General features: G+C 46.8%; 27 non-coding genes and 1 pseudogene across 27 annotated transcripts; 27 read left to right on the plus strand and 1 right to left on the minus strand.

Annotated features, from left to right (window-relative positions):
- Window positions 1-9,628: 9,628 nt before the first annotated feature.
- Window positions 9,629-9,702, minus strand: TRNAN-AUU (transfer RNA asparagine (anticodon AUU)). Its single transcript has one exon. It is a non-coding gene; the product is annotated as a tRNA-Asn (tRNA).
- Window positions 9,703-25,547: 15,845 nt separating this feature from the next.
- On the plus strand, window positions 25,548-25,711 carry LOC135004257 (U1 spliceosomal RNA). The gene has a single exon (XR_010205084.1). It is a non-coding gene; the product is annotated as a U1 spliceosomal RNA (small nuclear RNA).
- Window positions 25,712-25,863: 152 nt separating this feature from the next.
- Window positions 25,864-26,026, plus strand: LOC135004284 (U1 spliceosomal RNA). Its single transcript, XR_010205111.1, has one exon. It is a non-coding gene; the product is annotated as a U1 spliceosomal RNA (small nuclear RNA).
- A 671-nt stretch (window positions 26,027-26,697) lies between these two features.
- LOC135004274 (U1 spliceosomal RNA) lies at window positions 26,698-26,861 on the plus strand. Its single transcript, XR_010205102.1, has one exon. It is a non-coding gene; the product is annotated as a U1 spliceosomal RNA (small nuclear RNA).
- A 152-nt stretch (window positions 26,862-27,013) lies between these two features.
- Window positions 27,014-27,176, plus strand: LOC135004282 (U1 spliceosomal RNA). Its single transcript, XR_010205109.1, has one exon. It is a non-coding gene; the product is annotated as a U1 spliceosomal RNA (small nuclear RNA).
- A 671-nt stretch (window positions 27,177-27,847) lies between these two features.
- On the plus strand, window positions 27,848-28,011 carry LOC135004272 (U1 spliceosomal RNA). Its single transcript, XR_010205100.1, has one exon. It is a non-coding gene; the product is annotated as a U1 spliceosomal RNA (small nuclear RNA).
- A 152-nt stretch (window positions 28,012-28,163) lies between these two features.
- LOC135004300 (U1 spliceosomal RNA) lies at window positions 28,164-28,305 on the plus strand (annotated as a pseudogene).
- Window positions 28,306-28,997: 692 nt separating this feature from the next.
- On the plus strand, window positions 28,998-29,161 carry LOC135004252 (U1 spliceosomal RNA). The gene has a single exon (XR_010205079.1). It is a non-coding gene; the product is annotated as a U1 spliceosomal RNA (small nuclear RNA).
- Window positions 29,162-29,313: 152 nt separating this feature from the next.
- Window positions 29,314-29,476, plus strand: LOC135004286 (U1 spliceosomal RNA). Its single transcript, XR_010205113.1, has one exon. It is a non-coding gene; the product is annotated as a U1 spliceosomal RNA (small nuclear RNA).
- Window positions 29,477-30,149: 673 nt separating this feature from the next.
- On the plus strand, window positions 30,150-30,313 carry LOC135004246 (U1 spliceosomal RNA). The gene has a single exon (XR_010205073.1). It is a non-coding gene; the product is annotated as a U1 spliceosomal RNA (small nuclear RNA).
- A 152-nt stretch (window positions 30,314-30,465) lies between these two features.
- LOC135004304 (U1 spliceosomal RNA) lies at window positions 30,466-30,628 on the plus strand. The gene has a single exon (XR_010205128.1). It is a non-coding gene; the product is annotated as a U1 spliceosomal RNA (small nuclear RNA).
- A 671-nt stretch (window positions 30,629-31,299) lies between these two features.
- Window positions 31,300-31,463, plus strand: LOC135004270 (U1 spliceosomal RNA). The gene has a single exon (XR_010205098.1). It is a non-coding gene; the product is annotated as a U1 spliceosomal RNA (small nuclear RNA).
- A 152-nt stretch (window positions 31,464-31,615) lies between these two features.
- Window positions 31,616-31,778, plus strand: LOC135004303 (U1 spliceosomal RNA). Its single transcript, XR_010205127.1, has one exon. It is a non-coding gene; the product is annotated as a U1 spliceosomal RNA (small nuclear RNA).
- A 671-nt stretch (window positions 31,779-32,449) lies between these two features.
- LOC135004253 (U1 spliceosomal RNA) lies at window positions 32,450-32,613 on the plus strand. Its single transcript, XR_010205080.1, has one exon. It is a non-coding gene; the product is annotated as a U1 spliceosomal RNA (small nuclear RNA).
- A 152-nt stretch (window positions 32,614-32,765) lies between these two features.
- On the plus strand, window positions 32,766-32,928 carry LOC135004279 (U1 spliceosomal RNA). Its single transcript, XR_010205106.1, has one exon. It is a non-coding gene; the product is annotated as a U1 spliceosomal RNA (small nuclear RNA).
- Window positions 32,929-33,599: 671 nt separating this feature from the next.
- LOC135004276 (U1 spliceosomal RNA) lies at window positions 33,600-33,763 on the plus strand. Its single transcript, XR_010205103.1, has one exon. It is a non-coding gene; the product is annotated as a U1 spliceosomal RNA (small nuclear RNA).
- A 152-nt stretch (window positions 33,764-33,915) lies between these two features.
- On the plus strand, window positions 33,916-34,078 carry LOC135004292 (U1 spliceosomal RNA). Its single transcript, XR_010205118.1, has one exon. It is a non-coding gene; the product is annotated as a U1 spliceosomal RNA (small nuclear RNA).
- A 671-nt stretch (window positions 34,079-34,749) lies between these two features.
- On the plus strand, window positions 34,750-34,913 carry LOC135004258 (U1 spliceosomal RNA). The gene has a single exon (XR_010205085.1). It is a non-coding gene; the product is annotated as a U1 spliceosomal RNA (small nuclear RNA).
- Window positions 34,914-35,065: 152 nt separating this feature from the next.
- On the plus strand, window positions 35,066-35,228 carry LOC135004287 (U1 spliceosomal RNA). Its single transcript, XR_010205114.1, has one exon. It is a non-coding gene; the product is annotated as a U1 spliceosomal RNA (small nuclear RNA).
- Window positions 35,229-35,901: 673 nt separating this feature from the next.
- Window positions 35,902-36,065, plus strand: LOC135004247 (U1 spliceosomal RNA). The gene has a single exon (XR_010205074.1). It is a non-coding gene; the product is annotated as a U1 spliceosomal RNA (small nuclear RNA).
- A 152-nt stretch (window positions 36,066-36,217) lies between these two features.
- Window positions 36,218-36,380, plus strand: LOC135004307 (U1 spliceosomal RNA). Its single transcript, XR_010205132.1, has one exon. It is a non-coding gene; the product is annotated as a U1 spliceosomal RNA (small nuclear RNA).
- A 671-nt stretch (window positions 36,381-37,051) lies between these two features.
- On the plus strand, window positions 37,052-37,215 carry LOC135004269 (U1 spliceosomal RNA). Its single transcript, XR_010205096.1, has one exon. It is a non-coding gene; the product is annotated as a U1 spliceosomal RNA (small nuclear RNA).
- A 152-nt stretch (window positions 37,216-37,367) lies between these two features.
- LOC135004297 (U1 spliceosomal RNA) lies at window positions 37,368-37,530 on the plus strand. Its single transcript, XR_010205123.1, has one exon. It is a non-coding gene; the product is annotated as a U1 spliceosomal RNA (small nuclear RNA).
- A 671-nt stretch (window positions 37,531-38,201) lies between these two features.
- On the plus strand, window positions 38,202-38,365 carry LOC135004254 (U1 spliceosomal RNA). Its single transcript, XR_010205081.1, has one exon. It is a non-coding gene; the product is annotated as a U1 spliceosomal RNA (small nuclear RNA).
- A 152-nt stretch (window positions 38,366-38,517) lies between these two features.
- On the plus strand, window positions 38,518-38,680 carry LOC135004280 (U1 spliceosomal RNA). Its single transcript, XR_010205107.1, has one exon. It is a non-coding gene; the product is annotated as a U1 spliceosomal RNA (small nuclear RNA).
- A 671-nt stretch (window positions 38,681-39,351) lies between these two features.
- Window positions 39,352-39,515, plus strand: LOC135004267 (U1 spliceosomal RNA). The gene has a single exon (XR_010205094.1). It is a non-coding gene; the product is annotated as a U1 spliceosomal RNA (small nuclear RNA).
- A 152-nt stretch (window positions 39,516-39,667) lies between these two features.
- LOC135004293 (U1 spliceosomal RNA) lies at window positions 39,668-39,830 on the plus strand. Its single transcript, XR_010205119.1, has one exon. It is a non-coding gene; the product is annotated as a U1 spliceosomal RNA (small nuclear RNA).
- A 1,539-nt stretch (window positions 39,831-41,369) lies between these two features.
- TRNAN-AUU (transfer RNA asparagine (anticodon AUU)) lies at window positions 41,370-41,443 on the plus strand. The gene has a single exon. It is a non-coding gene; the product is annotated as a tRNA-Asn (tRNA).
- The last annotated feature ends 28,035 nt before the right edge of the window (window positions 41,444-69,478 follow it).

The following is a 69,478-nucleotide window of genomic DNA, read 5'->3' on the forward strand; positions in this document are numbered from 1 at the left end:
CCAGTGGGGACGAATTAATAATCTGTGAGGAGGGCGATGTACACAGTGAAAGGGGTGAGGAATCGGAGGATGATGAGGTGGACATCTTGCCTCTGTAGAGCCAGTTTGTGCAAGGAGAGATTGATTGCTTCTTTTTTGGTGGGGGTCCAAACCAACCAGTCATTTCAGTCAGCCGTGTGGCAGACCCTGTTGCTGAAATGATGGGTTCGTCAATGTTTTTCTTTTCAATCTAAGCCCCTGCAGTTTTCTGTAAGAATCTGCTTCGCTATGATGATCAACAAGTCACAAGGGCAAACACTCAGGGCTGGAGGCGTAGATCTTAGGACCAGCTGCTACAAGCATGGCAAAGGTGTCACTATCATTGGTGACACCCAGAGAGGCAGCGAGGGAGATTGTAATGCAGTGCGCGCAGATAAGCAGCGCAATGGTAAAATGGAGGCATGGTCTCATAGGTAGGGGTGTGGCCTGTTGGCCTGAATCTCCATTTTGTTGCTCCGGGTATCCCGGGGGTTGAGTGCTGCACCCGGGGACTAGTGTGTGAGTGGTGCTGGCTCCTGCACAGTGACAGAAACTGGGTGTTGCACGTAATGTCACAGTGAAACACCCATATTCTGTCACTGAAGAGGAGCCGGCACTTTGGTGTCACCCCCCTTGGCGGGTGACACTCGGGTGTGGGCCGCAACCCCGTTGTGATGCCACTGACCCATGGGAAGCTTTACGTGGCTTACCCATGTGTTAGTAGCCCCAAGCATCTTTTGTGTTAGTCCCTGAAGAAAAACTTCAAATATTTACAAATAAATTTTGTAATCAATGGGCCTAATTCAGTAAGGATTGCAAATTCTGCTAAGTAACAGAATTTGCAATCCTTTGGTTCGCATGCTGGGGCCACCCAGCATGCCGCCTCCCTTCTTGACCACGCTGAAATTGCAGTCGCAGTGCAGTTTAGCGTGATCATAAAAAATGGGTTAGCCTCCTGTTGGTGCAGACTGTATGTGTGCGCAGGAAGCCGCCACCATTTTTGTGATCGCAGCTGCTGCATGTGATGTCATACAACCGCTCTGACCACGCCTCCTGTTTCTCCGTTGCCGACCCCATTTTGAAGCCCTGCCCACGCACCGCTCCATCTCCGACTTGGAAATGGAGTGTTGCTGACCCCCCCCCCAGCACCGATTGACAGTCAGAGGCGATCGCATTAACTGCGGGGTGCCGCAGAAAATGCAGGCGCATGTGTATGCTCTTAGCAATTTTTGCAGTTGGACTGCTTATTGCGATTGCAATCCAACCTGAATCAGGCTCTATTACCTATCACAATGCACTGCGGGTAGTACAAAATGGGGTTAATATAAGAGAAAACCCCCCAGAGCTGTGCTCCTTAACTGTCCCTGGTGGCTAGTGGAGCAGCTGCCCAGTAATCAGTGTCCACGCCAGTGCGCACATGGCCCGCCCCCTACAGCCACGCTGGATCACGGTATAGTGTGGGCACAGAAGTCCCTTACCTCCCTTTCATCAGCGGCCTCGTGATCCCGGAGGGCGCTGTGTGTGTGACTTACCTTAGGAAGAAACCGGAGCCTCCGCTGCAGTGACCCAGCAACCAGGGCGCGGGAGTATACTACGCCGCTGGGAGTGATGGAGCTGCAGTAAAGATGTCTATTAGACCTAGCCTGCTGCAGCCCTTGTAGATTCTTATAAAAAAAAGTTCTTCTTTTCTTGTCAAAATTAATAGCTAAGAATAGGCTGCCTGAGGCAGCCCCCTCTTAAGTGGCCTGCTACTGAAGGCACCAACTACAAACTGAGCTCCCTGTTCATGGAAGCGAGGTTATAGAGGAGGGGGCGCTGAGCATCTTGGGAACAGTCAAAAGCTTTGAGCCTGTTGGTGCCTCAGATCAAGATCCTACTCTACACCCCAATGTGAATCCTTGTGGAGTCCAGTGTACCCCACAGAAGAAATGAATGTGTCACACCCATTGGCAGCAACATTAGAATAGCTGCTGATGGGCACAATTGAGAAAGGAAGGGGGGAAAACATTTGAATCCAGCACATATATGTAATTTGAATATGTAATTTGTACCTTCCTACTTTAAAATGTAATGGATGAACCTCACCCTGTGAGAACTATCTTCATGATCAAGAGATCTCATACGCAAGAAAAGCATGTGCTGGGATAGGGCTGTGGAGGGCGGCTACTCGGGCACACACCCGTCAAGTTAAGGAGATTCAACTGAGGAAGCACAAGGGAACTGCAGGGAGACCACATATTTTCAGATGAACATGAGAGGGCGGAAGGCTGCCTAATACTGAAGCACCCTCAAACATCAAACCATATGCAACAACTAGTACAAGCATTCCTGGGGAAAGGTCTGCAGCAGACGGATTTGCATACGGTGATGTCATCCAAGCAATGGGCATAGTTGGCTGCAACCCTCGTCTGCATATGAAAAGAGAAAATGGTCACGCAGGGCATGGCGGCCTTTGTGGGGTTGCGCTTGGCTGACCCCTAGATCGCTTTATACACCCCCATCAGTGTGGGTGGGTGGGGCACCCTGGGCAGCATAAATTCCTCACAAAAGGCTGGCAAAAGTGGACATTAGTGCCTGGGCACTGTCCTTACCCCGCCAGCGTAATTAATTATTTGTTTCTGAGCGGGACAGAAGCGTGCCATTACAGCGGCGGGGCTTCTTCCTCACCTCACCAGCACATCTATAGAGCGTTACAAGTCTATCACTATAGAGTTTATTATTTCCCAGACTGTGTACTTTTGGCGCTGGGTTGTGAGCTGAAAAATCCTCTCTGTCCCTCTGACAGATTTACTGTAGGTCTATCCCCCATAAGCCGATGTGTCTGTGGGTACTTGGTACATGTGTGTCAACATGTCGGTGGCTGAATGTTTTTCCCAAGAGGAAACTATATTAGGAATGCAGACATATGATGGTGGCCCTGTTGGCACCACCAATAACTGACTGGGTGAAAGTTTCAATAATATCAGAGTGAGGTTGGATAAATCTGTGTCCCAGACACAGACGTAGAGAATAGATGTGATGTTCATGGCTATGCTTCTTTTCCCTCAGGCCCGCAAAAATGTTACTACACACTGATACTGACTCGGATACTGATTCCTATGTCGACCCAAATTGGCATCTGACGTCGCCTGCAGTGCACCCTGCAGTGCCTGTGTTTGTGTGGAAGCATGGCGCACAGCATTCCGCTCGCTGCAACCCTCGTCTGCATATGAAAAGAGAAAATGGTCACGCAGGGCATGGCGGCCTTTGTGGGGTTGCGCTTGGATGACCCCTAGATCGCTTTATACACCCCCATCAGTGTGGGGCTCATGTTGGCCATGCCCAAGCCCCTGAAGCATTCAAGCTGATTTCTTGCAGCAGCTGGACCCAGTAACAGCTCCAGAGTTGCTCTACAAGACAAGTAAAAGGGTGTGAGCCCTGCAGCACCACCTGTAGTTTGCATACACACATATATAGGACAGCATCTCTTATATGCCCCAGGGGCAATAAAATAGTAGCCTTATCTAGGGTATCCGTCCATGCCGCTACAGCACTACACACCCAGGCCGACGCAATTGCCTGTCTGAGTAAGGTACCTGAATGTGTATAAATGGACTTCAGGGTAATCTCCTGTTTGCGGTCAGCAGACTCTTTGAGGGTAGCCGTATCCTGGGACGGGAGGGCTACCTTCTTGGATAAGCGTGTTAATGCTTTGTCCACCCAAGGGGAGGATTCCCATCGTAACCTATCCGTTGATGGGAAAGGGGAATCCTTTTGGAAATCTGCAGGAGATTCCCAAGCTTTTTCACATAACTCGTTCAGCTCGTGTGAGGGGGGAAAGGTTACCTCAGGCTTCTTTCCCTTGTACATATGTACCCTCTTGTCAGGGATAGGGGGCTCCTCTGTGATGTGCAAAACATCTTTTATTGCCATAATCATATATCAAATGTATTTTGCCAATTTTGGCTGTAACTTTGCATCATCGTAATCGACACTGGAGTCAGAATCCGTGTCGGTATCTGTGTCAACATCTGGATAGTGGGCGCTTATGAGACCCTGACAGTCCCTGCGACATAGGATTAGGCATTGGTTGAGACCCTGACTGTCCCAAAGCTTCTGCCTTGTCTAATCTTTTGTGCAATGAGTTTACACTAGCATTTAAAACATTCCACATATCCATCCAATCAGGTGTCGGCGGAGACACCACGTTCATTTGCTCCCGCTCCTCTCTAATATAGCCTTCTTCCTCAGACATGTCGACACACGCGTACCGACACACCACACACACAGGGAATACTTTTACTGAAGACATTTCCCCCACAAGGCCCTTTGGAGAGACAGAGAGAGAGTATGCCAGCACATACCCCAGCGCTATATAACCCAGGAATAGCACAGTAACTTAATGTTTGAACAATCGGTGAGGGGGAACATCTTGAAACCCCAGTTTGTACCCTTGGGACACTATTTGTAAAACACACGAGTCCATGTCCGAATGAATCCAGAACTGACTGAAGAGTTTTAGACGTGCCCCCACTGGTGCGGGCTCCTGCAAGAGAGCCCCAGCGTCATGCAGTGGATTTGGCAGAAGCAGAGGATGATCTCTGCTCCTGCGATCTTGAAGAGGATGCAGACCTCTTCTCTCTTCTCCTTCCTCTACCTGCAAAGAAAGGGGAATCTTAACTTCTTGCATATCTATTGGGCCGAAATGACTGCATCAGATAATGATGCGTCTTCATCCGTTGGGAGGGAACATAGGGCAAGAAGGTTGACTTACCTGCGGGAGCTGCCGAGATCAAATTAACTAGGCAGTCACCAAACAAGGCTTCACCTTCATAGGGAAGAGACTCCCTTTCTTCTTGGAGTCAGCATCAGCATTCTCTTGGTGAATCCACAATGCCCTCCTATCCGACACTGCCATGAAATTGGCCCGTGAACTCAAGAGTCCTATATCCCTTGCAGTCTCACGTAAGTATGCTGCAGTGTCCTTGATATGATACAACGTAAGGAGTATCCCATCTCTCCAGGGTATCTATATCGGATGACAAGGTATTCGACCAATTCTTGAATACTACTACTCACCCATGCACATGTAATGGCAGGTCTAAGTAATGTACCCGTGGTTACATAACTAGAAATAATGTAGCTTCCTGCATACGATCCGCTGGATTTGTGACAGGGCCCCGTGCAGAACAGGGGGTGACTCCCACTTTATTCTGTCCGCGGCGGGAAATGAATAAACAACCAGAATCCTTTTGGGGATTTGAAACCATCTTGTCGAGCTGGCCCAGACTTTCTCAAACAGAGATGGAGGAACGTTACATCAGCTTTCATTATATATCTATATATACATACATATAGACCCCTTTGTCAGGAACAGCAGGGTCTTCAGTGATTTTAATATGTCCTTAATATCCACAATCATGTACTGAATGCTCCTTGCCAATATTGGATCTAATCAGGAAACATTATGGTCGACATAAGTATCAGTATCCGTGTCAGTATCAGTGTGTAGTAACTGGGCAAAATAACATTTTTGCGACCCAGCGGGGCCTGAGGGAAAAGAAACATAGCCATGAATATCACATCTATTCTCTACGTCTGTGTCTGGGACACAGATTTATCCAACCTTACTCTGATATTACTGAAACATTTACCCAGTCAGTTATTGGTGGTGCCAACAGGGCCACCATCATATGTCTGCATTCCTAATATAGTTTCCTCTTGGGAAAAACATTCAGCCACCGACATGTTGACACACATATACCAAGTACCCACAGACACACCGGCTTATGGGGGACAGACCGTCAGTAAATCTGTCAGAGGGACACAGAGGATTTTTCAGCTCACAATCCAGCGCCAAAAGTACACAGTCTGGGAAATAATAAACTCTATAGTGATAGACTTGTAATGCTCTAAAGATGTTCTGGTGAGGTGAGGAAGAAGCCCCGCCGCTGTAATGGCGCGTATCTGTCCCGCTCAGAAATAATTAATTACGCTAGCGGGGTAAGGACAGTGCCCAGGCACTAATGTCCACTTTTTCCAGCCTTTTGTGAGGAATTTATGCTGCCCAGGGTGCCCCCCCCCCCCCGTGCCCTGCACCCTGCAGTGCCTGTGTTTGTGTGGGAGCATGGCGCGCAGCGTTCCGCTCGCTGCTCGGTACCTCAGAATGCCGTCACTGAAGAAGAAGTCTTCTGTTCTTCTGCTACTCACCTGTCTTCTGGCTCTGTAAGGGGGTGACGGCAGGCTGCGGGAGTGTGCATCTAGGCGTACCCAGCGATCAGCACCCTCAGGAGCTAATGGTGTCCTGTCAGCCTGAAGCAGAGCCATTGAACTCACTAGAAGTTGGTCATACTTCTCTCCCCTAAGTCCCACGAAGCAGGGAGACTGTTGCCAGCAGCCTCCCTGAAAATAAAAAAAACTAACAAGTCTTTTCAGAGAAACTCAGTAGAGCTCCCCTGTAGTGCATCCAGTATCACTGCGCACAATACTAAAACTGGAGTCTGGAGGAGGGGCATAGAGGGAGGAGACAGTTCACACCCTTTGAAAGTCTTAAAGTGCCCATGTCTCCTGCGGATCCCGTCTATACCCCATGGTTCTTAATGTGACCCCAGCATCCTCTAGGACGTATGAGAAAACAAATAACGCACACACGAGGAGGAGAGAACTAAGGAAGCTATAAGGAGTAGAGGGGAGGGAGGGGGGTTGAAAGGTAAGGTAGTAAAGGCATATTGGATAAACTACAACCTTATACATATTCATTAATGTACCAGTAGTTAGAAGTAGAAGAGCTCTAACAGAAACCACAAAGCTTATCTAAAGCCACACCACACTGGATATGCCCAATCTCATTTGATTTTTGAAGCAAAGCAGTATTGGACTTTGTTAATACATGGATGGGAGACTGCTTGGTAGTATCAGATTCTTTAGGTGTTTTTAAACTACCAACACCATTTTCTTGGTACATTTAATTTTTACATGTATTCTTTTATGTACCAGAAGTTAGAAGTAGAAGAGCTGTAACAGAAACCACCAGCTCATCTACAGCCACAGCACACTGGATTTGCCCAATCTCTCCTGATCATGGAAGCTGAGCAGTGTTGGTCCTGGTTTTAGTAATTGGATGGGAGACCACAAGGAAATACCAGGAGCTGTGTGTATTTTTACAATACTAACACCGTTCTCTTGATGCATTCCATTTTGAAACATTGGGGCAGATCTATTAAGCCTGGTGAACTGATAAAGTGCAAGGTGATAAAGTACCAGCCAGTCAGCTCCTAACTGTCATTTTTCAAACCCAGCCTGTGACATGGCAATTAGGAGCTGATTGGCTGGTACTTTATCACCATGCAAATTATCATTTCACCAGGTTTAATAAATCGGCTGCTTACTCATTTATGTACGAGTAGTTAGAAGTAGAAGAACTCTAACAGAAACCACTAAGCTCATCTACAGCCACACCACACTGTATATGCCCAATATCACCTGATTTTAGGCCTGGTTTGTTCTTGGATGTGAGACCACCTGGGAATACCAGGTGCTGTAGGTAGTTTTATACTACCAACACCGTTCTCTTGATGCATTCCATTTTGAAACATTGGGGCAGATCTATTAAGCCTGGTGAACTGATAAAGTGCAAGGTGATAAAGTACCAGCCAGTCAGCTCCTAACTGTCATTTTTCAAACCCAGCCTGTGACATGGCAATTAGGAGCTGATTGGCTGGTACTTTATCACCATGCAAATTATCATTTCACCAGGTTTAATAAATCGGCGGCTTACTCATTTATGTACGAGTAGTTAGAAGTAGAAGAACTCTAACAGAAACCACTAAGCTCATCTACAGCCACACCACACTGTATATGCCTCTTCTTACATTCCGCTGCACTTATTGTGGGGTAGCCGCAATCCCTTCTGCTGTACGGTTCCACATTACATTGTTTCTTGTCACTTCCTGTTGATGCAGTAAGGAAACATCCAGGAATTACAGCAGCTTAGTTTTTTTTTTTTTTAACTGGGGCAATTTAGCTAGATCACAGGGCAATTTAGCTCCTTTGGTCCTTTTTTAGGACCAGTTAATCAGACAGTTGAGCAAACTGAAAAACAGCTAACAGGAAATTTCCACTTAAATGGTATTTTCTAATCTTATCTGACCATGACTAAGAATAAAGGATACACAAGATAAACTCTTAGAGCCATGGACCTTATCCATGTTTAAGCTCCATCAAATCTGTAATCAATAGCACTACATGCTCCCACTTTACCACTGTACTATATACTCTACCTGTGTTTTTAAGGTAAAAACACCATTTAACCCCAGTGACACTTGAATTAAAGCAGCAGCCTCTGGAATAGCATTCCTTAGCATTAATCCCAGGAAATCTGCAATCTTCACGCTCTTTGATAGCCATGCTACATTGCTGTTTACTTGGATGGAGCAGAGAGCACAACATCAGGACATAGGAAATATTACAATGCATGATAAGAAAGGTGTGAGCTCTACAGCAAGGCCTCTAACCCTTTGCCAGTGCCAAATACATAGGGCTTAACTCAGATCTGATCACAGCAGCAAATTTATTAGCTAAAACCATGTACACTGCAGGGGGGGGGGTGTATAATATGTGCAGAGAGAGTTAGATTTTGGTGCGGTGTGTTCAAACTGAAATCTAAATTGCAGTGTAAAAACAAAACAGCCAGTATTTACCCTGCACACAAACAATATAACCCACCTAAATCTCTCTGCAAATGTTATATCTGCCCCCCCCCCCCCCCATCCCTGCAGTGCACATGGTTTTGCCCACTAGCTAACAAATTTGCTGCATCTGGGAATTACAGCAGCTTAATATTTCTTTTTACAGAAGGTTCAGCAAATTAAATTATTTAGTGAAATACTGTAATCATAACAGTTACAGGGATATTGTAGGTAGATTTATTGTCAGTGGATAAATGTAAAAATTAAACCCTTAGGCATAGTTCCAAAATGCTGTCATTGCAATCCAGATTTTAAGGATATCATGCTTGAGCACAGGTGACTTAATTAGAACTTCGGTCAATGTGAATTAACCATTGGACTCAACCATGGTTATCCTTAAAACCCAGGGGTCTATTTAAGATCGATCTTAATCGATGTTGGGCTTCCAGGTTGAAAAAAACACACACATTTGTTTTCACATTAAACAGACTTCCACATGAGAAAGCAGCAAGGATGCAGTGGCGTTAATGTTTCCTGGTGTCAACTTGTATTATTTCAGTAGACATTGAAATGAGGATGCATCTTGCTGCCTTTCCAATGAAGCAAGTTTAATTTAGTAATAGGTGAAAAACCATCCTTACAAAGGTGTTAATCAGAGACTTGGCTTTGTGGACACTTTTCAGAGAACAAATTTGTTAGCATAAAAATAAAGCCAGAAAATGAAGAGCTGTTTAATCACTCGATTGGATTTTTCTGCCAGCATATTTTTTTTCTCTGCAACCCACTGCTAAATTGTGCTTCCTAGCTGTTTTTTATAAAATCACTGAATCAAATCTAACTCTGATTACATCAGAGAAGGCCATGTACCCTACACCATAAGAGGAGGTTTGAAATTTTGACTTGTCTACTTAAATATCACCAAAATCTGATCACAAGGTTAATTACGTCCCTGGGTGGGATTGAACCACCAACCTTTTGGTTAATAGCCAAACACACTAACCAATTGCGCCACAGAGACACTTTGCAAAAGTCCATACTGACAAAGGCTAATAAGCATTCATCTAAAACGTTTCCTAGAAAAACTTTAAAAAGTCAATAATCTGGAGAGTTTTTGTAAGATGTTTCTTCCATCAACCAACGAAGAAACACATTGGTACTTTCCCATGATGAGTGAGTGCTTCAGGATCTCTTGCACTTACATGTGCAGCAGAGTACTGCAATGGAAGCATGCTGGGCCCATAACCCAGAGGTAGGCAGATTTAAACTATCCTCTGCTATATGCATTTTTTTTGTTAATTAAAGTAATCCAAAACTGGGATTGATATTTTGTCTCTTTTATTTTTACTTAAAGTACAATAACTTTTACCATTTTAATTTGTTTTAATAGTATATTGACAGTATTATTTTCTTTCAAAAATCCACTTCATTTTCTTTACCCTATTATTAAAATGGTAATTGAAGAAGAGGAATTGTTGCTTTGACTGCAGCATTCCCGGGGTTAACTGGTGTTTCTTCAAGTCACAAGGTATGGAGCTGCTGTATAGTTACTCGCAAGTCAGTAGTTGTATGATGCTCACACCTGTTAAGCTGGATACACACAGAATGCCCTACACAGGGGGTTAAATGAGCGCCACCCCCACCCCCCGTACGTTCAGCACACATCACGCTGTGCTGAGCGGGGGGAGAGATGTGTGCTGAGCAGTTCGCTCAGCACACATCTCTCCCCAAAATCGGGCCGTGAATACGGACCTTTAAACTGGATCCACACTTAGATTATCTGTCCAATTTTTTTTTCTAGTTGAAACAAAATTATGCTAATATGTGGCAGCAAATTACAATTGACCATTTGTTCACAAACACTGGAAAACATCCAAAAATGGTCATTTAGATAAATTGGTTAAATCCATTTCATTTAGCTAATTTATCCAAACTACCTTTATTGTATCTTTGTGGGTGAATGATGTGTGGGTCAGTGTTGAGGGTGGTGGAGGAGATGGTTAATAGGCACAGCAGGGTGTGGACAGTCAAATAGTGTGCTTAGAGGTTCAGAGTCATTGTATGAGACTCTGGCAACAGTGACTTGATGAGTCTGGTGTCCATAGGGTGGGACGCATTAACCTTTTTATGCTATTGAAATAGTTCTCCTCCTGACCGACGCAGTTCCTTGCTCCGAGGTTGGTGTATTGTCCTGTTGCAGCGCCTCTCCACTGTGGTCACAGTGAGCTGTGTGGTGTTGCTGGCGCATGCCAATCTCCCCCCAACCTCCCTCTTGCATTTCAGACCTACGTACGCATGATGGGATCTTGTATGATATGCGCGTGTGCTGTAGAGATGAAAGTGGGGGTGAGGAGGCAGATCGTGAGATGGGGAAACTTTGTGGACTGTTAGCGAAGGGGAGCACTGGGCAATCTGAGTTGCAAAGAGGGCAGCAGAAGAGGTTATTGCATGTGCACTGGTGACAGGTCTATCCTTGGTGGCCAGCCTCAGTGGCAAAGGGGTACATGAGCTAGTGTCCCTTGGCCAGCCATGTACCATGGCCACCTCCCTACCTCCTATATATTCTCCCTGATCTGTCACTTTGTTACGGTCTGCTGCTGGCACTGGTGTATCGTCCTGCAGTTGCCGTCTCCGCCCATTGCTGTGACTTCCCCCAGAGTTAGCCACACAGAGTGACAGATCTGGGAAAATATATAGGAGATCATTACTTTCACTTGCAGCCTACCTTATTTTTTGCAGCCTAGCATGCTCCTGACCCCTTCTCTCACTAATACTTATACAACATTCATGAACTCATCTTAAGGTTTCTTTATTATTCAGTCACACTGTCTTGGATCCAAACCATTTCCTGTGGCATTGCAGTCAAACAATTGAGCTATTTACCCTTGCATAGAAAGGTATAATCTAAGCTAGAGAATTCTATTTGGAGCTCACCTTGTACTTTGTGAAGAAATAATCAGCTTTGTGGCTGAGCAGATATATGGAGTGTGTGGCTGCACACTGCATTGATCTGCTGAGTTGCAATGCTAATATTTTTTTTTTTTGCAAAGTACCAATAGCTTCATTGTGAAGGTGGAAAGAAGGGTGTTACGGCATGGAATGTACAAACTGCGAGACCCTGCTGGTAGCGCCTTTGTCTATTTAGTAGGAAGGGCACGTAACAGCCGGGGGGCAATGGAGGAAGCCCCTTTAGGGCTGGAGCCCGGCGGCAACTGACTCCGTTGTCTCTGGCAGTTCCGCCCCTGGACTAGAGGAATGGTCAAGAACATGGCAACATTTAATGCCAAAAAATGCAAAATCATACACGTCTCAAAAATGCAAAGGCTAACTATAATATTAAGGGCATTATAATGGCAAGAGGAAAGCTATCTAAGTATTACTATTTCAGGTAAGCAATGTAACAAAGCAATAGGAAAGGCAAGTCAGATGCTTGTTTGCATAGGTTAAAGAACCAGTAGCAGAAAAAAGTAATACAGGTTGAGTATCCCATATCCAAATATTCCGAAATACGGAATATTCCGAAATACGGACTTTTTTGAGTGAGACTGAGATAGTGAAACCTTTGTGTTTTGATGGCTCAGTGTACACAAACTTTGTTTAATACTCAAAGTTATTAAAAATATTGTATTAAATGAACTTCAGACTGTGTGTATAAGGTGTATATGAAACATAAATGAATTCTGTGAATGTACACACACTTTGTTTAATGCACAAAGTTATAAAAAATATTGGCTAAAATGACCTTCAGGCTGTGTGTATAAGGTGTATATGAAACATAAATGCCTTCTGTGCTTAGATTTAGGTCCCATCACCATAATATCTCGTTATGGTATGCAATTATTCCAAAATACAGAAAAATCCGATATCCAAAATTCCTCTGGTCCCAAGCATTTTGGATAAGGGATACTCAACCTGTAATGCCACTGTATAGGTCCTTGGTACAGCCACATTTAGAATCCTGTGTTCAGTTCCAGAAGCCATATCTCCAGAAGGCTGTAAATACATTAGGGCAACTAAAATTGTGCATGGCCTACATCACAAAACTTACCTGGAAATACTAAAAAATGTTGATGTGTATAGTTTGGAGAAGGGAAGAGGGAACATACAGTAATAGAAACATTTAAATATATAGAGAGGAATGTAATAGGGTGTGAGAATCAGAAAGTGAGAGATTTTGTGTTTTTTCCTGTTGTTTTTTTTTTTTTGTTTGATTGTTTGTTTTTAAAGTGGCAATCCTTTACATGGCAAAACCAGGTTGATATTTGCCATGTAAAGGATTGCCACCGTGGGCATGTGTAGAAGGGGCACTGCTACTGTTGGCATTATGTGTGTAAGCTGCACTGATATGGTGTTTATGTGTATAAAGGGCACTGCGACTGTGGGTATTATTATTATTATTATTACATGCGGTGTAATGACAATAAGATAGTGCTACTGTGTGGCGTATTTTGATTTGGGGTGCTATTGTGTGGCCATGCCCCTTCCTTGTGATACCACACCTTCTTTTTTTAAGGAGCGCACTGTCCCTTTATTAAGTATTGGAGAGAGGGCCCAAATTAATAGTTTGCAGGGAGGCGCCAAACACCCTAGCACTGGCCCTTTGGTAGGGGACAGGATTTGCTTCTGCTTGTGCACATATGTTATGATTGCCAGCCAACAGCACTGGTTTTGCCTATAACACTAACTATAAATATTTTGAATTGGTCCTGGACCACCAATCCAAGGCACCCCTGCAAGTGTCCTGAGGCACCCCAGGGTGCAGTTTGAGAACCACTGGTCTAGTGAGTACCCAGGATAATTATTGTAGCTGGTCTGCGGGTAACAGCTCTCAGATCCACTTCTAGAAAAAAATGCAGCAATGTAATTTGAGTGACAAACTGCAGAGATGAACCCTTTCTGTGACTGCTGCACAGGGATCACACAAACTCTATTCATAGGGCTGACTTCACTTAGGGGAGATGTTCTCACCCCGCAAAGAAGTGCGAGTATATACCGCACTTACGGTACCATTGGATTTACAGATATTTTCTTGCAATACACTATGGGGGTCATTCTGAGTTGATTGCTCGCTAGCAGTTTTTAGCAGCCATGCAAACGCATTGTCGCTGCCCACTGGAGAGTGTATATTCACTTTGGAGAAGTGCGAACACTTGAGCAGCAGAGCGCCTGCAAAATCGTTTCAAAATAAGACCAGCACTGTAGTTACACTTCGTGTGCGTTGATTCTAACAACCGAGGGACGGCTTTTGATGTCACACACCCATCCAGCGAATGCCCAGCCACGTCTGCATTTCTTCTGCCACGCCTGCATTTTTCCAAGCACTCCCTGAAAACGGTCAGTTGCCACCCAGAAACGCCCTCTTTCTGTCAATCTCCTTGTGGCCTGTTCTGTGATTGGAATAATCGCTAGAACTAGTGCAAAACCACAATGGACTTTGTACCCGTACGATGCGCATGCACATTACGGAGCATGCGCATGCACAGATTAGCCATTTTTTTTCAACTGATTGCTACGCAGCGAACAACGGCAGCATGCGATCAACTCGGAATGACCCCCTATATACATAGAAGCATGGATTTTTTACTGCAGGAATTATGGTTAGTTTAGGGGTATCGGTTAGGGTCAACAGAGGTGTAGCTAGGGGTCCAAGCGCCCCTGGCAAAGTAAGGGACTGGCGCCCCCCCTTTCGATAAAGCATTGCAGTCCATTGGCGGTTACCATGTTGGAGCCACAGCAACTGACCCCCTCCCCCACACGCTGCCCTACATCATCGGCTGGGATTCACTGTTGGTGTGAAGCCACTGGGAACAGTCTGGTAGCATTAGCAGCAGTCTGTGTCATAGATAGGGAAGGCAGAAGGTTAACTAGCTAATAGCAGTCTGTTGGCAGCAGAGGCTGGGCGGGGGGCTGAGAATGAGCCAACGCTGATCAATGTCCAGTCTGCTTAGACAAAAATATTTTGTGATCAGGGCTGGTTCTAGACCAAAGGAGCCAATGGCAAAAATTTCCTTTGGCACCCCCCCCCCCACACACATACACACACACCAAAAAAGAACATATCCCAGTTTAACATAACGCTATGTGGTGCAAGGTGTGGAGCTGGTTACTTGTATCAGACCTCTGACATTTGCCTTTTCACCCATATTGCATACTTTTTCTTGCAGGTTGTGTCTTAATTCAAGAAGTGTTCTAAGTACTTCAGCTTAGTATCTTTACTGACCCCTCTTTACCCCACACTACATAACTGACCCCTCTATACCCTACACTACATCACTGACCTTTCTATAACCATCACTGCATTACTGACCCCTCTATACAGTACACTGACCTCTATATACCTGCTAGTACATCCCTGATGCCTATATTCCCTAAGCTAAATCCCTGATGCCTCTATTCCCTACGCTACATCCCTGACGCCTCTATTCCCTATGCTACATCCCTGACGCCTCTATACCCTACGCTACATCCCTGATGCCTCTATTCCCTACGCTACATTCCTGATGCCTCTATAACCTACGCTACATCCCTGACGCCTCTATACCCTACGCTACATCCCTGACGCCTCTATACAGTACAATGCATTACTGATCCCTCTAGACCATACATCCTCATTACATCAGAGAGATAGTGAAACACTGGAAAAAATAAGGATAAAGTGGACTACAGAAACTGATGCTCTAAACAAAGGAGAGAGAGAGAAAAGCACAAGGGAAAGTGGGCAATCGGAACACCATAGAGAGAGGAGAGATAGAAATGCCTGAAAAAGTAAAGGGGGTTGGGTATGGCATCCGGCGCTCGGGATTCCAGCAGTCACATGATACCTAATCCTAACCCTCTGGGGGGGTGGCGGATAGGGCTAACCCTCAGGGGGTGGCAGCTAGGACTAACCCCCCCCCCTCCTAGTGCCTTCCCTAACACCCGCTCCCCCGGTCCTAACCCTCCCTCCAATACTCGCCTTCGGGATGTTGGCTGTCTGTGTGCCGGCACCAGTCTCCCAAGTGGTGTCAGGATTCCAACATCGGTCAAATGACCGCCGGTATACCGTCTGCCGGGATGGTAAATGTATCCTGAGGACAGGTAGTGAGTGTGGAGGGATAGGTGGTTCAGTAAAATGTAACAGCTCAAACTGCGATCATTCACTGATAAATTGATTTATAGCTCTCCCTTTTTAACCATTGCAGTCATAAAAGCAATGTTTTTTAAACTTTTAAATAAAGCTTGTTAGCAATGCATCCCCAGCACACTGTATATGCTGGGAGATGTAGTTCTCAATATGAAAACATTTAATTACTGTATGAACTAGAGATGAGCGGGTTCGGTTTCTCTGAATCCGAACCCGCCAGAACTTCATGTTTTTTTTCACGGGTCCGAGCGACTCGGATCTTCCCGCCTTGCTCGGTTAACCCGAGCGCGCCCGAACGTCATCATGACGCTGTCGGATTCTCGCGAGGCTCGGATTCTATCGCGAGACTCGGATTCTATATAAGGAGCCGCGCGTCGCCGCCATTTTCACACGTGCATTGAGATTGATAGGGAGAGGACGTGGCTGGCGTCCTCTCCATTTAGAATTAGAATAGATTAGAGAGACACTTGATTTACTAATTTTGGGGAGCATTAGGAGTACTCAGTAGTGTACAGTGCAGAGTTTTGCTGATAGTGACCAGTGACCACCACTTTTATTTATAATCCGTTCTCTGCCTGAAAAAAGCGATACACAGCACACAGTGACTCAGTCACATACCATATCTGTGTGCACTGCTCAGGCTCAGGCCAGTGTGCTGCATCATCTATTATCTATATATAATATTATATATATCTGTCTGACTGCTCAGCTCACACAGCTTATAATTGTGGGGGAGACTGGGGAGCACTACTGCAGTGCCAGTTATAGGTTATAGCAGGAGCCAGGAGTACATAATATAATCCGTTCTCTGCCTGAAAAAAGCGATACACAGCACACAGTGACTCAGTCACATACCATATCTGTGTGCACTGCTCAGGCTCAGGCCAGTGTGCTGCATCATCTATTATCTATATATAATATTATATATATCTGTCTGACTGCTCAGCTCACACAGCTTATAATTGTGGGGGAGACTGGGGAGCACTACTGCAGTGCCAGTTATAGGTTATAGCAGGAGCCAGGAGTACATAATATATTATATAGTGAGTGACCACCAGACACACAGTGCAGTTTATTTAATATATCCGTTCTCTGCCTGAAAAAAGCGATACACACAGTGACTCAGTCAGTCACATACCATATCTGTGTGCACTGCTCAGGCTCAGGCCAGTGTGCTGCATCATCTATATATATTATATATCTGTCTGACTGCTCAGCTCACACAGCTTATAATTGTGGGGGAGACTGGGGAGCACTACTGCAGTGCCAGTTATAGGTTATAGCAGGAGCCAGGAGTACATAATATTATATTAAAATTAAACAGTGCACACTTTTGCTGCAGGAGTGCCACTGCCAGTGTGACTAGTGACCAGTGACCTGACCACCAGTATATAATATTAGTAGTATACTATCTCTTTATCAACCAGTCTATATTAGCAGCAGACACAGTACAGTGCGGTAGTTCACGGCTGTGGCTACCTCTGTGTCGGCACTCGGCAGCCCGTCCATAATTGTATATACCACCTAACCGTGGTTTTTTTTTCTTTCTTTATACATACATACTAGTTACGAGTATACTATCTCTTTATCAACCAGTCTATATATTAGCAGCAGACACAGTACAGTGCGGTAGTTCACGGCTGTGGCTACCTCTGTGTCGGCACTCGGCAGCCTGTCCATAATTGTATATACCACCTAACCGTGGTTTTTTTTTCTTTCTTTATACATACATACTAGTTACGAGTATACTATCTCTTTATCAACCAGTCTATATATTAGCAGCAGACACAGTACAGTGCGGTAGTTCACGGCTGTGGCTACCTCTGTGTCGGCACTCGGCAGCCCGTCCATAATTGTATATACCACCTAACCGTGGTTTTTTTTTCTTTCTTTATACATACATACTAGTTACGAGTATACTATCTCTTTATCAACCAGTCTATATTAGCAGCAGACACAGTACAGTGCGGTAGTTCACGGCTGTGGCTACCTCTGTGTCGGCACTCGGCAGCCCGTCCATAATTGTATATACCACCTAACCGTGGTTTTTTTTTCTTTCTTTATACATACATACTAGTTACAAGTATACTATCTCTTTATCAACCAGTCTATATATTAGCAGCAGACACAGTACAGTGCGGTAGTTCACGGCTGTGGCTACCTCTGTGTCGGCACTCGGCAGCCCGTCCATAATTGTATACTAGTATCCAATCCATCCATCTCCATTGTTTACCTGAGGTGCCTTTTAGTTGTGCCTATTAAAATATGGAGAACAAAAATGTTGAGGTTCCAAAATTAGGGAAAGATCAAGATCCACTTCCACCTCGTGCTGAAGCTGCTGCCACTAGTCATGGCCGAGACGATGAAATGCCAGCAACGTCGTCTGCCAAGGCCGATGCCCAATGTCATAGTACAGAGCATGTCAAATCCAAAACACCAAATATCAGTAAAAAAAGGACTCCAAAACCTAAAATAAAATTGTCGGAGGAGAAGCGTAAACTTGCCAATATGCCATTTACCACACGGAGTGGCAAGGAACGGCTGAGGCCCTGGCCTATGTTCATGGCTAGTGGTTCAGCTTCACATGAGGATGGAAGCACTCAGCCTCTCGCTAGAAAAATGAAAAGACTCAAGCTGGCAAAAGCAGCACAGCAAAGAACTGTGCATTCTTCGAAATCCCAAATCCACAAGGAGAGTCCAATTGTGTCGGTTGCGATGCCTGACCTTCCCAACACTGGACGTGAAGAGCATGCGCCTTCCACCATTTGCACGCCCCCTACAAGTGCTGGAAGGAGCACCCGCAGTCCAATTCCTGATAGTCAGATTGAAGATGTCAGTGTTGAAGTACACCAGGATGAGGAGGATATGGGTGTTGCTGGCGCTGGGGAGGAAATTGACCAGGAGGATTCTGATGGTGAGGTGGTTTGTTTAAGTCAGGCACCCGGGGAGACACCTGTTGTCCGTGGGAGGAATATGGCCGTTGACATGCCAGGTGAAAATACCAAAAAAATCAGCTCTTCGGTCAGTTCGGTGTGGAGGTATTTCACCAGAAATGCGGACAACAGGTGTCAAGCCGTGTGTTCCCTTTGTCAAGCTGTAATAAGTAGGGGTAAGGACGTTAACCACCTCGGAACATCCTCCCTTATACGTCACCTGCAGCGCATTCATAATAAGTCAGTGACAAGTTCAAAAACTTTGGGTGACAGCGGAAGCAGTCCACTGACCAGTAAATCCCTTCCTCTTGTAACCAAGCTCACGCAAACCACCCCACCAACTCCCTCAGTGTCAATTTCCTCCTTCCCCAGGAATGCCAATAGTCCTGCAGGCCATGTCACTGGCAATTCTGACGAGTCCTCTCCTGCCTGGGATTCCTCCGATGCATCCTTGCGTGTAACGCCTACTGCTGCTGGCGCTGCTGTTGTTGCCGCTGGGAGTCGATGGTCATCCCAGAGGGGAAGTCGTAAGCCCACTTGTACTACTTCCAGTAAGCAATTGACTGTTCAACAGTCCTTTGCGAGGAAGATGAAATATCACAGCAGTCATCCTACTGCAAAGCGGATAACTGAGGCCTTGGCATCCTGGGTGGTGAGAAACGTGGTTCCGGTATCCATCATTACTGCAGAGCCAACTAGAGACTTGTTGGAGGTACTGTGTCCCCGGTACCAAATACCATCTAGGTTCCATTTCTCTAGGCAGGCGATACCGAAAATGTACACAGACCGCAGAAAAAGAGTCACCAGTGTCCTAAAAAATGCAGCTGTACCCAATGTCCACTTAACCACGGACATGTGGACAAGTGGAGCAGGGCAGGGTCAGGACTATATGACTGTGACAGCCCACTGGGTAGATGTATGGACTCCCGCCGCAAGAACAGCAGCGGCGGCACCAGTAGCAGCATCTCGCAAACGCCAACTCTTTCCTAGGCAGGCTACGCTTTGTATCACCGCTTTCCAGAATACGCACACAGCTGAAAACCTCTTACGGCAACTGAGGAAGATCATCGCGGAATGGCTTACCCCAATTGGACTCTCCTGTGGATTTGTGGCATCGGACAACGCCAGCAATATTGTGTGTGCATTAAATCTGGGCAAATTCCAGCACGTCCCATGTTTTGCACATACCTTGAATTTGGTGGTGCAGAATTTTTTAAAAAACGACAGGGGCGTGCAAGAGATGCTGTCGGTGGCCAGAAGAATTGCGGGACACTTTCGGCGTACAGGCACCACGTACAGAAAACTGGAGCACCACCAAAAACTACTGAACCTGCCCTGCCATCATCTGAAGCAAGAAGTGGTAACGAGGTGGAATTCAACCCTCTATATGCTTCAGAGGTTGGAGGAGCAGCAAAAGGCCATTCAAGCCTATACAATTGAGCACGATATAGTAGGTGGAATGCACCTGTCTCAAGTGCAGTGGAGAATGATTTCAACGTTGTGCAAGGTTCTGATGCCCTTTGAACTTGCCACACGTGAAGTCAGTTCAGACACTGCCAGCCTGAGTCAGGTCATTCCCCTCATCAGACTTTTGCAGAAGAAGCTGGAGGCATTGAAGGAGGAGCTAACACGGAGCGATTCCGCTAGGCATGTGGGACTTGTGGATGCAGCCCTTAATTCGCTTAACAAGGATTCACGGGTGGTCAATCTGTTGAAATCAGAGCACTACATTTTGGCCACCGTGCTCGATCCTAGATTTAAAGCCTACCTTGGATCTCTCTTTCCGGCAGACACAGGTCTGCTGGGGTTGAAAGACCTGCTGGTGACAAAATTGTCAAGTCAAGCGGAACGCGACCTGTCAACATCTCCTCCTTCACATTCTCCCGCAACTGGGGGTGCGAGGAAAAGGCTCAGAATTCCGAGCCCACCCGCTGGCGGTGATGCAGGGCAGTCTGGAGCGACTGCTGATGCTGACATCTGGTCCGGACTGAAGGACCTGACAACGATTACGGACATGTCGTCTACTGTCACTGCATATGATTCTCTCAACATTGATAGAATGGTGGAGGATTATATGAGTGACCGCATCCAAGTAGGCACGTCACACAGTCCGTACTTATACTGGCAGGAAAAAGAGGCAATTTGGAGGCCGTTGCACAAACTGGCTTTATTCTACCTAAGTTGCCCTCCCACAAGTGTGTACTCCGAAAGAGTGTTTAGTGCCGCCGCTCACCTTGTCAGCAATCGGCGTACGAGGTTACATCCAGAAAATGTGGAGAAGATGATGTTCATTAAAATGAATTATAATCAATTCCTCCGCGGAGACATTGACCAGCAGCAATTGCCTCCACAAAGTACACAGGGAGCTGAGATGGTGGATTCCAGTGGGGACGAATTGATAATCTGTGAGGAGGGGGATGTACACGGTGATATATCGGAGGGTGAAGATGAGGTGGACATCTTGCCTCTGTAGAGCCAGTTTGTGCAAGGAGAGATTAATTGCTTCTTTTTTGGGGGGGGTCCAAACCAACCCGTCATATCAGTCACAGTCGTGTGGCAGACCCTGTCACTGAAATGATGGGTTGGTTAAAGTGTGCATGTCCTGTTTTGTTTATACAACATAAGGGTGGGTGGGAGGGCCCAAGGACAATTCCATCTTGCACCTCTTTTTTCTTTTCTTTTTCTTTGCATCATGTGCTGATTGGGGAGGGTTTTTTGGAAGGGACATCCTGCGTGACACTGCAGTGCCACTCCTAGATGGGCCCGGTGTTTGTGTCGGCCACTAGGGTCGCTAATCTTACTCACACAGTCAGCTACCTCATTGCGCCTCTTTTTTTCTTTGCGTCATGTGCTGTTTGGGGAGGGTTTTTTGGAAGGGACATCCTGCGTGACACTGCAGTGCCACTCCTAGATGGGCCCGGTGTTTGTGTCGGCCACTAGGGTCGCTAATCTTACTCACACAGCTACCTCATTGCGCCTCTTTTTTTCTTTGCGTCATGTGCTGTTTGGGGAGGGTTTTTTGGAAGGGACATCCTGCGTGACACTGCAGTGCCACTCCTAGATGGGCCCGGTGTTTGTGTCGGCCACTAGGGTCGCTAATCTTACTCACACAGCTACCTCATTGCGCCTCTTTTTTTCTTTGCGTCATGTGCTGTTTGGGGAGGGTTTTTTGGAAGGGACATCCTGCGTGACACTGCAGTGCCACTCCTAGATGGGCCCGGTGTTTGTGTCGGCCACTAGGGTCGCTAATCTTACTCACACAGTCAGCTACCTCATTGCGCCTCTTTTTTTCTTTGCGTCATGTGCTGTTTGGGGAGGGTTTTTTGGAAGGGCCATCCTGCGTGACACTGCAGTGCCACTCCTAGATGGGCCCGGTGTTTGTGTCGGCCACTAGGGTCGCTAATCTTACTCACACAGCTACCTCATTGCGCCTCTTTTTTTCTTTGCGTCATGTGCTGTTTGGGGAGGGTTTTTTGGAAGGGCCATCCTGCGTGACACTGCAGTGCCACTCCTAGATGGGCCCGGTGTTTGTGTCGGCCACTAGGGTCGCTAATCTTACTCACACAGCTACCTCATTGCGCCTCTTTTTTTCTTTGCGTCATGTGCTGTTTGGGGAGTGCACGCTTAGATCAATAAATGCACAGCCAAATGGCTTTGCACAGCCTACACCATTGGACTTAAGTAGAAGACTATTACAAGTGAAACCAATAATTGAAATCTGTAACCACACCCCACCCCCTCAAATGCCAGGCAATAAATTACCTTAAAAACAACAACCAGGCATTCCACAAAGATTAAACTGGGTCTATATCATTCAAAACTTTAAAAAAGTACTTAAAAATCACATACTATGCGATAATGTTTCAATTTGCATTACCCAGCAGAATTAGCTTTGCATATATAGATATAGTGCAGCAGAATATATTGGTGGTTGTAGTCAATTGTAATTACCTGTAGGTGACAAGAAGAGAAGAAACGTCAATTCACAATCGATATCAGCTGAAGATAAATTAACGCTGATTGAACGCTGCTGTTATGTGTCAATTTTATCACGCTTTGATAAAAATGCACGCTTGGATCAATAAATGCACAGCCAAACGGCTTTGCACAGCCTACACCATTGGACTTAAGTAGAAGACTATTACAAGTGAAACCAATAATTGAAATCTGTAACCACACCCCACCCCCTCAAATGCCAGGCAATAAATTACCTTAAAAACAACAACCAGGCATTCCACAAAGATTAAACTGGGTCTATATCATTCAAAACTTTAAAAAAGTACTTAAAAATCACATACTATGCAATAATGTTTCAATTTGCATTACCCAGCAGAATTAGCTTTGCATATATAGATATAGTGCAGCAGAATATATTGGTGGTTGTAGTCAATTGTAATTACTCAGCAGAATTAGCTTTTCATATATAGATATAGTGCAGCAGAATATATTGGTGGTTGTAGTCAATTGTAATTACCCAGCAGAATTAGCTTTGCAAATATAGATATAGTGCAGCAGAATATATTGGTGGTTGTAGTCAATTGTAATTACCCAGCAGAATTAGCTTTGCATATATATAGTGCAGCAGAATATATTGGTGGTTGTAGTAAATTGTAATTACCCAGCAGCAGCTCTACTGCACTCAACATCACCAGTGCTCACAATATATATAATGCTATATACTATGCCATAGTGGTGCTTACTATATAACACCCCCTACTGCGTTCCCCCTGGCAATGAGCATGACACCCAGAGAGTGAAACCCCTGGCAATGAGCATGACACCCAGCACGTGAAACTCTTGGCATTGAGCAGTTTTTGTAAAAGTAATTAGAAGCTTTACTGTAGGGCATAGTGTATCACAGATATTGTGGTGAGTGACATAATATGTTCCAAAGGGCATTAATGTGTGGGGCTTACCCTGCACAGAAACAAAATAACTCACCCAAATCTAACTCTTTCTGCACATGTTATATCTGCCTCCCCTGCAGTACACATGGTTTTGCCCAACTGCTAACAAAATTCCTGCTGCGATCAACTTGGAATTACCCCCATCGATTGATGTTTTCACACTGCTCGTGTATATAAGACATAGGGCCTAATTCAGTTTGGATCGTAATACGCGTTCCAACCGCAAAAACTATGAAGAGGATGGGGGCATATACGCAGGGTCCATCCTGTGCATGTGCCTACATTTTCTCCGGGTGCCCCGCAGAAAATACGAATGCCTCTGCCTGTCAATCAGTAGAGGGCGTACCTTCGCAGGTATATCGCGATCATGAGCCATGTCTCCCATTTTTGTCATTATAGGTGCTCTGTGAGCTGCTGGCCATGCCCCAGCCCCTCTGTCTCCCGTGAATAGAGATTGAGGCTTATTCAGACCAGATCGCTTCAATTTATTTTCACCCAGCGGGCAATCTGGTTTGCATTGCACATGCGTATGCGCCACAATGCGTAAGTGCGACGGCCCGGAGATCACAAGAAGATTGACAAGAAGAGGGTGTTTGTGTGGGTGGCAACTGAATGTGTCTAGGGAGTGTCCGGAAAAACACTGGAGGGACCCGGCGTTTTGTGGGAGGATTTGTGACGTCACCTCAATGGCTGAGTAAGTGCTGAGCTGTGCAGCTCTTGTGCACATGTGATCACACACCTGTACAGCAAATTTTCCCTTCCGCTGTAGGCGACAACTACCTGATTACAGGGATGCAAAAAACACACCCTAGCGATCAGGTCTGAATTACCCACAATGTGCATATTTGCAGAGCAACAAGCTACAGGGAGCCTTCCACCCCCCATCCACCCCCTTCCCCATGGGAAGGGGGGGGGGGTGTTTGGGTTAGCTGGACATTCCCCAAAAAAGTGACTGTCCTGCAAAAATTGGGATAGTTGGGAGGTATGTTCAAATACATTTATTGTTTTGCATGCAGGGTAAATACTGGCTTCTTTGACATTTAGCCACAAATGCTGCACAGCTGAATTACAGTATTACACTGCAATTAACAGTTATGCTAGGACATTCCCCCTCCCAAATCTACCTCTCTCTGCATGTTACATCTGTCCCACAGTGGCGTGCGGTGAGGTCAGTGGCTAGTGAGGCACTACAGCCATAATGTCCGCCGAATCCTGCCCATGACCCTTAGCCAATGCCCGCTACTGCCTCTGAGCCGATACCCGCTGCCACCGCCAATGGCTTACAAACTCGCCCACAATCAACTGACCCAGCCCTCCGCACTATCCTGACTTCTCCCGTCTGCTTACTTTGTGCTTTCCAATGCACAATGCAAACTACAGGTAGTACTGCAGGGCCCACACCCTTTTACTTGCCTTACAGAGCAGCTCTGGGGCTGTTACAGTGCCCAGCTGCTGCAAGAAATCAGCTTGAATGCTTCAGGGGCTGGGGCATAGCCAACATGAGCCCCACACCGAAGGAGGGTGGAGGTGTTTAATGCGAACTAGGGGTCATCCAAGCGCCGCAAAAGGCCGCCATGCCCTGCACGCCCCTTTTCTCTTTTCATATGCAGACGAGAGTTGAAGCCAACTTTGACCCACTGCTTGGATGGCATTACCATATGCAAATCAATCTGCTGCAGGCCTTCCCCCAGGAATGCTTGCACTAGTTGTTGCATTTGGTTTGTTGTTTGGGGGTGCTTCAGTATTAGGCAGCCTTCTGCCCTCCCATGTTCATCTGAAAATATGTGTTCTCCCTGCAGTTGTTGTCCCCAGATGAGAGTTCCCTTGTGCTGCCTCAGTTGAATCTCCTTTACTTGACAGAGATGTGCCTGAGCAGCGGCCCTCCCCAGCCCTATCTCAAATCATACTTATTTTGCATAGGAGATACCATGGTCATGAAGATTGTTTTCCCAGGGTGAGGTTCATTCATTGCATTCTGGGTATGCTGACCCCTGTGATTTCCCCAAATGTGGGAAACTCGACTGCATTATTTGTGGTAGTGGGGGACTGTGTTTGTGCTTTCCTCTGGTCAGCTCTGGTAAAAGTCAGATTTCTTTGTCTCAGATCTTCCTCTAGCCTTGTTCTTCTTTCGAGAGTTCCCTTGTGCTGCCTCAGTTGGATCTCCTTCACTTGACAGGGGGGTGCACGAGCAGCGACCCTCCCCAGCTCTAGCCCAACTCCTACTTACCTGCCAGGTGAGATACTATGATCAGGAAGGTGCTTCTCCCAAGGCAAGGCTCACCCATTGCACTCTGGGTGTGCTGCTCCTGCGATTTCCCCAAATGTGGGACACTTGACTGCATAATTTGTGTTTCCTCTGGTCGGCTCTCATATAATTCAGATCTCTTTGTCTAAGGTCTTTCTCCAGCCTAGTTTGCTGTCTGTTTCCACTTCTCTTTTCTTGAGCCGCTCCCTTCTATGCCCTTGCGCACTATCCTGACCTCTCCCGTCTGCTTACTTTGTGCCTTCCAACGCACAATGCATACTACAGGTAGTGCTGCAGGGCCCACACCCTTTTACATGCTTTACAGAACAGCTCTGGAGCTGTTACAGTGCCCAGCTGCTGCACGAAATCATCTTGAATGCTTCACGGGCTGGGGCATAGCCAACATGAGCCCCACACCGAAGGAGGGTGGAGATGTTTAATGCGAATTAAGGGTCATCCAAGCGCCACAAAAGGACGCCATGCCCTGCACATCCCTTTTTTCTTTTCATATGCAGACGAGGGTTGAAGCCAACTTTGACCCACTGCTTGGATGACATCACCATATGCAAATCCATCTGCTGCAGGCCTTCCCCCAGGAATGCTTGTACTAGTTGTTGCATTTGGTTTGTTGTTTGGGGGTGCTTCAGTATTAGGCAGCCTTCTGCCCTCCCATGTTCATCTGAAAATATGTGTTCTCCCTGCAGTTGTTGTCCCCAGATGAGAGTTCCCTTGTGCTGCCTCAGTTGAATCGCCTTTACTTGACAGAGATGTGCCTGAGCAGCGGCCCTCCCCAGCCCTATCCGAAATCATACTTATTTTGCATAGGAGATATCATGGTCATGAAGATTGTTCTCCCAGGGTGAGGTTCATTCATTGCATTCTGGGTATGATGACCCCTGTGATTTCCCCAAATGTGGAAAACTCGACTGCATTATTTGTGGTAGAGGGGGACTGTGTTTGTGCTTTCCTCTGGTCAGCTCTGGTAAAAGTCAGATTTCTTTGTCTCAGATCTTCCTCTAGCCTTGTTCTTCTTTCGAGAGTTCCCTTGTGCTGCCTCAGTTGGATCTCCTTCACTTGACAGGGGGGTGCCCGAGCAGCGACCCTCCCCAGCTCTAGCCCAACTCCTACTTACCTGCCAGGTGAGATACTATGATCAGGAAGGTGCTTCTCCCAGGGCAAGGCTCACCCATTGCACTCTGGGTGTGCTGCTCCTGCGATTTCCCCAAATGTGGGACACTTGACTGCATAATTTGTGTTTCCTCTGGTCGGCTCTCGTATAATTCAGATCTCTTTGTCTCAGGTCTCTCTCCAGCCTAGTTTGCTGTCTGTTTCCACTTCTCTTTTCTTGAACCGCTCCCTTCTATGCCCTTGCGCACTATCCTGACTTCTCCCGTCTGCTTACTTTGTGCCTTCCAACGCACAATGCGAACTACAGGTAGTGCTGCAGGGCCCACACCCTTTTAGTTGCCTTACAGAGCAGCTCTGGAGCTGTTACAGTGCCCAGCTGCTGCAAGAAATCAGCTTGAATGCTTCAGGTGCTGGGGCATAGCCAACATGAGCCCCACACCGAAGGAGGGTGGAGGTGTTTAATGCGAATTAGGGGTCATGCAAGCGCCGCAAAAGGCCGCCATGCCCTGCACATCCCTTTTTTCTTTTCATATGCAGACGAGGGTTGAAGCCAACTTTGACCCACTGCTTGGATGACATCACCATATGCAAATCCATCTGCTGCAGGCCTTCCCCCAGGAATGCTTGCACTAGTTGTTGCATTTGGTTTGTTGTTTGGGGGTGCTTCAGTATTAGGCAGCCTTCTGCCCTCCCATGTTCATCTGAAAATATGTGTTCTCCCTGCAGTTGTTGTCCCCAGATGAGAGTTCCCTTGTGCTGCCTCAGTTGAATCGCCTTTACTTGACAGAGATGTGCCTGAGCAGCGGCCCTCCCCAGCCCTATCCCAAATCATACTTATTTTGCATAGGAGATATCATGGTCATGAAGATTGTTCTCCCAGGGTGAGGTTCATTCATTGCATTCTGGGTATGATGACCCCTGTGATTTCCCCAAATGTGGGAAACTCGACTGCATTATTTGTGGTAGTGGGGGACTGTGTTTGTGCTTTCCTCTGGTCAGCTCTGGTAAAAGTCAGATTTCTTTGTCTCAGATCTTCCTCTAGCCTTGTTCTTCTTTCGAGAGTTCCCTTGTGCTGCCTCAGTTGGATCTCCTTCACTTGACAGGGGGGTGCCCGAGCAGCGACCCTCCCCAGCTCTAGCCCAACTCCTACTTACCTGCCAGGTGAGATACTATGATCATGTAGGTGCTTCTCCCAGGGCAAGGCTCACCCATTGCACTCTGGGTGTGCTGCCCCTTTGATTTCCCCAAATGTGGGAAACTTGACTGCATAATTTGTGTTTCCCCTGGTCGGCTCTCATATAATTCAGATCTCTTTGTCTCAGGTCTCTCTCCAGCCTAGTTTGCTGTCTGTTTCCACTTCTCTTTTCTTGAGCCGCTCCCTTCTATGCCCTTGCGCACTATCCTGACTTCTCCCGTCTGCTTACTTTGTGCCTTCCAACGCACAATGCGAACTACAGGTAGTGCTGCAGGGCCCACACCCTTTTACTTGACTTACAGAGCAACTCTGGAGCTGTTACAGTGCCCAGCTGCTGCAAGAAATCAGCTTGAATGCTTCAGGGGCTGGGGCATAGCCAACATGAGCCCCACACCGAATGAGGGTGGAGGTGTTTAATGCGAACTAGGGGTCATCCAAGCGCCGCAAAAGGCCGCCATGCCCTGCACGCCCCTTTTCTCTTTTCATATGCAGATGAGGGTTGAAGCCAACTTTGACCCACTGCTTGGATGACATCACCATATGCAAATCCATCTGCTGCAGGCCTTCCCCCAGGAATGCTTGTACTAGTTGTTGCATTTGGTTTGTTGTTTGGGGGTGCTTCAGTATTAGGCAGCCTTCTGCCCTCCCATGTTCATCTGAAAATATGTGTTCTCCCTGCAGTTGTTGTCCCCAGATGAGAGTTCCCTTGTGCTGCCTCAGTTGAATCTCCTTTACTTGACAGAGATGTGCCTGAGCAGCGGCCCTCACCAGCCCTATCCCAAATCATACTTATTTTGCATAGGAGATACCATGGTCATGAAGATTGTTCTCCCAGGGTGAGGTTCATTCATTGCATTCTGGGTATGCTGACCCCTGTGATTTCCCCAAATGTGGGAAACTCGACTGCATTATTTGTGGTAGTGGGGGACTGTGTTTGTGCTTTCCTCTGGTCAGCTCTGGTAAAAGTCAGATTTCTTTGTCTCAGATCTTCCTCTAGCCTTGTTCCTCTTTCAAGAGTTCCCTTGTGCTGCCTCAGTTGGATCTCCTTCACTTGACAGGGGGGTGCCCGAGCAGCGACCCTCCCCAGCTCTAGCCCAACTCCTACTTACCTGCCAGGTGAGATACTATGATCATGAAGGTGCTACTCCCAGGGCAAGGCTCACCCATTGCACTCTGGGTGTGCTGCTCCTGCAATTTCCCCAAATGTGGGACACTTGACTGCATAATTTGTGTTTCCCCTGGTCGGCTCTCGTATAATTCAGATCTCTTTGTCTCAGGTCTCTCTCCAGTATAGTTTGCTGTCTGTTTCCACTTCTCTTTTCTTGAGCCGCTCCCTTCTATGCCCTTGCGCACTATCCTGACTTCTCCCGTCTGCTTACTTTGTGCCTTCCAATGCACAATGCAAACTACAGGTAGTGCTGCAGGGCCCACACCCTTTTACTTGCCTTACAGAGCAGCTCTGGGGCTGTTACAGTGCCCAGCTGCTGCAAGAAATCAGCTTGAATGCTTCAGGGGCTGGGGCATAGCCAACATGAGCCCCACACCGAAGGAGGGTGGAGGTGTTTAATGCGAACTAGAGGTCATCCAAGCGCCGCAAAAGGCCGCCATGCCCTGCACGCCCCTTTTCTCTTTTTTGATATGCAGACGAGGGTTGAAGCCAACTTTGACCCACTGCTTGGATGGCATTACCATATGCAAATCAATCTGCTGCAGGCCTTCCCCCAGGAATGCTTGCACTAGTTGTTGCATTTGGTTTGTTGTTTGGGGGTGCTTCAGTATTAGGCAGCCTTCTGCCCTCCCATGTTCATCTGAAAATATGTGTTCTCCCTGCAGTTGTTGTCCCCAGATGAGAGTTCCCTTGTGCTGCCTCAGTTGAATCTCCTTTACTTGACAGAGATGTGCCTGAGCAGCGGCCCTCCCCAGCCCTATCCCAAATCATACTTATTTTGCATAGGAGATACCATGGTCATGAAGATTGTTCTCCCAGGGTGAGGTTCATTCATTGCATTCTGGGTATGCTGACCCCTGTGATTTCCCCAAATGTGGGAAACTCAACTGCATTATTTGTGGTAGTGGGGGACTGTGTTTGTGCTTTCCTCTGGTCAGCTCTGGTAAAAGTCAGATTTCTTTGTCTCAGATCTTCCTCTAGCCTTGTTCTTCTTTCGAGAGTTCCCTTGTGCTGCCTCAGTTGGATCTCCTTCACTTGACAGGGGGGTGCACGAGCAGCGACCCTCCCCAGCTCTAGCCCAACTCCTATTTACCTGCCAGGTGAGATACTATGATCAGGAAGGTGCTTCTCCCAGGGCAAGGCTCACCCATTGCACTCTGGGTGTGCTGCTCCTGCGATTTCCCCAAATGTGGGACACTTGACAGCATAATTTGTGTTTCCTCTGGTCGGCTCTCATATAATTCAGATCTCTTTGTCTCAGGTCTTTCTCCAGCCTAGTTTGCTGTCTGTTTCCACTTCTCTTTTCTTGAGCCGCTCCCTTCTATGCCCTTGCGCACTATCCTGACCTCTCCCGTCTGCTTACTCTGTGCCTTCCAACGCACAATGCATACTACAGGTAGTGCTGCAGGGCCCACACCCTTTTACATGCTTTACAGAGCAGCTCTGGAGCTGTTACAGTGCCCAGCTGCTGCAAGAAATCATCTTGAATGCTTCAGTGGCTGGGGCATAGCCAACATGAGCCCCACACCGAAGGAGGGTGGAGATGTTTAATGCGAATTAGGGGTCATCCAAGCGCCACAAAAGGACGCCATGCCCTGCACATCCCTTTTTTCTTTTCATATGCAGACGAGGGTTGAAGCCAACTTTGACCCACTGCTTGGATGACATCACCATATGCAAAACCATCTGCTGCAGGCCTTCCCCCAGGAATGCTTGCACTAGTTGTTGCATTTGGTTTGTTGTTTGGGGGTGCTTCAGTATTAGGCAGCCTTCTGCCCTCCCATGTTCATCTGAAAATATGTGTTCTCCCTGCAGTTGTTGTCCCCAGATGAGAGTTCCCTTGTGCTGCCTCAGTTGAATCTCCTTTACTTGACAGAGATGTGCCTGAGCAGCGGCCCTCCCCAGCCCTATCCCAAATCATACTTATTTTGCATAGGAGATACCATGGTCATGAAGATTGTTCTCCCAGGGTGAGGTTCATTCATTGCATTCTGGGTATGCTGACCCCTGTAATTTCCCCAAATGTGGGAAACTCAACTGCATTATTTGTGGTAGTGGGGGACTGTGTTTGTGCTTTCTTCTGGTCAACTCTGGTAAAAATCAGATTTCTTTGTCTCAGATCTTCCTCTAGCCTTGTTCCTCTTTCGAGAGTTCCCTTGTGCTGCCTCAGTTGGATCTCCTTCACTTGACAGGGGGGTACCCGAGCAGCGACCCTTCGCAGCTCTAGCCCAACTCCTACTTACCTGCCAGGTGAGATACTATGATCATGTAGGTGCTTCTCCCAGGGCAAGGCTCACCTATTGCACTCTGGGTGTGCTGCCCCTGTGATTTCCCCAAATGTGGGAAACTTGACTGCATAATTTGTGTTTCCCCTGGTCGGCTCTCGTATAATTCAGATCTCTTTGTCTCAGGTCTCTCTCCAGCCTAGTTTGCTGTCTGTTTCCACTTCTCTTTTCTTGAGCCGCTCCCTTCTATGCCCTTGCGCACTATCCTGACTTCTCCCGTCTGCTTACTTTGTGCCTTCCAACACACAATGCAAACTACAGGTAGTGCTGCAGGGCCCACACCCTTTTACTTGCCTCACAGAGCAGCTCTGGAGCTGTTACAGTGCCCAGCTGCTGCAAGAAATCAGCTTGAATGCTTCAGGGGCTGGGGCATTGCCAACATGAGCCCCACACCGAAGGAGGGTGGGGGTGTTTAATGCGAACTAAGGGTCACCCAAGCGCCGCAAAAGGCCGCCATGCCCTGCACGCCCCTTTTCTCTTTTCATATGCAGACGAGGGTTGAAGCCAACTTTGACCCACTGCTTGGATGGCATTACCATATGCAAATCAATCTGCTGCAGGCCTTCCCCCAGGAATGCTTGCACTAGTTGTTGCATTTGGTTTGTTGTTTGGGGGTGCTTCAGTATTAGGCAGCCTTCTGCCCTCCCATGTTCATCTGAAAATATGTGTTCTCCCTGCAGTTGTTGTCCCCAGATGAGAGTTCCCTTGTGCTGCCTCAGTTGAATCTCCTTTACTTGACAGAGATGTGCCTGAGCAGCGGCCCTCCCCAGCCCTATCCCAAATCATACTTATTTTGCATAGGAGATACCATGGTCATGAAGATTGTTCTCCCAGGGTGAGGTTCATTCATTGCATTCTGGGTATGCTGACCCCTGTGATTTCCCCAAATGTGGGAAACTCGACTGCATTATTTGTGGTAGTGGGGGACTGTGTTTGTGCTTTCCTCTGCTCAGCTCTGGTAAAAGTCAGATTTCTTTGTCTCAGATCTTCCTCTAGCCTTGTTCTTGTTTCGAGAGTTCCCTTGTGCTGCCTCAGTTGGATCTCCTTCACTTGACAGGGGGGTGCCCGAGCAGCGACCCTCCCCAGCTCTAGCCCAACTCCTACTTACCTGCCAGGTGAGATACTATGATCAGGAAGGTGCTTCTCCCAGGGCAAGGCTCACCCATTGCACTCTGGGTGTGCCGCTCCTGCGATTTCCCCAAATGTGGGAAACTTGACTGCATAATTTGTGTTTCCTCTGGTCGGCTCTCGTATAATTCAGATCTCTTTGTCTCAGGTCTTTCTCCAGCCTAGTTTGCTGTCTGTTTCCACTTCTCTTTTCTTGAGCCGCTCCCTTCTATGCCCTTGCGCACTATCCTGACCTCTCCCGTCTGCTTACTTTGTGCCTTCCAACGCACAATGCATACTACAGGTAGTGCTGCAGGGCCCACACCCTTTTACATGCTTTACAGAACAGCTCTGGAGCTGTTACAGTGCCCAGCTGCTGCAAGAAATCATCTTGAATGCTTCAGGGGCTGGGGCATAGCCAACATGAGCCCCACACCGAAGGAGGGTGGAGATGTTTAATGTGAATTAGGGGTCATCCAAGCACCACAAAAGGACGCCATGCCCTGCACATCCCTTTTTTCTTTTCATATGCAGACGAGGGTTGAAGCCAACTTTGACCCACTGCTTGGATGACATCACCATATGCAAATCCATCTGCTGTAGGCCTTCCCCCAGGAATGCTTGTACTAGTTGTTGCATTTGGTTTGTTGTTTGGGGGTGCTTCAGTATTAGGCAGCCTTCTGCCCTCCCATGTTCATCTGAAAATATGTGTTCTCCCAGCAGTTGTTGTCCCCAGATGAGAGTTCCCTTGTGCTGCCTCAGTTGAATCTCCTTTACTTGACAGAGATGTGCCTGAGCAGCGGCCCTCCCCAGCTCTATCCCAAATCATACTTATTTTGCATAGGAGATACCATGGTCATGAAGATTGTTCTCCCAGGGTGAGGTTCATTCATTGCATTCTGGGTATGCTGACTCCTATGATTTCCCCAAATGTGGGAAACCCGACTGCATTATTTGTGGTAGTGGGGGACTGTGTTTGTGCTTTCCTCTGGTCAGCTCTGGTAAAAGTCAGATTTATTTGTCTCAGATCTTCCTCTAGCCTTGTTCTTCTTTCGAGAGTTCCCTTGTGCTGCCTCAGTTGGATCTCCTTCACTTGACAGGGGGGTGCCCTAGCATCAACCCTCCCCAGCTCAAGCCCAACTCCTACTTACCTGCCAAGTGAGATACTATGATCATGAAGGTGCTTCTCCCAGGGCAAGGCTCACCCATTGCACTCTGGGTGTGCTGCTCCTGCGATTTCCCCAAATGTGGGAAACTTGACTGCATAATTTGTGTTTCCCCTGGTCAGCTCTCGTATAATTCAGATCTGTTTGTCTCAGGTCTCTCTCCAGCCTAGTTTGCTGTCTGTTTCAACTTCTCTTTTCTTGAGCCGCTCCCTTCTATGCCCTTGCGCATTATCTTGACTTCTCCCATCTGCTTACTTTGTGCCTTCCAATGCACAATGCGAACTACAGGTAGTGCTGCAGGGCCCACACCCTTTTACTTGCCTTACAGAGCAGCTCTGGAGCTATTACAGTGCCCAGCTGCTGCAAGTAATCAGCTTGAATGCTTCATGGGCTGGGGCATAGCCAACATGAGCCCCACACCGAAGTAGGGTGGAGGTGTTTAATGCGAACTAGGGGTCATCCAAGCGCCGCAAAAGGCCGCCATGCCCTGCACGCCCCTTTTCTCTTTTCATATGCAGACGAGGGTTGAAGCCAACTTTGACCCACTGCTTGGATGACATCACCATATGCAAATCCATCTGCTGCAGGCCTTCCCCCAGGAATGCTTGTACTAGTTGTTGCATTTGGTTTGTTGTTTGGGGGTGCTTCAGTATTAGGCAGCCTTCTGCCCTCCCATGTTCATCTGAAAATATGTGTTCTCCCTGCAGTTGTTGTCCCCAGATGAGAGTTCCCTTGTGCTGCCTCAGTTGAATCTCCTTTACTTGACAGAGATGTGCCTGAGCAGCGGCCCTCACCAGCCCTATCCCAAATCATACTTATTTTGCATAGGAGATACCATGGTCATAAAGATTGTTCTCCCAGGGTGAGGTTCATTCATTGCATTCTGGGTATGCTGACCCCTGTGATTTCCCCAAATGTGGGAAACTCGACTGCATTATTTGTGGTAGTGGGGGACTGTGTTTGTGCTTTCCTCTGGTCAGCTCTGGTAAAAGTCAGATTTCTTTGTCTCAGATCTTCCTCTAGCCTTGTTCCTCTTTCAAGAGTTCCCTTGTGCTGCCTCAGTTGGATCTCCTTCACTTGACAGGGGGGTGCCCGAGCAGCGACCCTCCCCAGCTCTAGTCCAACTCCTACTTACCTGCCAGGTGAGATACTATGATCATGAAGGTGCTACTCCCAGGGCAAGGCTCACCCATTGCACTCTGGGTGTGCTGCTCCTGCAATTTCCCCAAATGTGGGACACTTGACTGCATAATTTGTGTTTCCCCTGGTCGGCTCTCGTATAATTCAGATCTCTTTGTCTCAGGTCTCTCTCCAGTATAGTTTGCTGTCTGTTTCCACTTCTCTTTTCTTGAGCCGCTCCCTTCTATGCCCTTGCGCACTATCCTGACTTCTCCCGTCTGCTTACTTTGTGCCTTCCAATGCACAATGCAAACTACAGGTAGTGCTGCAGGGCCCACACCCTTTTACTTGCCTTACAGAGCAGCTCTGGAGCTGTTACAGTGCCCAGCTGCTGCAAGAAATCAGCTTGAATGCTTCAGGGGCTGGGGCATAGCCAACATGAGCCCCACACCGAAGGAGGGTGGAGGTGTTTAATGCGAACTAGAGGTCATCCAAGCGCCGCAAAAGGCCGCCATGCCCTGCACGCCCCTTTTCTCTTTTTTGATATGCAGACGAGGGTTGAAGCCAACTTTGACCCACTGCTTGGATGGCATTACCATATGCAAATCAATCTGCTGCAGGCCTTCCCCCAGGAATGCTTGCACTAGTTGTTGCATTTGGTTTGTTGTTTGGGGGTGCTTCAGTATTAGGCAGCCTTCTGCCCTCCCATGTTCATCTGAAAATATGTGTTCTCCCTGCAGTTGTTGTCCCCAGATGAGAGTTCCCTTGTGCTGCCTCAGTTGAATCTCCTTTACTTGACAGAGATGTGCCTGAGCAGCGGCCCTCCCCAGCCCTATCCCAAATCATACTTATTTTGCATAGGAGATACCATGGTCATGAAGATTGTTCTCCCAGGGTGAGGTTCATTCATTGCATTCTGGGTATGCTGACCCCTGTGATTTCCCCAAATGTGGGAAACTCAACTGCATTATTTGTGGTAGTGGGGGACTGTGTTTGTGCTTTCCTCTGGTCAGCTCTGGTAAAAGTCAGATTTCTTTGTCTCAGATCTTCCTCTAGCCTTGTTCTTCTTTCGAGAGTTCCCTTGTGCTGCCTCAGTTGGATCTCCTTCACTTGACAGGGGGGTGCACGAGCAGCGACCCTCCCCAGCTCTAGCCCAACTCCTATTTACCTGCCAGGTGAGATACTATGATCAGGAAGGTGCTTCTCCCAGGGCAAGGCTCACCCATTGCACTCTGGGTGTGCTGCTCCTGCGATTTCCCCAAATGTGGGACACTTGACGGCATAATTTGTGTTTCCTCTGGTCGGCTCTCATATAATTCAGATCTCTTTGTCTTAGGTCTTTCTCCAGCCTAGTTTGCTGTCTGTTTCCACTTCTCTTTTCTTGAGCCGCTCCCTTCTATGCCCTTGCGCACTATCCTGACCTCTCCCGTCTGCTTACTTTGTGCCTTCCAACGCACAATGCATACTACAGGTAGTGCTGCAGGGCCCACACCCTTTTACATGCTTTACAGAGCAGCTCTGGAGCTGTTACAGTGCCCAGCTGCTGCAAGAAATCATCTTGAATGCTTCAGGGGCTGGGGCATAGCCAACATGAGCCCCACACCGAAGGAGGGTGGAGATGTTTAATGCGAATTAGGGGTCATCCAAGCGCCACAAAAGGACGCCATGCCCTGCACATCCCTTTTTTCTTTTCATATGCAGACGAGGGTTGAAGCCAACTTTGACCCACTGCTTGGATGACATCACCATATGCAAAACCATCTGCTGCAGGCCTTCCCCCAGGAATGCTTGCACTAGTTGTTGCATTTGGTTTGTTGTTTGGGGGTGCTTCAGTATTAGGCAGCCTTCTGCCCTCCCATGTTCATCTGAAAATATGTGTTCTCCCTGCAGTTGTTGTCCCCAGATGAGAGTTCCCTTGTGCTGCCTCAGTTGAATCTCCTTTACTTGACAGAGATGTGCCTGAGCAGCGGCCCTCCCCAGCCCTATCCCAAATCATACTTATTTTGCATAGGAGATACCATGGTCATGAAGATTGTTCTCCCAGGGTGAGGTTCATTCATTGCATTCTTGGTATGCTGACCCCTGTGATTTCCCCAAATGTGGGAAACTCAACTGCATTATTTGTGGTAGTGGGGGACTGTGTTTGTGCTTTCTTCTGGTCAACTCTGGTAAAAATCAGATTTCTTTGTCTCAGATCTTCCTCTAGCCTTGTTCCTCTTTCGAGAGTTCCCTTGTGCTGCCTCAGTTGGATCTCCTTCACTTGACAGGGGGGTGCCCGAGCAGCGACCCTTCGCAGCTCTAGCCCAACTCCTACTTACCTGCCAGGTGAGATACTATGATCATGTAGGTGCTTCTCCCAGGGCAAGGCTCACCCATTGCACTCTGGGTGTGCTGCCCCTGTGATTTCCCCAAATGTGGGAAACTTGACTGCATAATTTGTGTTTCCCCTGGTCGGCTCTCGTATAATTCAGATCTCTTTGTCTCAGGTCTCTCTCCAGCCTAGTTTGCTGTCTGTTTCCACTTCTCTTTTCTTGAGCCGCTCCCTTCTATGCCCTTGCGCACTATCCTGACTTCTCCCGTCTGCTTACTTTGTGCCTTCCAACACACAATGCAAACTACAGGTAGTGCTGCAGGGCCCACACCCTTTTACTTGCCTCACAGAGCAGCTCTGGAGCTGTTACAGTGCCCAGCTGCTGCAAGAAATCAGCTTGAATGCTTCAGGGGCTGGGGCATTGCCAACATGAGCCCCACACCGAAGGAGGGTGGGGGTGTTTAATGCGAACTAAGGGTCACCCAAGCGCCGCAAAAGGCCGCCATGCCCTGCATGCCCCTTTTCTCTTTTCATATGCAGACGAGGGTTGAAGCCAACTTTGACCCACTGCTTGGATGGCATTACCATATGCAAATCAATCTGCTGCAGGCCTTCCCCCAGGAATGCTTGCACTAGTTGTTGCATTTGGTTTGTTGTTTGGGGGTGCTTCAGTATTAGGCAGCCTTCTGCCCTCCCATGTTCATCTGAAAATATGTGTTCTCCCTGCAGTTGTTGTCCCCAGATGAGAGTTCCCTTGTGCTGCCTCAGTTGAATCTCCTTTACTTGACAGAGATGTGCCTGAGCAGCGGCCCTCCCCAGCCCTATCCCAAATCATACTTATTTTGCATAGGAGATACCATGGTCATGAAGATTGTTCTCCCAGGGTGAGGTTCATTCATTGCATTCTGGGTATGCTGACCCCTGTGATTTCCCCAAATGTGGGAAACTCGACTGCATTATTTGTGGTAGTGGGGGACTGTGTTTGTGCTTTCCTCTGCTCAGCTCTGGTAAAAGTCAGATTTCTTTGTCTCAGATCTTCCTCTAGCCTTGTTCTTGTTTCGAGAGTTCCCTTGTGCTGCCTCAGTTGGATCTCCTTCACTTGACAGGGGGGTGCCCGAGCAGCGACCCTCCCCAGCTCTAGCCCAACTCCTACTTACCTGCCAGGTGAGATACTATGATCAGGAAGGTGCTTCTCCCAGGGCAAGGCTCACCCATTGCACTCTGGGTGTGCCGCTCCTGCGATTTCCCCAAATGTGGGAAACTTGACTGCATAATTTGTGTTTCCTCTGGTCGGCTCTCGTATAATTCAGATCTCTTTGTCTCAGGTCTTTCTCCAGCCTAGTTTGCTGTCTGTTTCCACTTCTCTTTTCTTGAGCCGCTCCCTTCTATGCCCTTGCGCACTATCCTGACCTCTCCCGTCTGCTTACTTTGTGCCTTCCAACGCACAATGCATACTACAGGTAGTGCTGCAGGGCCCACACCCTTTTACATGCTTTACAGAACAGCTCTGGAGCTGTTACAGTGCCCAGCTGCTGCAAGAAATCATCTTGAATGCTTCAGGGGCTGGGGCATAGCCAACATGAGCCCCACACCGAAGGAGGGTGGAGATGTTTAATGTGAATTAGGGGTCATCCAAGCGCCACAAAAGGACGCCATGCCCTGCACATCCCTTTTTTCTTTTCATATGCAGACGAGGGTTGAAGCCAACTTTGACCCACTGCTTGGATGACATCACCATATGCAAATCCATCTGCTGTAGGCCTTCCCCCAGGAATGCTTGTACTAGTTGTTGCATTTGGTTTGTTGTTTGGGGGTGCTTCAGTATTAGGCAGCCTTCTGCCCTCTCATGTTCATCTGAAAATATGTGTTCTCCCAGCAGTTGTTGTCCCCAGATGAGAGTTCCCTTGTGCTGCCTCAGTTGAATCTCCTTTACTTGACAGAGATGTGCCTGAGCAGCGGCCCTCCCCAGCTCTATCCCAAATCATACTTATTTTGCATAGGAGATACCATGGTCATGAAGATTGTTCTCCCAGGGTGAGGTTCATTCATTGCATTCTGGGTATGCTGACTCCTATGATTTCCCCAAATGTGGGAAACTCGACTGCATTATTTGTGGTAGTGGGGGACTGTGTTTGTGCTTTCCTCTGGTCAGCTCTGGTAAAAGTCAGATTTATTTGTCTCAGATCTTCCTCTAGCCTTGTTCTTCTTTCGAGAGTTCCCTTGTGCTGCCTCAGTTGGATCTCCTTCACTTGACAGGGGGGTGCCCTAGCATCAACCCTCCCCAGCTCAAGCCCAACTCCTACTTACCTGCCAAGTGAGATACTATGATCATGAAGGTGCTTCTCCCAGGGCAAGGCTCACCCATTGCACTCTGGGTGTGCTGCTCCTGCGATTTCCCCAAATGTGGGAAACTTGACTGCATAATTTGTGTTTCCCCTGGTCAGCTCTCGTATAATTCAGATCTGTTTGTCTCAGGTCTCTCTCCAGCCTAGTTTGCTGTCTGTTTAAACTTCTCTTTTCTTGAGCCGCTCCTTTCTATGCCCTTGCGCACTATCCTGACTTCTCCCGTCTGCTTACTTTGTGCCTTCCAACGCACAATGCGAACTACAGGTAGTGCTGCAGGGCCCACACCCTTTTAGTTGCCTTACAGAGCAGCTCTGGAGCTGTTACAGTGCCCAGCTGCTGCAAGAAATCAGCTTGAATGTTCTTCGTTGATTGATGGAAGAAACATCTTACAAAAACTCTCCAGATTATTGACTTTTTAAAGCTTTTCTAGGAAACGTTCTAGATGAATGCTTATTAGCGTTTGTCAGAATGTAAGTTTGCAAAGTGTCACTGTGGCGCAATCAGTTAGCGTGTTCGGTTATTATCCAAAAGGTTGGTGGTTCAATCCCACCCAGGGACGTAATTTACCTTGTTATCAGATTTTGGTGATCTTTAAGTAGACAAGTCAAAATTTCAAACCCCCTCTTGTGGTGTAGGGTACCTGGCCTTCTCTGATGTAATCAGAGTTAGATTTGATTAAGTGATTTTATAAAAAAAAACAGCTAGGAAGCACAATTTAGCAGTGGGTTGCAGAGAAAAAGAAATATGCTGGCAAAAAAATCCAATTGAGTGATTAAACAGCTCTTCATTTTCTGGCTTTATTTTTATGCTAACAAATTTGTTCTCTGAAAAGTGTCCACAAAGCCAAGTATCTGATTAACACCTTTGTAGGGATGGTTTTTCACCTATTACTAAATTAAACTTGCTTCATTGGAAAGGCAGCAAGATGCATCGTCATTTCAATATCTACTGAAATAATACAGGTTGACACCAGGAAACATTAACGCCACTGCATCCTTGCTGCTTTCTCATGTGGAAGTCTGTTTAATGTGAAAACAAGGTGATATCTAATTAGCATACAGGTAAGGAATTAAGAAAATCTTTATTTAAGGGTGAAGATGTTTCTCACAAAATCGTTGCCCCAATGCATCATTGAAATTCAAGCTGGAAAGATGATTTTAATATATCACTTGTACATTTTGTATTGCTCTTCTGGTGACAATGTAGTTTGTTTTTGTCAATTACCATTTTAATAATAGGGTAAAGAAAATTAAGTGGATTTTTAAAAGAAAACAATACTGTCAATATACTATTAAACAAATTAAAATGGTAAAAGTTATTGTACTTTAAGTAAAAATAAAAGAGCTAAAATATCAATCCCAATTTTGGATTACTTTAATTAAAAAAAAATGCATATAGCAGAGGGTAGTTTCAATCTGCCTACCTCTGGGTTATCGGCCCAGCATGCTTCCATTGCAGTACTCTGCTGCACATGTAAGTGCAAGAGATCCTGAAGCACTCACTCATCATGGGAAAGTACCAATGTGTTTCTTCGTTGGTTGATGGAAGAAACATCTTACAAAAACTCTCCAGATTATTGACTTTTTAAAGTTTTTCTAGGAAACGTTCTAGATGAATGCTTATTAGCCTTTGTCAGTATGAACTTTTTGCAAAGTGTCTCTGTGGCGCAATCGGTTAGTGTGTTTGGCTATTAACCAAAAGGTTGGTGGTTCAATCCCACCCAGGGATGTAATTGACCTTGTGATCAGATTTTGGTGATATTTAAGTAGACAAGTCAAAATTTCAAACCCCCGGTTATGGTGTGGGTACCTGGCCTTCCCTGATGTAATCAGAGTTAGATTTGATTCAGTGATTTTATAAAAACAGCTAGGAAGCACAATTTAGCGGTAGGTTGCAGAGAAAAAAAATATGCTGGCAGAAAAATCCAATTGAGTGATTAAACAGCTCTTCATTTTCTGGCTTTATTTTTATGCTAACAAATTTGTTCTCTGAAAAGTGTCCACAAAGCCAAGTCTCTGATTAACACCTTTGTAAGGATGGTTTTTCACCTATTACTAAATTAAACTTGCTTCATTGGAAAGGCAGCAAGATGCATCCTCATTTCAATGTCTACTGAAATAATACAGGTTGACACCAGGAAACATTAACGCCACTGCATCCTTGCTGCTTTCTCATGTGGAAGTCTGTTTAATGTGAAAACAAGGTGATATCTAATTAGCACACAGGTAAGGAATTAAGAAAATCTTTATTTAAGGGTGAAGATGTTTCTCACAAAATCGTTGCCCCAATGCATCATTGAAATTCAAGCTGGAAAGATGATTTTAATATATCACTTGTACATTTTGTATTGCTCTTCTGGTGACAATGTAGTTTGTTTTTGTCAATTACCATTTTAATAATAGGGTAAAGAAAATTAAGTGGATTTTTGAAAGAAAACAATACTGTCAATATACTATTAAAACAAATTAAAATGGTAAAAGTTATTGTACTTTAAGTAAAAATAAAAGAGCCAAAATATCAATCCCAGTTTTGGATTACTTTAATTAACAAAAAAAAATGCATATAGCAGAGGATAGTTTCAATCTGCCTACCTGTGGGTTATGGGCCCAGCATGCTTCCATTGCTGTACTCTGCTGCACATGTAAGTGCAAGAGATCCTGAAGCACTCACTCATCATGGGAAAGTACCAATGTGTTTCTTCGTTGGTTGATAGAAGAAACATCTTACAAAAACTCTCCAGATTATTGACTTTTTTAAGTTTTTCTAGGAAACGTTTTAGATGAATGCTTATTAGCATTTGTCAGTATGTACTTTTGCAAAGTGTCTCTGTGGCGCAATCAGTTAGTGTGTACGGCTATTAACCAAAAGGTTGGTGGTTCAATCCCACCCAGGGACGTAATTGACCTTGTTATTAGATTTTGGTGATCTTTAAGTAGACAAGTCAAATTTCATACCCCCTGTTATTGTGTAGGGTACCTGGCCTTCTCTGATGTAATCAGAGTTAGATTTGATTCAATGATTTTATAAAAACATCTAGGAAGCACAATTTAGCAGTGGGTTGCAGAGAAAAAGAAATATGCTGGCAAAAAAATCAAATTGCGTGATTAAACAGCTCTTCATTTTCTGGCTTTATTTTTATGCTAACAAATTTGTTCTCTGAAAAGTGTCCACAAAGCCAAGTCTCTGATTAACACCTTTGTAGGGATGGTTTTTCACCTATTACTAAATTAAACTTGCTTCATTGGAAAGGCAGCAAGATGCATCCTCATTTCAATGTCTACTGAAATAATACAGGTTGAAACCAGGAAACATTAACGCCACTGCATCCTTGCTGCTTTCTCATGTGGAAGTCTGTTTAATGTGAAAACAAGGTGATATCTAATTAGCACACAGGTAAGGAATTACGAAAATCTTTATTTAAGGGTGAAGATGTTTCTCACAAAATTGTTGCCCCAATGCATCATTGAAATTCAAGCTGGAAAGATGATTTTAATATATCACTTGTACATTTTGTATTGCTCTTCTGGTGACAATGTAGTTTTTTTTGTCAATTACCATTTTAATAATAGGGTAAAGAAAATTAAGTGGATTTTTGAAAGAAAACTATACTGTCAATATACTATTAAAACAAATTAAAATGGTAAAAGTTATAGTACTTTAAGTAAAAATAAAAGAGCAAAAATATCAATCCCAGTTTTGATTACTTAAATTAACAAAAAAAAATGCATATAGCAAAGGATAGTTTCAATCTGCCTACCTCTGGGTTATGGGTCCAGCATGCTTCCATTGCAGTACTCTGCTGCACATGTAAGTGCAAGAGATCCTGAAGCACTCACTCATCATGGGAAAGTACCAATGTGTTTATTCGTTGGTTGATGGAAGAAACATCTTACAAAAACTCTCCAGATTATTTATTTTTTAATGTTTTTCTAGGAAACGTTCTAGATGTATGCTTATTAGCCTTTGTCAGTATGAACTTTTTGCAAAGTGTCTCTGTGGCGCGATCGGTTAGTGTGTTCGACTATTAACCAAAAGGTTGGTGGTTCAATCCCACCCAGGGACGTAATTGACCTTGTGATCGGATTTTGGTGATATTTAAGTAGACAAGTCAAAATTTCAAACCCCTGGCCTTCTCTGATGTAATCAGAGTTAGATTTGATTCAGTGATTTTATAAAAAACAGCTAGGAAGCACAATTTAGCAGTGGGTTACAGAGAAAAAAAATATGCTGGCAGAAAAATCCAATTGAGTGATTAAACAGCTCTTCATTTTCTGGCTTTATTTTTATGCTAACAAATTTGTTCTCTGAAAAGTGTCCACAAAGCCAAGTCTCTGATTAACACCTTTGTAAGGATGGTTTTTCACCTATTACTAATTTAAACTTGCTTCATTGGAAAGGCAGCAAGATGCATCCTCATTTCAATGTCTACTGAAATAATACAGGTTGACACCAGGAAACATTAACGCCACTGCATCCTTGCTGCTTTCTCATGTGGAAGTCTGTTTAATGTGAAAACAAGGTGATATCTAATTAGCACACAGGTAAGGAATTAAGAAAATCTTTATTTAAGGGTGAAGATGTTTCTCACAAAATCGTTGCCCCAATGCATCATTGAAATTCAAGCTGGAAAGATGATTTTACTATATCACTTGTACATTTTGTATTGCTCTTCTGGTGACAATGTAGTTTGTTTTTGTCAATTACCATTTTAATAATAGGGTAAAGAAAATTAAGTGGATTTTTGAAAGAAAACAATACTGTCAATATACTATTAAAACAAATTAAAATGGTAAAAGTTATTGTACTTTAAGTAAAAATAAAAGAGCCAAAATATCAATCCCAGTTTTGGATTACTTTAATTAACAAAAAAAAAGCATATAGCAAAGGATAGTTTCAATCTGCCTACCTCTGGGTTATGGGCCCAGCATGCTTCCATTGCTGTACTCTGCTGCACATGTAAGTGCAAGAGATCCTGAAGCACTCACTCATCATGGGAAAGTACCAATGTGTTTCTTCGTTGGTTGATGGAAGAAACATCTTACAAAAACTCTCCAGATTATTGACTTTTTAAAGTTTTTCTAGGAAACGTTTTAGATGAATGCTTATTAGCCCTTGTCAGTATATACTTTTGCAATGTGTCTCTGTGGCGCAATTAGTTAGTGTGTACGGCTATTAACCAAAAGGTTGGTGGTTCAATCCCACCCAGGTACGTAATTGACCTTGTTATCAGATTTTGGTGATCTTTAAGTAGACAAGTCAAAATTTCAAACCCCCTGTTATGGTGTAGGGTACCTGGCCTTCTCTGATGTAATCAGAGTTAGATTTGATTCAGTGATTTTATAAAAACAGCTAGGAAGCACAATTTAGCAGTGGGTTGCAGAGAAAAAGAAATATGCTGGCAGAAAAATCCAATTGAGTGATTAAACAGCTCTTCATTTTCTGGCTTTATTTTTATGCTAACAAATTTGTTCTCTGAAAAGTGTCCACAAAGCAAAGTCTCTGATTAACACCTTTGTAGGGATGGTTTTTCACCTATTACTAAATTAAACTTGCTTCATTGGAAAGGCAGCAAGATGCATCCTCATTTCAATGTCTACTGAAATAATACAGGTTGACACCAGGAAACATTAACGCCACTGCATCCTTGCTGCTTTCTCATGTGGAAGTCTGTTTAATGCGAAAACAAGGTGATATCTAATTAGCACACAGGTAAGGAATTAAGAAAATCTTTATTTAAGGGTGAAGATGTTTCTCACAAAATCGTTGCCCCAATGCATCATTGAAATTCAAGCTGGAAAGATGATTTTAATATATCACTTGTACATTTTGTATTGCTCTTCTGGTGACAATGTAGTTTGTTTTTGTCAATTACCATTTTAGTAATAGGGTAAAGAAAATTAAGTGGATTTTTGAAAGAAAACAATACTGTCAATATACTATTAAAACAAATTAAAATGGTAAAAGTTATTGTACTTTAAGTAAAAATAAAAGAGCCAAAATATCAATCCCAGTTTTGGATTACTTTAATTAACAAAAAAAAAGCATATAGCAAAGGATAGTTTCAATCTGCCTACCTCTGGGTTATGGGCCCAGCATGCTTCCATTGCTGTACTCTGCTGCACATGTAAGTGCAAGAGATCCTGAAGCACTCACTCATCATGGGAAAGCACCAATGTGTTTCTTCGTTGGTTGATAGAAGAAACATCTTACAAAAACTCTCCAGATTATTGACTTTTTTTAAGTTTTTCTAGGAAACGTTTTAGATGAATGCTTATTAGCATTTGTCAGTATGTACTTTTGTAAAGTGTCTCTGTGGCGCAATCAGTTAGTGTGTACGGCTATTAACCAAAAGGTTGGTGGTTCAATCCCACCCAGGGAAGTAATTGACCTTGTTATCAGATTTTGGTGATCTTTAAGTAGACAAGTCAAATTTCATACCCCCTGTTATTGTGTAGGGTACCTGGCCTTATCTGATGTAATCAGAGTTAGATTTGATTCAATGATTTTATAAAAACATCTAGGAAGCACAATTTAGCAGTGGGTTGCAGAGAAAAAGAAATATGCTGGCAAAAAAATCAAATTGCGTGATTAAACAGCTCTTCATTTTCTGGCTTTATTTTTATGCTAACAAATTTGTTCTCTGAAAAGTGTCCACAAAGCCAAGTCTCTGATTAACACCTTTGTAGGGATGGTTTTTCACCTATTACTAAATTAAACTTGCTTCATTGGAAAGGCAGCAAGATGCATCCTCATTTCAATGTCTACTGAAATAATACAGGTTGAAACCAGGAAACATTAACGCCACTGCATCCTTGCTGCTTTCTCATGTGGAAGTCTGTTTAATGTGAAAACAAGGTGATATCTAATTAGCACACAGGTAAGGAATTACGAAAATCTTTATTTAAGGGTGAAGATGTTTCTCACAAAATTGTTGCCCCAATGCATCATTGAAATTCAAGCTGGAAAGATGATTTTAATATATCACTTGTACATTTTGTATTGCTCTTCTGGTGACAATGTAGTTTTTTTTGTCAATTACCATTTTAATAATAGGGTAAAGAAAATTAAGTGGATTTTTGAAAGAAAACTATACTGTCAATATACTATTAAAACAAATTAAAATGGTAAAAGTTATTGTACTTTAAGTAAAAATAAAAGAGCAAAAATATCAATCCCAGTTTTGATTACTTAAATTAACAAAAAAAAATGCATATAGCAAAGGATAGTTTCAATCTGCCTACCTCTGGGTTATGGGTCCAGCATGCTTCCATTGCAGTACTCTGCTGCACATGTAAGTGCAAGAGATCCTGAAGCACTCACTCATCATGGGAAAGTACCAATGTGTTTATTCGTTGGTTGATGGAAGAAACATCTTACAAAAACTCTCCAGATTATTTATTTTTTAATGTTTTTCTAGGAAACGTTCTAGATGTATGTTTATTAGCCTTTGTCAGTATGTACTTTTTGCAAAGTGTCTCTGTGGTGCGATCGGTTAGTGTGTTCGACTATTAACCAAAAGGTTGGTGGTTCAATCCCACCCAGGGACGTAATTGACCTTATGATCAGATTTTGGTGATATTTAAGTAGACAAGTCAAAATTTCAAACCCCCTCTTATTGTGTAGGGTACCTGGCCTTCTCTGATGTAATCAGAGTTAGATTTGATTTAGTGATTTTATAAAAACAGCTAGTAAGCACAATTTAGCAGTGGGTTGCAGAGAAAAAGAAATATGCTGGCAGAAAAATCCAATTGAGTGATTAAACAGCTCTTCATTTTCTGGCTTTATTTTTATGCTAACAAATTTGTTCTCTGAAAAGTGTCCACAAAGCCAAGTCTCTGATTAACACCTTTGTAAGGATGGTTTTTCACCTATTACTAAATTAAACTTGCTTCATTGGAAAGGCAGCAAGATGCATCCTCATTTCAATGTCTACTGAAATAATACAGGTTGACACCAGGAAACATTAATGCCACTGCATCCTTGCTGCTTTCTCATGTGGAAGTCTGTTTAATGTGAAAACAAGGTGATATCTAATTAGCACACAGGTAAGGAATTAAGAAAATCTTTATTTAAGGGTGAAGATGTTTCTCACAAAATCGTTGCCCCAATGCATCATTGAAATTCAAGCTGGAAAGATGATTTTAATATATCACTTGTACATTTTGTATTGCTCTTCTGGTGACAATGTAGTTTGTTTTTGTCAATTACCATTTTAATAAAAGGGTAAAGAAAATTAAGTGGATTTTTGAAAGAAAACTATACTGTCAATATACTATTAAAACAAATTAAAATGGTAAAAGTTATTGTACTTTAAGTAAAAATAAAAGAGCAAAAATATCAATCCCAGTTTTGATTACTTAAATTAACAAAAAAAATGCATATAGCAAAGGATAGTTTCAATCTGCCTACTTCTGGTTTATGGGTCCAGCATGCTTCCATTGCAGTACTCTGCTGCACATGTAAGTGCAAGAGATCCTGAAGCACTTACTCATCATGGGAAAGTACCAATGTGTTTCTTCGTTGGTTGATGGAAGAAAAATCTTACAAAAACTCTCCAGATTATTGACTTTTTAAAGTTTTTCTAGGAAACGTTTTAGATGAATGCTTATTAGCCTTTGTCAGTATAGACTTTTGCAAAGTGTCTCTGTGGCACAATCAGTTAGTATGTACGGCTATTAACCAAAAGGTTGGTGGTTCAATCCCACCCAGGGACCTAATTGACCTTGTTATCAGATTTTGGTGATCTTTACATAGACAAGTCAAAATTTCAAACCCCCTGTTATAGTGTAGGGTACCTGGCCTTCTCTGATGTAATCAGAGTTAGATTTGATTCAGTGATTTTATAAAAACAGCTAGGAAGCACAATTTAGCAGTGGGTTGCAGAGAAAAAGAAATATGCTGGCAAAAAAATCCAATTGAGTGATTAAACAGCTCTTCATTTTCTGGCTTTATTTTTATGCTAACAAATTTGTTCTCTGAAAAGTGTCCACAAAGCCAAGTCTCTGATTAACACCTTTGTAGGGATGGTTTTTCACCTATTACTAAATTAAACTTGCTTCATTGGAAAGGCAGCAAGATGCATCCTCATTTCAATGTCTACTGAAATAATACAAGTTGACACCAGGAAACATTAACGCCACTGCATCCTTGCTGCTTTCTCATGTGGAAGTCTGTTTAATGTGAAAACAAGGTGATATCTAATTAGCACACAGGTAAGGAATTAAGAAAATCTTTATTTAAGGGTGAAGATGTTTCTCACAAAATCGTTGCCCCAATGCATCATTGAAATTCAAGCTGGAAAGATGATTTTAATATATCACTTGTACATTTTGTATTGCTCTTCTGGTGACAATGTAGTTTGTTTTTGTCAATTACCATTTTAATAATAGGGTAAAGAAAATTAAGTGGATTTTTGAAAGAAAACAATACTGTCAATATACTATTAAAACAAATTAAAATGGTAAAAGTTATTGTACTTTAAGTAAAAATAAAAGAGCCAAAATATCAATCCCAGTTTTGGATTACTTTAACAAACAAAAAAATGCATATAGCAGAGGATAGTTTCAATCTGCCTACCTCTGGGTTATGGGCCCAGCATGCTTCCATTGCTGTACTCTGCTGCACATGTAAGTGCAAGAGATCCTGAAGCACTCACTCATCATGGGAAAGTACCAATGTGTTTCTTCGTTGGTTGATAGAAGAAACATCTTACAAAAACGCTCCAGATTATTGACTTTTTTAAGTTTTTCTAGGAAACGTTTTAGATGAATGCTTATTAGCATTTGTCAGTATGTACTTTTGCAAAGTGTCTCTGTGGCGCAATCAGTTAGTGTGTACGGCTATTAACCAAAAGGTTGGTGGTTCAATCCCACCCAGGGACGTAATTGACTTTGTTATCAGATTTTGGTGATCTTTAAGTAGACAAGTCAAATTTCATACCCCCTGTTATGGTGTAGGGTACCTGGCCTTCTCTGATGCAATCAGAGTTAGATTTGATTCAGTGATTTTATAAAAACATCTAGGAAGCACAATTTAGCAGTGGGTTGCAGAGAAAAAGAAATATGCTGGCAAAAAAAAACAAATTGCGTGATTAAACAGCTCTTCATTTTCTGGCTTTATTTTTATGCTAACAAATTTGTTCTCTGAAAAGTGTCCACAAAGCCAAGTCTCTGATTAACACCTTTGTAGGGATGGTTTTTCACCTATTACTAAATTAAACTTGCTTCATTGGAAAGGCAGCAAGATGTATCCTCATTTCAATGTCTACTGAAATAATACAGGTTGACACCAGGAAACATTAACGCCACTGCATCCTTGCTGCTTTCTCATGTGGAAGTCTGTTTAATGTGAAAACAAGGTGATATCTAATTAGCACACAGGTAAGGAATTAAGAAAATCTTTATTTAAGGGTGAAGATGTTTCTCACAAAATTGTTGACCCAATGCATCATTGAAATTCAAGCTGGAAAGATGATTTTAATATATCACTTGTACATTTTGTATTGCTCTTCTGGTGACAATGTAGTTTGTTTTTGTCAATTACCATTTTAATAATAGGGTAAAGAAAATGAAGTGGATTTTTGAAAGAAAACAATACTGTCAATATACTATTAAAACAAATTAAAATGGTAAAAGTTATTGTACTTTAAGTAAAAATAAAAGAGACAAAATATCAATCCCAGTTTTGGATTACTTTAATTAACAAAAAAAAATGCATATAGCAGAGGATAGTTTCAATCTGCCTACCTCTGGGTTATGAGCCCAGCATGCTTCCATTGCAGTACTCTGCTGCACATGTAAGTGCAAGAGATCCTGAAGCACTCACTCATCATGTGAAAGTACCAATGTGTTTCTTCGTTGGTTGATGGAAGAAACATCTTACAAAAACTCTCCAGATTATTGACTTTTTAAAGTTTTTCTAGGAAACGTTTTAGATTAATGCTTATTAGCCTTTGTCAGTACGGGCTTTTGCAAAGTGTCTCTGTGGCGCAATCAGTTAGTATGTACGGCTATTAACCATAAGGTTGGTGGTTCAATCCAACCCAGGGACCTAATTTCCCTTGTTATCAGATTTTGGTGATCTTTAAGTAGACAAGTCAAAATTTCAAACCCCCTGTTACGGTGTAGGGTACCTGGCCTTCTCTGATGTAATCAGAGTTAGATTTGATTCAGTGATTTTATAAAAACAGCTAGGAAGCACAATTTAGCAGTGGGTTGCAGAGAAAAAAAATATGCTGGCAGAAAAATCCAATTGAGTGATTAAACAGCTCTTCATTTTCTGGCTTTATTTTTATGCTAACAAATTTGTTCTCTGAAAAGTGTCCACAAAGCCAAGTCTCTGATTAACACCTTTGTAAGGATGGTTTTTCACCTATTACTAAATTAAACTTGCTTCATTGGAAAGGCAGCAAGATGCATCCTCATTTCAATGTCTACTGAAATAATACAAGTTGACACCAGGAAATATTAACGCCACTGCATCCTTGCTGCTTTCTCATGTGGAAGTCTGTTTAATATGAAAACAAGGTGATATCTAATTAGCACACAGGTAAGGAATTAAGAAAATCTTTATTTAAGGGTGAAGATGTTTCTCACAAAATCGTTGCCCCAATGCATCATTGAAATTCAAGCTGGAAAGATGATTTTAATATATCACTTGTACATTTTGTATTGCTCTTCTGGTGACAATGTAGTTTGTTTTTGTCAATTACCATTTTAATAATAGGGTAAAGAAAATTAAGTGGATTTTTGAAAGAAAACAATACTGTCAATATACTATTAAAACAAATTAAAATGGTAAAAGTTATTGTACTTTAAGTAAAAATAAAAGAGCCAAAATATCAATCCCAGTTTTGGATTACTTGAAATAACAAACAAAAAAATGCATATAGCAGAGGATAGTTTCAAGCTGCCTACCTCTGGGTTATGGGCCCAGCATGCTTCCATTGCTGTACTCTGCTGCACATGTAAGTGCAAGAGATCCTGAAGCACTCACTCATCATGGGAAAGTACCAATGTGTTTCTTCGTTGGTTGATAGAAGAAACATCTTACAAAAACTCTCCAGATTATTGACTTTTTTAAGTTTTTCTAGGAAACGTTTTAGATGAATGCTTATTAGCATTTGTCAGTATGTTGTTTTGCAAAGTGTCTCTGTGGCGCAATCAGTTAGTGTGTACGACTATTAACCAAAAGGTTGGTGGTTCAATCCCACCCAGGGACGTAATTGACCTTGTTATCAGATTTTGGTGATCTTTAAGTAGACAAGTCAAATTTCATACCCCCTGTTATGGTGTAGGGTACCTGGCCTTCTCTGATGTAATCAGAGTTAGATTTGATTCAGTGATTTTATAAAAACATCTAGGAAGCACAATTTAGCAGTGGGTTGCAGAGAAAAAGAAATATGCTGGCAAAAAAATCAAATTGCGTGATTAAACAGCTCTTCATTTTCTGGCTTTATTTTTATGCTAACAAATTTGTTCTCTGAAAAGTGTCCACAAAGCCAAGTCTCTGATTAACACCTTTGTAGGGATGGTTTTTCACCTATTACTAAATTAAACTTGCTTCATTGGAAAGGCAGCAAGATGTATCCTCATTTCAATGTCTACTGAAATAATACAGGTTGACACCAGGAAACATTAACGCCACTGCATCCTTGCTGCTTTCTCATGTGGAAGTCTGTTTAATGTGAACACAAGGTGATATCTAATTAGCACACAGGTAAGGAATTAAGAAAATCTTTATTTAAGGGTGAAGATGTTTCTCACAAAATTGTTGACCCAATGCATCATTGAAATTCAAGCTGGAAAGATGATTTTAATATATCACTTGTACATTTTGTATTGCTCTTCTGGTGACAATGTAGTTTGTTTTTGTCAATTACCATTTTAATAATAGGGTAAAGAAAATGAAGTGGATTTTGAAAGAAAACAATACTGTACCCAGTGGAGACTGGGTGCTTTTCAGGAGCTCTCCTGAGCTTTCTGACAGAAAGTATTTTGTTAGGTTTTTAATTTTCAGGGAGCACTGCTGGCAACAGACTCCCTCATCGAGGGACTGAGGGGAGAGAAGCAGCCCTACTCTCTGAGTTGCAAGGTCCTGCTTCTTAGGCTACTGGACACCATTAGCTCCAGTGGGATTGGTACGCAGGATCTCACCCTCGCCGTCCGTCCCAGAGCCGCGCCGCCGTCCCCCTCGCAGAGCCGGAAGATAGAAGCCGGGTGAGTATGAGAAGAAAAGAAGACTTCAGAGGCGGCAGAAGACTTCATGATCTTCACTGAGGTAACGCACAGCACTGCAGCTGTGCGCCTTTGCTCCCATACACCTCACATACTCCGGTCACTGTAAGGGTGCAGGGCGCAGGGGGGGCGCCCTGGGCAGCAATATAAACCTCTTTCGCAAAAATATAACATATATACAGCTGGGCACTTTATATATGTATAAGCCCCCACCAATTTTACAGTTTAAGCGGGACAGAAGCCCGCCTCCGAGGGGGCGGGGCTTCTCCCTCAGCACTCACCAGCGCCATTTTTTCTCCACAGCACCGCTGAGAGGAAGCTCCCCGGACTCTACCCTGCTTATACCACGTTAGACAAGAGGGTTGAAAAGAGGGGGGGGGGGGCACATAATTCGCAAATTACATACAGCAGCACTACTGGGCAAACATTAAGTTACTGTTTTATTCCTGGGTTATATAGCGCTGGGGGGTGTGCTGGCATACTCTCTCTCTGTCTCTCCAAAGGGCCTTGTGGGGAAACTGTCTTCTGTCTCTCCAAAGGGCCTTGTGGGGAAACTGTCTTCAGAAAAAGCATTCCCTGTGTGTGAAGTGTGTCGGTACACGTGTGTCGACATGTCTGAGGAAGAAGGCTATATTAGAGAGGAGCGGGAGCAAATGAATGTGGTGTCTCCGCCGACAGCTGATTGGATGGATATGTGGAATGTTTTAAATGCTAGTGTAAACTCATTGCACAAAAGATTAGACAAGGCAGAAGCTTTGGGACAGTCAGGGTTTCAACCCATGCCTGATCCTATGTTGCAGGGACTGTCAGGGTCTCATAAGCGCCCACTATCCCAGATTGTTGACACAGATACCGACACGGATTCTGACTCCAGTGTCGATTACGATGATGCAAAGTTACAGCCAAAATTGGCAAAATCCATTCGATTTATGATTATGGCAATAAAAGATGTTTTGCACATCACAGAGGAACCCCGTCGCTGACAAGAGGGTACATATGTACAAGGGAAAGAAGCCTGAGGTAACCTTTCCCCCCTCACACGAGCTGAACGAGTTATGTGAAAAAGCTTGGGAATCTCCAGATAAAAGACTGCAGATTTCCAAAAGAATTCTTATGGCGTATCCTTTCCCATCAACGGATAGGTTACGATGGGAATCCTCCCCTAGGGTGGACAAAGCATTAACACGCTTATCCAAGAAGGTAGCCCTCCCGTCCCAGGATACAGCTACCCTCAAAGAGTGTGCTGACCGCAAACAGGAGATTACCCTGAAGTCCATTTATACACATTCAGGTACCTTACTCAGACCGGCAATTGCGTCGGCCTGGGTGTGTAGTGCTGTAGCGGCATGGACAAATACCTTATCTGAGGGGATGGATAGCCTAGACAAGGATACTATTTTATTGACCCTGGGGCATATAAGAGATGCTGTCCTATATATGTGTGTATGCAAACTACAGGTGGTGCTGCAGGGCCCACACCCTTTTACTTGTCTTGTAGAGCAGCTCTGAAGCTGTTACAGTGCCCAGCTGCTGCAAGAAATCAGCTTGAATGCTTCAGGGGCTTGGGCATGGCCAACATGAGCCCCACACCGAAGGAGGGTGGGGGTGTTTAATGCAAACTTGGGGTTATCCAAGCGCCGCAAAAGGCCGCCATGCCCTGCATGCCCCTTTTCTCTTTTCATATACAGATGAGGGTTCCAGCCAACTTTGGCCCATTGCTTGGATGACATCACCGTATGCAAATCCGTCTGCTGCAGACCTTCCCCCAGGAATGCTTGCAATAGTTGTTGCATATGGTTTAATGTCTGAGGGTGCTTCAGTATTAGGCAGCCTTCCGCCCTCCCATGTTCATCTGAAAAGATGTGGTCTCCCTGCAGTTGTTGTCCCCAGACGAGAGTTCCCTTGTGCTTCCTCAGTTAAATCTCCTTAACTTGACGGGGGTGTGCCCGAGCAGCCACCCTCCCCAGCCCTATCCCAACACATACTTATCTTGCATATGAGATCTCTTGATCATGAAGATAGTTCTCACAGGTTGAGGTTCATCCTGGACCCGCTCCCCGCTGGAGAGCGCTGATGGGGACAGCAGCGGGGCTTCAGCAGAAGGGTGAGTACGTGTGGCCAGAGACCTCCCTTCCCATGTGCAGGCCTGCAGAGTCTGCCGCGCAGGATGGGGCATGTGGCACTCTCCCTCCCAGGGGCTCTTCCAGATGTAGCTCCTCAGCAGTATTTTTCCCGGGCTGCGCGGCGCTCTCCCCGACTGGCATCCGCCCTGGAACACTGCCTTCCTCAACGCAACATCAGCAGGGGGCCCTGGCCTCATCACCATCCCAGGTCTTTCTCATGTATGTATCATGTATGTGTGTGTGATATATGTATGAATCATATATGTTTGTGATATATATATATATATATGTATCTATCTATCTATCTATCTATCTATCTATCTATCTATCTATCTATCTATCTATCTATCTATCTATCTATCGTATGTGTGTGTGTGTGTGTATATATATGTATCTATAATGTATGTATGTATCTAACTTGTATGTATGTGTTCTATCTATCTATCCTATCTATCGTGTGTGTGATATATGTATGTATCTATCATGTATGTGTTATATGTATGTATCACACCTTCCTCTATACATATACATACACACACACACACACACACACACACACACACACACACCTATATCTGTACGTACACTGACATACACACACCAACATCTATACATTAACACGCTGACCCCTAAACGTACACCAACGTACCCACACCTGCATCTATACCTACACATGCTGACACGTGGACGTACACCGGCTTACCCACATGTGAATCTATACATACATGTGCTGACACCTGGACATACACTGATGTACCCACACCTAACATCTATACATACACATGCTAACACCTGGACGTATACAGACGTACCCACATTTGCATCCATGCATATATAGATGTAGGTGTGTGTACGTCAGTGTACGTCCAGGTGTCAACGCGTGTATGTATAGATGCAGGTGTGGGTACGTCTGTGTATGTCCAGGTGTCAGAATGTGTATGTATAGATGCAGGTGTGGGAAGGTCAGTGTAGGTTCAGGTGTCAGCGCGTGTATGTATAGATGCAGGTGCTTGTATGTCCGGATGTCAGTGCATGTATGTATAGATGCAAGTGTGGGTACGTCGGTGTATGTCCATTTGTCAGCGCGTGTATATATAGATGCAGGTGCTTGTATGTTGGTGTATGTCCAGGTGTCAGCATGTGTATGTATAGATGCAGGTGTGGGAATGTTGGTGTATGTCCAGGTGTCAGGGCGTGTATGTATGGATATTAGGTGTGGGTACATCAGTGTATGTCCAGGTGTTAGCGCATGTATGTATAGATGTATATATACACACACATACGATAGATAGATAGATAGATAGATACATATTATAAGGGCTTGCCTACTGAGCGGTGTGGTACCCCCACACCTGAAGCGGGTGCGGGAGCGGCAGCGGCAGCCGGAGAAGACAGCTGTGCTGCACGGAAGAAGTCAGGCAGCAGCACCAGCGGGCTGAGGTGGGGAGGATCAGTATGGTCCCTTACGTGCGGCTCACATTCAGATCCATCCGGCTCCCTTCCCCTCCTCCCCTGCACCCTTAGCAGCCTGCCCCCACATCTCATTCACCCACCGCCGCAGACTCCTCCCCCACACGGTTATTATAATAAGGCCACCCCCCTACCCCCTTCCCTCCCTGCTGTGTGTCCAGCCACCCCCCCCCCTCACCTGCTGTGTGTCCGGCCTACCCCCCCCCCTCACCTGCTGTGTGTCCAGCCCCCCCCCTCACCTGCTGTGTGTCCAGCCCCCCCCCCTCACCTGCTGTGTGTCCGGCCTACCCCCCCTCCCTGCTGTGTGTCCAGCCACCCCCCCTCACCTGCTGTGCGTCTGGCCTACCTCCCCCCCTCCCTGCTGTGTGTCCAGCCACCCCCCCCTCACCTGCTGTGCGTCTGGCCTACCCCCCCTCCCTGCTGTGTGTCCACCCCCCCCCCCCTCACCTGCTGTGCGTCTGGCCTACCCCCCCCCTCCCTGCTGTTTGTCCGGCCTACCCCCCCCTCCCTGCTGTGTGTCCAGACCCCCCCCTCACCTGCTGTGTGTCCAGCCCCCCCCCCCTCACCTGCTGTGTGTCCGGCCTACCCCCCCCTCCCTGCTGTTTGTCCGGCCACCCTCCCCTCCCCTGCTGTGTGTCCGGCGGCCTACCCCCCCCCCCCCTCCCTGCTGTGTGTCCGGCCTACCCCCCCCTCACCTGCTGTGTGTCCAGCCCCCCCCTCACCTGCTGTGTGTCCAGCCCCCCCCTCCTCCCCTGCTGTGTGTCCGGCCTACCCCCCCTCCCTGCTGTGTGTCCGGCCACCCTCCCCTCCCCTGCTGTGTGTCCGGCCACCCTCCCCTCCCCTGCTGTGTGTCCGGCCACCCTCCCCTCCCCTGCTGTGTGTCCGGCCACCCTCCCCTCCCCTGCTGTGTGTCCGGCCTACCCCCCCCCTCACCTGCTGCGTGTCCAGCCCCCCCCTCACCTGCTGCGTGTCCAGCTCCCCCCTCACCTGCTGCGTGTCCAGCCCCCCCCCCTCACCTGCTGCGTGTCCAGCCCCCCCCTCACCTGCTGTGTGTCCAGCCCCGCCCCCCTCACCTGCTGTGTGTCCAGCCCCCCCTCACCTGCTGTGTGTCCAGCCCCCCCCCCTCACCTGCTGTGTCCAGCCCCCCCCCCAACTCACCTGCTGTGTGTCCAGCCCCCCCCAACTCACCTGCTGTGTGTCCAGCCACCCCCCCTCCCCTGCTGTGTGTCCGGCCTACCCCCCCCCGCTGTTTGTCCGGCCACCCTCCCCTCCCCTGCTGTGTGTCCTGCCTACCCCCCCTCCCTGCTGTGTGTCCAGCCCCCCCCCCCCTCACCTGCTGTGTGTCCGGCCTACCCTCCCCCCCTCCCCTCCCCTGCTGTTTGTCTGGCCACCATCCCCTCCCCTCCCTCTGTGTGTTCGGCAACTCCCCCCTCTTCCTGCTGTGTTCGGCCACCCCCTACCCCCTCCCCTCCCTGCCGTGTGTCCGGTCACCCTCCCCTCTCTGCTGTGTGTCCAGCCACCCCCCCCCCCTCTCTGCTGTTTGTCCGGCCACCCCCCCCAGACACGCAGCGCCTGACACACACAGACATGCAACGCCTGACACGCATACGCATATGCAGCGCCTGACACACACGCACACACACAGCACCTGACACACACGCACACACACAGCACCTGACACACACACACAGCACCTGACACTAACACGGACCTGACACACGCGCATACACTCACACGCAGCACCTGACACACACGCAGCACCTGACACACGCACACACAGACGCAGCACCTGACACTCACACGGACCTGACACACACGCACACACTCACACGCGGCGCCTGACGCACATAGACACGCGGCGCCTGGCGCACACGCGGCGCCTGACGCACACGCGGCGCCTGACGCACACGCGGCGCCTGACACACACGCACAGGCAGCGCCTGGCACACACGCACAGGCAGCGCCTGGCACACACGCACAGGCAGCGCCTGGCACACAAGCAGTGCCTGACACACACAGACACGCAGCGCCTGACACACACAGACACGCAGCGCCTGACACACACAGACACGCAGCGCCTGACGCACAGGCAGCGCCTGACACACACGCACACGCAGCGCCTGACACACGCAGCGCCTGACACACGCAGCGCCTGACACACACACGCACCTGACACTCACATGCTCCTGACACACGCAGCACCTGACATACTCACATGCAGCACCTGACACACACGCAGACACGCAGCATCTGACACACACACACGCAGCACCTGACACACACACGCAGCACCTGACACACAAACACGCAGACACGCAGCGCCTGACACACACGCAGACACGCAGCGCCTGACACACACGCAGACACGCAGCGCCTGACACACACGCAGACACGCAGCGCCTGACACACACGCAGACACGCAGCGCCTGACACACACGCAGACACGCAGCGCCTGACACACACGCAGCGCCTGACACACACGCAGCGCCTGACACACACGCAGCGCCTGACACACACACAGCGCCTGACACACACGCAGGCACGCAGCGCCTGACACACACGCAGACACGCAGCGCCTGACACACACGCAGCGCCTGACACACACGCAGCGCCTGACACACACGCAGCGCCTGACACACACGCAGACACGCAGCGCCTGACACACACGCAGACACGCAGCGCCTGACACACACGCAGACACGCAGCGCCTGACACACGCAGACACGCAGCGCCTGACACACACGCAGACACGCAGCGCCTGACACACACGCACACACACACACACACACACACACACACAGCACCTGACACAGATATGCAGCGCCTGACACACACACGCAGACATACAGCGCCTGACACACACACACACACACGCAGACATGCAGCACCTGACACACACATGCAGCACCTGACAGACACACACACACCCACACACACCCACACACACACACAGACATGCAGCACCTGACACACCCACACACACACACATGCATCACCTGACACACCCACACACACAGACATGCATCACCTGACACACCCACACACATATACAGACATGCAGCACCTGACACACACACACACACACACACACAGACATGCAGCGCCTGACACACACACATACAGACATGCAGCACCTGACACACACACACACATACAAACATGCAGCACCTGACACACACACACACACACACACACACGCAGCACCTGACACACATATATACATGTGGCATTTAACGCACACACGCACAGCACCTGACACACAATCATATACACTCAGAGCACCTAACACACACATACACTCGCAGCACCTCACACACACTCGTATACACACGCAGCACCTGCCACTCACACATATATACACATGCAGCACCTGCCACTCCCACATACATGAACAGCACCTGACACACACATACACGCGCAGCACCTGACAGTCACACACATACAGATGCGACAGCTGACACAAACACATACACGCTCAACACCTGACACCCACGTGGCAGCTGACGCATACAAATGCAGCACCTGAAATACACACATATACACGTGCAGCACCTGAGACACACACATACACGTACAGCACCTGAGACACACACACACACATGTATGTACACGCGCGGCTCCAGGCACACACATACGTACGTACACACACGGCACTTGACACACACACGTACACGCGCGGCACCTGACACACACACACACGTACGTACGTACGTACGTACGTACGTACGTACATGTGTGGCACTTGACACACACACGTATGCACACGTGTGGCTCCTGACACACACGCGCGTTGCTCCTGACACACACACATGTACGTACGCGCTCGGCTCCTGACACACACACGTATGTATACGCGCGGCACCTGAAACCTACACGTATGTACGTATACGCGCGGCTCCTGACACCCTCACGCATGTACACGCGTGGCTCACTGGCACACACACACACACACACACACACGTACACGCGCGGCACCTGACACATACACGCGTGTACGTACACACATGCACAGCACCTGACATACACACATGTAGGTATGCGCCACCTGACACACACACACACACACACACGTACATGCACGACACCTGACACACACGTACGTACGCGCACGGCACCTGACACACACGTACATACTAGTGATGAGTGGGTTCGGTTCGTCGGAATCCGGACCCCCCGAACTTCACCCATTTTACATGGGTCCGAGGCAGGTTCGAACCTTCCCGCCTTGCTCGGCTAACCCGAGCGCGCCCGAACGTCATCATCCCGCTGTCGGATTCCCGCGAGATTCGGATGTCTGCATTCGTGGAAAGGGGTCCCATGTGTAAACATGGGACCCCTTTCAGTCCGTCTGGTCCGGGTGTTCGGTTTGTTGTTTTGCCAAGTACGTGGAGTTAATCTGGAACCTGGATCAGGTGAGTATAATTATCTTTTATTTTCAGGTACCCGTGGATTCTACTTGGAGAAGAGGACCGACTGCTTCGTGTCAACATAGGTAAGTATGTGTGTGTCGGCAGGTGTGAAATAAAGTTATACTTTCACGGTGTCTGTGTCCTGTTTTTATTTGGGTATTTTTTCCCCAGTAGAACTACAGGTACCAGCGGGCCCGTTTTTCTCCCGCATGCTGGTACTTGTGGTTCTCAAAGTACCAGATTGCGGGGGAGGCTTGCTGGGACTTGTAGTACTACTGGAAAAAACAATATTCTTTCAATTTTCTCAAGGCTATCAGCCTCCCATCCGCAGCCCTTGGATGGGGGGGACAGCCTCGGGCTTCACCCCTGGCCCTTGGGTGGCTGGGGGGGGGGCCCTTGATTGAAGGGGTCCCCACTCCCCCAGAGTACCCCGGCCAGGGGTGACTAGTTGGATATTTAATGCCACGGCCGCAGGGCACTGTATAAAAGTGACCCCCGGCTGTGGCATTATCTGTCCAGCTAGTGGAGCCCGATGCTGGTGTAAAAATAATGGGGGACCCTACTCTTTTTGTCCCCCGTATTTTTTGCACCAGCACCAGGCGCAGAGCCCGGAGCTGGTTTTAAAAATACGGGGGATCCCCTGTCCGTTTTTCCCCCGGATTTTTAGAACCAGGACCGGCTCGAAGAGCCCGAGGCTGGTTATGCTTTGGAGGGGGGACCCCACGCAATTTTTCTTTTCCGGGTTTTTCACATTCCATTTAAAAAATAATAATAATAATAATAATAATAATAATCTTTTAAAAAATATATAAATAATACTTGTGCCTCCAAAAAAGACAAACCAAGTACCTAATCCCTTCTAATATAAATAGATATGCTATTACCCCAAAAAAATATTATTTTTTATTAGATTCCGCCTGCAAAGTGTGGCGGATTGAAAATGACGAATTTACTGTTTAAAAGCACTGTTGTCGAATTTACAAACTTCAATTGAATATACTTTTGTTGAATTGCCGCATTTGTACCATTGCAGAAAAGTCGAATTTGTCAAATGTCGAATTTTAAAAAGTCGAATTTTGAAAGGATGCAAGAATAGGCCCCGCCCCCTTCTTCACATCAGCCGTCCCCTTCTACCCCTGTACCTTGCTCTCTCCTGTCTGTGCTCTCTCCCGTCTGTAGGACTAGGCCCCGCCCCCTTCTTACCCTCCAGTGACTGCTCTCTCCTGACAAGTGGACCAGGCCTGCCCCCTACACGCTGCTGGTGTCTTCATTGTTACTTGGTCTGGAGCTCCGTTGGGGAGAGAACTCACGTGAGCTCATTAAGAATGAGGAACTGGGATGTTTTAATTTTATTGTGAGTAGTGTAGTGTGGTGATGTAGTATGTTGTATAGTGTAACTATGAAGTGCAGCATATGGGAGGGCTATAGCATAGTGATGTAGTGTGGCATATGGGGGGTGGTAGCGCATAGGCGTGCGTACAGGGGGTGCCTGGTGCGCACAGGCACTCCCTAATGTCCAGCACCGCTGCACGCCACGCTTGCTGTGGCACAGTGATCGCTGAGTGTGTGATCGGTGGAGCCTAGCCTGTAGCTCATTTCCGTACCTCCCACCACCGCTGCGCCCGCCCCCCCTCTGCCTGCTGCTAATACTATGCTGAGTGCATTCGTCGGCGGCCTCACTGGGGGGACTGGTGTCACCTTGCAATGTGACGTGGTGATGTCCGCCTATGCTCTCCTCCCGCCCACCCGTGCTTTCCTCCCGCTGCGGTCTCTCAGTCCTAGTGTGCCGCGGCTGCCACACCACTAGCAGTGTTCCTCTAGGGGGGACTGGGAGCCGCCGGCAGACACATTCTGCTGAGACTTACTTGTCAGTGCGGGTTCCGGATGGCAGGCGGCGGGTGGGAGGGCAGACGGGGAGCAGGTGTCACAAGGAGTGTGTGGGTAACTAATTCACAATACTTCCGCTCAACGTGGCACTGCTGGTCCTTCATCTCCCATGTCTCTTCACCAGGTGGCGGGCGGCCCGGAAATTAAGTGATGTGTTGTGCAGCAGTCAGTGTGAAGTGACTGTGAGTAACACTGATGGTGCTGATGATGCTGCTGCAGAATCGGGAAGCAATTAATTCATAAATATAATGTACTCAGTGTATTATACATACATAAACATGTACATACGTGTATTTGTGTATACATGTATATACATGAGTGTGTGTGCATATATATATATATATATATATATATATATATATATACAGCCAGTTCCCAGGAACAAAAGTCCTCCCCCGCTTCCGCTAAGTCCACAGCATGACGCTGGGGCTCCACTGGTGGAGCCAGGTGCGGTGGGGGCCCGTCTCAAGTGCTTCAGCAATCAGTGGGCTTGCTCACAGGTGGATCCCTGGATTCTACAAGTAGTGTCTCAGGGATTCAAGCTGGAATTCGAGACGTCTCCCCCTCGCCGTTTCCTAAAATCTGCCTTGCCAACATCTCCCTTGGACAGGGAGGCTGTGATAGAGGCAAATTTACAAGCTGTATTTGCAGCAGGTGATAGTCAAGGTACCCCTCCTTCAACAAGGAAGGGGTTACTATTCCACAATGTTTGTGGTACCGAAACCGGACGGTTCGGTGAGACCCATTTTAAATTTTAAATCTTTGAACACGTATATAAAACGGTTCAAGTTCAAGATGGAATCGCTCAGGGCGGTTATCTCAAGCCTGGAGGAAGGGGATTACATGGTATCACTGGACATCAAGGATGCTTACCTGCATGTCCCCATTTACTCTCCTCACCAGGAGTACCTCAGATTTGTGGTACAGGACTGTCATTCTGCGGCGGGACTGCCGCATTCTAGATCAGTAAAAGCCCATTCCACGAGGAAGGTGGGCTCTTCTTGGGCGGCTGCCCGAGGGGTCTCTGCTTTACAACTTTGCCGAGCTGCTACTTGGTCGGGGTCAAACACATTTGCAAGATTTTACAAGTTTGACACCCTGGCTGAGGAGGACCTAGAGTTCGCTCATTCGGTGCTGCAGAGTCATCCGCACTCTCCCTCCCGTTTGGGAGCTTTGATATAATCCCCATGGTCCTTACGGAGTCCCAGCATCCACTTAGGACGTCAGAGAAAATAAGATTTTACTCACCGGTAAATCTATTTCTCGTAGTCCGTAGTGGATGCTGGGTGCCCATCCCAAGTACTTGTACATAGTTATTGTTAACAAAAGGGTTATTGTTGAGAGCCATCTGTGCAGAGGCTCCGTTGTTGTCATACTGTTAACTGGGTATAATATCACGAGTTGTACGGTGTGATTGGTGTGGCTGGTATGAGTCTTACCCGGGATTCAAAATCCTTCCTTAGTGTCAGCTCTTCCGGGCACAGTATCCTAACTGAGGTCTGGAGGAGGGTCATAGGGGGAGGAGCCAGTGCACACCAGGTAGTCCTAAAGCTCTCTTTAGTTGTGCCAAGTCTCCTGCGGAGCCGCTATTCCCCATGGTCCTTACGGAGTCCCAGCATCCACTACGGACTACGAGAAATAGATTTACCGGTGAGTAAAATCTTATTATATATATATATATATATATATATATATGACTTGGGGTTTGTTTTATTAGATAGAGCATGTCCCTGTGAAGTGCCTTTTGGGGTTGTGGTTTTTCAGAAAGTTACAGGTTTTTTTTAATTAAGAGAAATATGCCCCATTATAGAGATCGGGCATTTCAATTTGTTGCGCCTGCGCAGTGGCCGCCAGCAGGGGGTGTACTAGAGTGCCTTCTCTTGAGAGCCGCAATATGGCCGCCTTCTCCCCGGTTATTCTGTAAATAGGAAAATAACCTCACAGGTTCACATAGGGCAGAGTTGCCACTACTAGTGCAGGGCTGTAACTTACAGTACTAAGGAAAAGCCATATACTAAAGCGGCACGGTGACCTCACCCCTCTCAGAGACACCAGGGCGCAGCACACTGGTGCACACACCTGTTAGCTCAGGGCAGCACTATAGGACCCTCCTGTAATGCTGTGCTGGCGGCGTGTAGTGATCAGGGCACTGGGAGACTGGCTGGCTGGTCTCCGTCTCTGCTGCCTATAGAACTTCCACCTCTGTTATATATCAGGGCTGCTCTCCTGTTATGATTCCAATACTCTGGTCTGGGGATATCTTATAGCAAGGACCTGAGTACTGGAACGTAATGCTTGGAAACGGAGTGGGAACGGGAATATCCCCTGGCGCCCTATCTCCGTTGTCTCGTCCGTGCTGTCAGAAATCTCTTGCGAGACTATGGTTGCTTGGGCCCATGGCAGCCGCGTTTGAAGGGCGGATTACGTCTGCCCAACTCCGATGCCCCCTCAGGTCTTAATGGGAGACAAAGAGAAATCCGAGACAGGGTGATAACAAGGGGCCCTCTACTAAACAACAAAGCCAGGGGCTCAAAACTAACTTTAAACTAGAGTATGTGCGGAAAACCGCCAGGGAAAAGGACAACCAAAATACCCACTTGTCCACTCTTCTACCCGGCACCGGCGAGTTCCGGAGAGGAGTGTGGGAGCGTAAACCTCCGCAAATGCACCAACACAGAATACAAAATAAAGCGGCCTAGGCCGCAGCACGCGGCAGAGCCGCCACTCACGAAAACCACACGAGATCCTCTAGCGACTGTTGCGGGTAAATGAGGACTGGAAGACTCCTTGGGAAGAGATGACAACACTAAGATTCAGGAACTCTGAGGACAGGAATGACCGGACACAGCAGAACTGGAACAGACGTCAGCAAACCAAAGCAGCATGCAGGAAGCTATTACCGGCGTCTGTGTGAAGCACTGAGAAGGTATTTAGCAGGGAGTCCTTCAATCAGAAGTTCAGAGCCTGATTAGCACAATGCCGTGCAGCTGCCTTGCTGCACGACCAGAAGACAAGTGTGTGTGTGTAGTTCACTTGATTGACCCTGCAAGGGGAGCGCAGTCCGTCCGTGGCGTCCCCGTTGCTAGGGTCCAGGCGGCTCAGCGCGCCCGGCGTCCTAGCGTTGCTAGGGAGCCGGCGGCTAGCACGCTCGGCGTCCCTAGTTGCTAGGCGCCGGGCCGCGAGGACATCGCGGACCACGGCGCCTAACACCTGTGTGTTCTCTTCCTCTCCTACCTCACACTGGAACTGGCCGCCCAGAGAACGAGAGGGCAGCGGCTGACATCAGAGAGGGTGCAGCAATCTGTGTGGGCAGAGCCCCTCACAGCAAGGTGTCCTTATGCTGTGCCCCGTGTAATCACTGTGATCCATACAGACTCACCCTGGTATGCTCTCTATTATTTATTTTTTTACACTGCGGCATGCTCGAGGGAAGGGAGCAGGCACCACCCCACCGCCACTACTCCTCCGCCAGCATCACTGCCGAGCCGGTCAGTGTTCCGGCGGCAATGAGCAGTAGGCAGCCACCAGCAACAACAGTCAGGAAGCTGTTACTCCCGGCAGCAGTAGCGTCAAGCTGCAATTCAGCCAGCGGCACGATGATCCGGGAGACAGTGGCAGCACAGGGAAGCAGTACCCCCTCCAATCGCAGCACCAACTAGGAGAGTGAGGCAGCAACCTGCCCCCAGCAGCAGCACCACCCTGATGATAGGTAAGATGCATTTTGGTGTCACAAGAAGGTGGCCGGAGTAGTGGCTGGCTGTGGTCACACCCCGGGGAAAAGTGATAGTGATTTCAGTGTTCCCTTGCGCGGGGATTGGATGTGTAGATGTATGGAGGCTATGTATGTATAGATGTGAGCGGCAGTGTGCGGATGTATGAGAGCGGCAGTGTGCGGATGTATGAGAGCGGCAATGTACGGCTGTATAACTGCGTCGGTGTGCGGCTGTATGAGTGCGATGGTGTGCGGCTGTATGCGTGCGGCGGTGTGCGGCTGTAAGAGTGCGGTAGTGTGCGGCTGTAAGAGTACGGCTGTAAGAGTACGGCTGTAAGAGTACGGCTGTAAGAGTACGGCTGTAAGAGTGCGGGGTTGTACGGATGTATGAGAGCGGGGTTGTACGGATGTATGAGAGCGGGGTTGTACGGATGTATGAGAGCGGGGTTGTACGGATGTATGAGAGCGGCAGTGTATGGATGTATGAGAGCAACAGTGTACAGTTGTGTGAGAGCGGCAGTGTGCGGATGTATGAGAGTGGCGGTGTACGGATGTATGAGAGCGGCAGTGTATGGATGGCAGCGTCATAGGGAGGGATGTCGGAATGCTGTTATAGGGTTCCTAATACAAAATGCCACGTTGGGCTTGATGGGCAGGTAGTGCGGCAAGCACACCCAAATTGGCATTTGACGTCGCCTGCAGTCCACACTGTTGTGAGGAGTCAGAGTTAATTTTGACTGTGTAGTGACCTACCGCCCGTCCCCTCCTCGCATCTGAGCAGCAGGTCAGGCTCTTATTTTCTTTTTAATCAGGAGAGGCCGAGTGAACTGTGAGCAGGGGGGCAGAGCTACATGGGACCCAGAGGGGCTGCTGTGCTGTCAGAGAGGGAGAGGAAGAGAGAGATGAAGCTACTGCAGATCCCCAGCTGATTGTGAGGTGCCGGGTTGAAGGGTGATGTGATCACCCTTCTCCCTCGCTGCCGCTGGGGACCGCATCTAGGCTTCCTCCATCGAGGGCATGCGGCGCAGCAGTGGGCAGCGTGTAATGAGTTTGTCTGACTCATTATACTGCTGCCTGTTGTGGACACCTCCGTCCGTACGGACTGGTGTACATGCCCAGCACAGAGGTGACAGTGTTGGTGGAAGTGCTGCCCAGTTCTGACCCTGCAGGCCTCCCTGATCTGACTGCGGCCGCTGCTACTGCTGCGGCCCGAAACCCCTGCCGGTCCCCTCCATAGACTTCTGCCTGTCCAGCGCTGAGGTACTAGGGGTATCCCAGCTGCGGGAAGGGTATGTCTCTGGCTTTCTCTCCGGCAGGGGAAGGTGACAGCGGCGGAGGAAGTGTTGCCCACCTCAGACACTGCAGGCCTCCCCGATCCAGCTGCGGCCACAGCTGATGCTGCCAGAACCCCCTGCTGGTCTCCTTTGTTGACTGCCGCATGGCCAGTGCTGAAGTACTGGGGGTAGGCCAGCTACGGGAAGAGTGTCTCTGCCTCGGGCTCTCTCTCTCTGTCAGGGGAAGGAAGGGCTGATTCTCTGGCACAACAGGGAGGGCTAGGCTGCAGGAACACAGCACTGGAAGAAACAGGAGGCCGAACTCATGACCAAAAAGTGAGCAGTGCAGTGATCAGCCCCCTAGTCTTTCCCTCTCTCTGGGTGCAGAGCTGTATTCTACAGAGAGAGCTGGGATGGGAAGAAGGGGAACGGCACCTGACACACACATACACGCGCGGCACCTGACACACACATACACGCGCAACACCTGACACACACACATACACGTGCGGCACCTGACACACACACACACACGTAGCATCAGACACAATAAAATAAACATGCAGCACCTGACCCACACATACACGCGCAACACCTGACACACACACATACACGTGCGGCACCTGACACACACACGTACCATCAGACACAATAAAATAAACATGCAGCACCTGACACATGCATATACACGCAGCACCTGACACATGCATATACACGCAGCACCTGACACATGCATATACACGCAGCACCTGACACATGCATATACACGCAGCACCTGACACATGCATATACACGCAGCACTTGACACATGCATATACACGCAGCACCTGACACATACATATACACGCACACCATCAGACACACACATACACACGCAGTGCCTTACTCACACACACATGTACACGCGCAGCACCTGACGCACACACATGTACACGCGCAGCACCTGACGCACACTCATGTACACACGCAGCACCTGACGCACACTCATGTACACGCGCAGCACTTAATGCACACTCATGTACACGCGCAGCACCTGACGCACACTCATGTACACGCGCATCACCTGACACAGACATACGTATTCATGCACAGCACCAGACATACACTTGTACACACGCGGAGCACCTGATACTCACACACATATACACCCGCCACACCTGACACACACACACACACACGTGCGGCAGCTGACGCATACATACGCACCATCAGACACACTCATATATACACGCAGCACCTGACACACACATACACACAGGAGCTGACACACACATACACAGGCAGCACCTGACACACACACACATATACACGCGCAGCACCTGACACCACGCACTCACACGTACAAGCAATGCATTTCACGCCTACCTCCAGCCTCAGTTACAGGCTGCTGCCGCCTACCCCCCTCCCTGCATCAGCTGCAAAGGCAGCAAAATATTTTGACCAAAGTCTAAAGGCCCGTACACATTAAACGATGTCGCTCTGTGAGCTACATCGTCTAATGTTTCCCCTCCCGGGCCGGCCGGCGGCCGACTGTACACACTGAGCGATATGACCGCTCATATCGCTCAGTGACGTCACGCCCCCGCCAGCCCTGCATGAAGGTCGTGGACGACAGTCCACATCCTTCCTGCATGCCCTACCGACAGCGAAGATT

The sequence above is a fragment of the Pseudophryne corroboree genome, unplaced genomic scaffold (genome assembly GCF_028390025.1).
Source record: "Pseudophryne corroboree isolate aPseCor3 unplaced genomic scaffold, aPseCor3.hap2 scaffold_192, whole genome shotgun sequence".
In the NCBI taxonomy this organism is placed as follows: Eukaryota; Metazoa; Chordata; class Amphibia; order Anura; family Myobatrachidae; genus Pseudophryne; species Pseudophryne corroboree.